Source organism: Crocuta crocuta, unplaced genomic scaffold (genome assembly GCF_008692635.1).
Source record: "Crocuta crocuta isolate KB4526 unplaced genomic scaffold, BGI_CrCroc_1.0 scaffold165, whole genome shotgun sequence".
Classification (NCBI taxonomy): domain Eukaryota; kingdom Metazoa; phylum Chordata; class Mammalia; order Carnivora; family Hyaenidae; genus Crocuta; species Crocuta crocuta.
This window is the reverse complement of record NW_027530502.1, coordinates 3965828-4037916: the sequence shown is the minus strand read 5'-3', so window position 1 is coordinate 4037916 and position 72089 is coordinate 3965828. Positions and strand designations below refer to the sequence as shown.

Here is a 72089-nt window from a genome sequence, read left to right as displayed (position 1 = left end):
CATACCAACATCCCAAAGAAAGCCACAGAGCTTCTCTGTGGAGAAAGGCTTGTTTGATACCCTGTTTGATATCTCTACAATATAGAACAACAACATATCTCAACATACCTCAGTAGACCAGAGCTTACAACCTGAATCTACCTGGCCCCCTGGTTCATTCATTCATCCCACAAATACACTTTGGGAGAGCCTTACTATGTGCTAGGCACATTTCTAGGCATTAGGCATCTATCAGTGCACAAAATGGACAAAAGTCCCTCCTCTCATGAACTTATGTTCTGATAAGAGGAGCCAGTAAATACAAACAAGGAAAACATAAAGTGTATTAGGTGGTGGTAAATGCTACTGAAAAAGGTGAAGGTAGGGCAGAGAAGGAGGGACTGGTAGGGGGAAGGGGAGTATAGAGGTTGAATCAGAAGCTCGTAGCCAAATTTAAAAGGGTGTTCAGGCTCAGCCTCTGTGAGGAGGTGAGGTCTGAGCAAACAACTTACCAGTGAGGGAGCAGATACTAAAGCCTTAGTATTCAGTTAGGGGAAGGGGTATTTTTACAGAGACCATGGCTTCAAGAACATCAAGTTACTTAATTGTTTTCAAATTATTTTAGGTTGAAATTACTGTTTTCAAATTATTTTAGGCCTAAGTATCTAGTGCTACATAGTTGGATCATGACGCCTTGGTTCCTTATAAAATGCAAAAGCTCACCTTTGTTTTGGTAACAGTGTCCTTGGCTGTCAAAGGTAAATGCTACATAACATAGCTTCAGTGAAACCCTTTACATTACTTTTGCTCAATGGGAATTACTGAGGAAAAGCATACTAGGCTCCATCACCAAGCTCCTCCCATGAAGCTTTCCCTGAGATTTTCTTGAAGAGCTAAGTGCTACAGAGGTTCACCTGAGGAACTAAAGCTTCAGCTGGGTATCTTTCCTGATTCTTTGATATCAAAAACCTTATATATGTATAAGGTCTGATCTTGGCTCCCTATTCTGTTTCCCTATTTGGTTCGTTAACTGTTCTCACTAGTTCTAATTTTTTCACATATGTTGCCTTATCGTTTCATGGAACATGACCAATCATAAAACATTAAAATAACTAAATGTTTAATGCTGAAATCACTGCAATGATAACATTAAAAAATGAAAGAATTAAATCCTTTATTTCTGTTCTTACTCTTCAAAGAAAGGTACAGTAGCAGCTTTTATCCTAAATAATTTTGGATCAGCCACATAAATTCTTAGCCAGAAACTGTATGAAGAACAATTCTTTCCCTTCTCTAAATAGACCAAAGTTTCTATTACAAGGTTTGTAAAAGTTCACACTATTTTAAATCTTACATTTTACACATGATACTGATAAGATATTTTACTAGCATCCAGTAGATAACAAAGCACATTCCATACCTGCTGATAAGCCATGTTGAGAAATAAGTATCTCTCTGACCTTCTCATTGGTAAGCAGAGGCTGTAGGCAACATGGACCGAAGCGAAGAAAAAACTTAGTAATCCAAGCTGTTTTCTACACTGTAACCAAGTCTCCAACCAAGGTGGAAATTTCCTATATTTGGTGCCATAATAAAGCTGATATGCAGCTGCCAGGAGACCTGCTAGGTATACCAGGGACAGCAAAGTAATGGCAACTATGGGCAAGGTTTTATTGACAATCTCAATAGGAATCTTGTAAAAGTCACTCTGCTGGTTTCTAGCATACGGGTGTATCACATCTCTGACAAAAGAATAAAGGAAGAAAAATGTGGCGAGGCTTATGGCTACTACCACTGGCCCTCTCCAGAGAGTAAATAGTCGCAGGGGCAAATTTTCAATCTCCCTGGCTGATGATAATGATCCCAAATCAACAGGAATGAAATTCAGCTGACGGGCAAGTTCAATAACCTGTTGTCGAGCTTGAATATTGTTGCTGCATATGTAGACCTGCGGCAAAAACAAAAGACTCATCATTACTATTGTTTATAAAAATGGTGACAGTGATGATCACATGCTCCACTTCACCCATGGAACGTCACTTGTGAGGACCTTGAGGGATGCAAAAAGTTTAAGGAGGTAAAGGATTTATTAACTTATTTGTCTATTTATTAATAGGTTAAAACTGTCACGGAAACAACAAAGTCCTTGCTACTTGTGATGACATGAAACTAAAATGCAGAAAAATCCTGCTGGAGCTTGGGATTGGCAAGTCCTCATGGGAGGAAAGAAAGGTTTCTAAACCACGTGGTCCAGTAGTGGTGGCAAGATAAGGTCTAGGTGGAGTTTGGGCTGCTGGCCTCCCCTGCCCTGCCTACTCCACCTCTCACGTGCACAGGGGTCAGGGTGGGGTTGGCTTCCTGGACTTTCAAGGACAACATTCAGTTCTAGGACTGTAGTGATTCTGTCTAGTAGAGGGATTACAAGTACTGTCCTTTATAGATAGTCAGCAAGGGAGAAGATGGGAATGGACTCTGGGTAGTTGAATTTGCAATTAAAATCTCTAACTTCTGTCACAATGCCGTACGTACTATTTATAAATTTTATCTTTGGCTTAGAAACAGATTCACCAAGTATCTGAAGGACCATGAGTTTCAAATTATTATTATTATATTACTTCATTGGTCAGAACATGAAATTCTTTCATCTGTTAACAGTGATACTGTACCTGTGTAGGGAAAAAATGGTATTATAAGGCTTAGTTAACTTAAATAGTAAAGCAACTGCCATTTTCTAAGACTAAGATGTTACCTCTACGTAATACAATGAAGTGATGGCGGGGGCGCGGGGTGAGGGTGGACTTTCAAACTACCCAAACCTCTTAGATATATTACTGTAATTGAGAATTCAACGAGTATTTGTTGAGCACAATTAACTGCTGAAGTGAGCCACTATAATTTATGGGTAGGTCATCTTACTCAGTGCTAGAAAAATATTGCTATAAAATCTCTTGTGTATGTTTGGGGAAAACAATTCCCAAATATATCCCTGAAGATGTTTATATAAGGTCTGTGGACAGACCACACTGAAATATTTGCATGCTAAAATTTGCATTATGCTAATAATGTAGAGTTCTTTCAATTATTAATTTTACCTAACATTAGCCAGATGAGTAACAAAAGTCTATACTATTATACAAATGTTCACGAATTTCTAAAATGGAATGGGGAAGAATATATATTCCAAAGAAACAGGAAAAGCGTCCTAAATTAATTTATTACAGTTTTGACAATGATAACCTTTTTTTAATTTTTTGTTAAAAAACTCTAAAGTAATAAAATTTAATTATAGATATAACCTATAAACTATAACATTTATTTAAATTTAAACATTTATTTAATTTATAAACCTAAACATATAAATCTGACATAATAAAGGAAGAGGGCCAAGAAATACAAATTAAACGAGTTCTGTAACTCACTTTAAATTTAATTACCTGGTCCATAGTTTTGTTATTGTTGTTAATGAATTAAAATTATCACGGGGTGCCTGGGTGGCTCAGTCAGTTAAACGTCGGACTCTTGGTTTCGTCTCAGGTCATGATCTCACAGTTTGTGAAAATTCAAACCCCACAGTGGGCGCTGTGCCTTCAGCACAGCTGTGGATTCTCACCCCCTCTCTCTCTGCCCCTTCCCTGCTTGCTTTCTCTGTCTCTCTCTCAAAATAAATAAATGAACAAATTTAAATTTGTTTGGTATGTATCCATTCCTAAACTTTGATGGATACACAAAAGAAAAAAGGATTTAGAAATAGCCTTTGGAAAGTTGGAAAGTATATAACCTTTTACTAGTCTTCCAAATCAAAGACTTGAAAGTGAATGGTTATCATGACTGAATATGCTGCATGCAGGGATACAATACTTGAACTTATCTTCTAAGGCATTTAATCTAAGGCATAAACTGTCTTTATGGACGAAAATAATAAAAGTCTTTTACCCTCACGCTTAATTATGATGCATGACTACACTTTTAAAAGATTTTTAAGGTATACTATTTTACATGTTTACTTCTAAAAGCTAATTCCATATAGGCATGGATGGAGGTCCCCATCTGCTTTATTCTCAAGTTGAACTAGACAGAACCCATATACTTAAAAAGAACCTAAGAAATCCAATCTGCCTCTCCACACAGATTAAAATCTACACTTTAAATAAAATGAGCTGCACTATTTTACATTCTATGAATAATCTATGTAAAGTAAAAAGGTACTTCTAAAGAATTCTTCTTCAGGATCATATTAAGTAATGTTTCGTAAGCAGATGATACTGTTAACCAAATAGCTGCCAGGAACGAGGAGGGAGGAAGAGAGTTTGGGAGGCAGAGGAAGAAGAAAGACATGTTTGTTATTGTTTGTTTTTGTGGAAGCCAGGTGAGACTCAATGCAATGTGTCCCGTTATTCGTCAGCCAACTTTGCCTTTCCCTGACTTAGCTGGTGACAGGAAAGTCCAAGTAATTTCCTCAGCTTTCCACATTATTTTATAGGGGTAGAAATAAACCCTTACAAGATCAGGACATGAATTTTCAGCTGCTCCTCTATAGTTTTCAAAATGATAATCCTTGCAAAGTGTCAGAATTTGGTTTGTAAAAGTATGACATTTGTTTAACCACTTAAATACAAAATATCAGATAAATAACAATAAAATTAGGGATTAGCAGGTACAAACTTCCAGTTTTAGAATAAGTCAGTCATGGAGATGAAAGTACAGATAGGAATATAGGCAATAGTATTGTAATAATGTATGGTGACAGATGGTGACTGCACTTCTCGTGGTGAGGACTGAGTAATGTACTGAATTGTCAAATCACCATGTTGTACACCTGAAACTAATAGAACAGTCTATGCCAACTATACTTCAATAATTTAAAAAAAAAGAAAAGAAAATTTTTAAAAATAAAAAAAAAATACATACCTGCCGGCTGGCATCCTTAGGTCCTAACTGAAGTGCCCAAGCCGAGACAACATTAAAGCCTTTGACAATCAGGGAATCCGGGAATAATGAAGCCAAATATTCAGCGTTGGATTCTGGGTATTGATTTATCCTCATGTTATTGCTCACATCAATCAGGATTTTACCCACAAGCAGATGTCTCAGGTCCCACAGGGAGGTATAATGTTCTCTATGTATGGCAATAAATATTATATTTGTTTTTGTCAGAGCATCTTCATGGTGAGTGACATCTACCACGTGAGGAAAAAATTCGGAAGCAAACTTAGGGTTTCTACTTCCTATAACCACATGATAGCCACATCTAATAAGCCGAATCGTCAGGGATTTGGCAAAATCCCCACTTCCAATGACACCCACGGTGACCTTCCTTGCATCTTTGATACCATTTATGCCATTAGGCAAAAAAGTTTCACTAAGGTTCTTAGGGCTTCCCATCATCGAGATGGATTCCATGATACAGGCTCTTTGAAGATCACCAGAGATATCCTAGGGGAGAGAAAATAAAATCTTCATCAATTACCCATTACCAAACATTCATGCACTTCTAGGCAGTAAAACAATACTACCTCTCATTTCTAGAGGTAAAATATTTTGGCAGGCTGTATAAAATGGGGAACCCAGGAAGACACAGTTTGTAAGCTAAAAAAGGATGTCAGAGTAGAAAAATGAACTGTCACAAAGTTGATATGCTAGAGTGGGGCTTCTAAAATTTTAATGGATACATTAATCACCGAAGAATCTTGTTAAAAATGCAGATTCTGGTTCAGTAGGTCGGGAGTGAGGCCCAAGATTCTCCATTTCTAGCAAGGTGATACCGATGCTGCTGGTCTGCCGACCCCTAATTGAGCAGCAGGCACCACAGCACGAAAGAAACGAAACTGAAGTTTTCACCTAAACTTTTCAAAAAACACAGTTCTAACCAGTGTGATTCGCCAGCACTGTAGCACATCAGAGGCAGCTGGTCAGAAATGCCACTAGAGGTGGAGGGGACCGTGCTGGCATGTGACATCTCACATGACAACGGAAGACAGAAAAGCAACAAAAAGCAAAGAACTATTTGAACTAAAACTGGCTAGGATCATTTAGGATGGAGTCAATCAATTATCCTATATACCTCCATAGCTAATGAATGACTTTATTCTTAAATGAGAGATAAATCAGCTAATAAAAACTGCGTCCCTGCATTTAAATAAGAGTTAAAGAAAAACAGGCTTTAAAATATAACAAAGGATTAATTAAATACCACAGACTTCTATCATTCACCCTATATCCTATACTCTACTGAGAGACAGCTTCCCAATGAAAACAGGGTTAGTAATGTGTTTACAGTCTTAAATTACACAATACTTATGAAATCTTTTTCTTCCCTTTTGTCTGGCTTCACAGAATAGGATGCAGTTTATTTTCCCTGAAGAAGTTTGTCAAATTCTTTTTTACTTAAGTAACATCTGAAATGGTGACATTTGTAATAACTTGCACAAGAAGACATCAGATTGGCATGAATCAGTGTCATTGCTGGATCTGAACAAAAAACACTCTTCCATTCCATCCCCATTGCACAATGTCTTTTACGCTTACAGCAGACGTAAGCACCACAGAGGATTTAATGGATTTTATAGGAACAGGTAGAATGCTTCAAAAAACATGTTTTTAGGGTTTTAACTAGATAACATTTGAAATTTAGATGAGAGCCAGAAAACTCAACTTTTTACCCTAGAAATGGATCACAGTGACTTCAAAATATCTGTAAGTTAATCTTCAGAAAAACAATAATACTGCCTAATACTCATATAACATTTTCTGTGTCCGGACTAACATTTTCTAGGTGCTTCTTTATTTACCAACTGAACTCCACAAGAACTCTGTGAGATAGGTGCTAATACTATTGTGCCCATTTTGAGAAGGAGGAACCAGACATGCAGTAGATAATTAATTTGTCCAAGGTGAAAGGTGAGAAAGTCAGAGAGCCATGATTAGAACCCATGCAGTCCAACTAAGGCATGTTGTCACTTTGGTGCATGTCAAAAATTTAAGAAAGGGCTTTTTTTTTGGGTGGGGGGGACGGCGACGTGGAACAGTTATGGTTGTGCCCAACCAAAGAGAAGTACATTCTCCTTCTCTGGCCATGGTTTGCTCCTCAGCATTAGCTAGTGATCTTAATGTCTAACTCAGATCCTGGGAAGGGAGAAAACTCACAATTTTTGAATCTATTTTTGAATCTATGTTTCCTTTCACACTTTTCAAGATAAAAGGGGGTGGTAATTATCTGCTTCCCATGCACTCAGAAGGCCAGGCAGAGGTCAGAGGCACCAGAGTAATACAAAACATCAACATCCTCTTGGAGACATCATGAGCTATCTTGGGAATCAAAAGCAGTTAAAGAAACAGATGTAATTAAATCAATGTTTATTTCATTCAACAATCCAAGGTGAACTGGCCAGCTTGCCCCTAATGATATATGTTACCTAATGGGGAAAAGAGTTATTAGACTCACACACAGGAGCCCAAGTGTTCTGTCTCCTAGTCCTGAGTTCTTCTGAGTAGAGACTGTGGCATCTCCTAAATATGAGGACTGCCCCACTAGTCTGACCTGAGGTTTGCGGACTCTGCTTGGTGCTATGGGAGTGGTAAAGGATCCCAGCACTTGAGCAAGTGAAGAGGGAGAATTCCTATCTCAGAGCTGCTTCTTCCCACAAGGGAGAACGGCCTGCTAGAGCAGTGGTTCTGTTTTAGAGATTGCGCACTGAAATGACCTGAGGAGCTTTCAAACTCAGTTGATAGCTAGTCACCTCCACCACTCCACCCAGATTTTTGTTTAATAGGTCGAGTCCAGCTTGGCCATTAGTTTTTTTGTTTTGTTTTGTTTTGTTTTTTTTGGAGATCAAGTGTTTTAATTAATATGCAGCCACACTTGAAAACAACTCTACTAAAAGATTCAGGATTGAAGCTAATACTTAATTTGGTATTTGGAAAGAACAAATGTGGCTTTATGCTCATTTTTACACTGTTGTTTGTAATAAAATAATGAAAAGTAACACTAGCAAGAGAGTAACAGTTGCCCTCCAGAGCAGGAAGCTGAGGAAATGCATGCTTTCCTTTCCCCTCTCCTTCCCAAGCAGGAGCAGAATCAGGAGGTCCACTCACTATTTTGCAATTTCCCTTTTTCCACTTTCTGGAAAGGGCAGCACTGCTCTTTAAACTGTGTCATCCCACAGCCTAGCATACTTGGTTCCTGTTGTTTCATGACATTCAACACTCAGAATGGTCCAGTGATGGTATCTTTTCTTTCTGTCCCAATAAGGGACTTCTCAGCTCTCCAGGCATCAGGAGTTCTGCTGATTGAAGCAGATGTGAGTTTCCAAGTGCACAGACTTGCTCTAGAATAATGTCTATCAAACTTTAATGTGACTATGATCACCTGAGATCTTGTTAAAATGCACGAGGACTAGCTTCAGGCTCAAAATTCTGTGTTTCTCCCAAGCTCCTAGTTGATGCCCCAGTCCTCATGGCCATACTTTGATTGATTAGCCAGATCCTAGAGTCTCTACTTTCTCAGATCAAAGAATTGAGAAAACTATGACATTTATGGAAAGTTTTGTTTATGTGGTGTTGAGGAGAAAAGACAGACTTAGGCCTCTGAAATCACCGTTTTCGGAGTCTCAGTCCTTTGTTAAATGGAAAACAAAGAGGTTGTACTTGACTCCTATAATCCAATACTAAAATCCTTTTGTTTCCAAGTCTTAAGGCTCTATAATAATAGTAATATCACTACTTTATTATTTCACACTGTGCCACTTCAACTTTATGAGCTTGATTTAAGAGATGTAAGTAGCACATGGGTTCCTTGAAATTTCAAGGTCAGTTTTTTCTTGAATGGCCATTCAACGTGCTGTTTGCATTTAATACTTGAAGTGTATTTACCATCAAGGTAAAATAATTGAATTACACTCAGCTATGTGGCCCTCCTAAGCGGTTCCTTGACATTTCCTTGACATTCCTGAGGCAGCTGAGGGCTGACATCAGATATCTTGATGACATTCACAACTTGATGATTTAGATATGCTACCAAGAAAAGGTAATCCCCCAGGGCCATGACCATGGTGGCTTGTTTCTATCAGTTATCATCACAATGAATCTCTGCCTCCACCCCACTCATTTTCTGGCATCCTCAAGCACTATCTCTGAGCCTTCCAATAATCTTAGTCAGATATTCACAGTGATAATTCTAGACAGCAGAAAAAACGGATACATTGACCCAGTTTTCTCATTCTCCGTTGACCTCCTGGTTTCTCTTTACCCATCCTACATTCCATAGGGTATAATTATTGTCACTTGCTTAAAAAGATTAACTCTTGTTAAGGACTAAATGTTTGTGTCCCACTCCCCCCACTGCCACTGGCCCAAATTCTTATAGTGAAATGCTAACAATGAGAAGGTTATCAGTAGGTCTGGATTTTATAAGGTGATTAGGTCATAAGGGTAGAAACCTCTTGAATGGAATTAGTGCCCTTACAAAATACACGTCAGAGAACTCTTCTCTCCTTCTGCCATATGAGGACAGCAAGAAGATGACAGTCTATGAACCAGGAAGTGGAACCTGAATTGGTTCTGTTAATAGGAATGCAATAAATAATCTTGGGGCACCTGGGTGGTTCAGTCGGTTAAGCCTCCAACTCTTGATCTCAGCTCAGGTCTCAATCTCAAGTTCATGAGTTCAAGCCCTGTGTTGGGCTCCACGCTGGGAATGGAGACTACACTAAAAAATGCAATAATAATCTTTGTTGAATGTATCAAAAAAAAAAAGTGAGGACCAGGGGTGCCTAGGTGGCTCAGTCGGTTAATCATCCAACTTCGGCTCAGGTCATGATCTCAGGGCTTGTGAGTTTGAGTCCTGCACCAGGCTCTGTGCTGACAGCTCAAAGCCTGGAGCCTGCTTCAGATACTTTCTCCCTCTCTCTCTCTGCCCCTCCCCCACTCGCAGTCTGCTTCTCTTGTCTCTCAAAAATGAATAAGCATTAAAAGAAAAAGAAATGTGAGGACCATAAGAGATGTAAGAAGTCCTTCTCTTTGCTGATCAAGACATGGTAGCCCAAAGTGGTAAGTGGTATGTCAATGTCATGGTTATGGGCTGAGCACAGAGTAAACATCCTCATGCTGATTGTCCTGATTGTGTCCTTAACTGAAACTGCAGTCCTAGTCTTTCAAACTTCTGGTGTACCCTCTTTCTCACCTTACTTATTATCCTTTCTTTTAAAATGTGGTTGCCTGGGGCGCCTGGGTGGCTTAGTCAGTTAAGCGTCCGACTTTGGCTTAGGTCATGATCTCGCGGTTCGTGGGTTCGAGCCCCGCGTCGGGCTCTGTGCTGACAGCCAGCTCAGAGCCTGGAGCCTGTTTCAGTCTGTGACTCCCTCTCTCTGTGACCCTCCCCTGTTCACGCTGCCTCTCTCTCTCTCTCTCTCTCCTAGAAATAAAAAAATAAATAAATTAAAAAAAAATAAATAAAATGTGGTTGCCTTTGTGCTTTTTCAGTATTAAAATATAATTATGCTCATTCATTACAAGTATTATTTTCCATGTCTCCAGTAAAATAAAATTGAATTCAGTTTTTCATTCCTTTTTTGTACTCAATTTATCATTGTTTATAGTATCTCAACCTCTTACACCCTCCAAAAGACTGACTAGCTAAGAGAAAGAAATTGCAAGCCATTTCTAAATAACCTGAAAAATATCTAGGGTGGGTATTTTTCTTCTGTAAATAGCTTTTAATCTATGAAATAACAGAGGGGGAGATGCTGAGTAAAAAACCAAAAAACAAAAACACTCCCTGAAAGAAAAAAACACCGGGAGATCAACACAACAAAGAAATAATAAATGTGGGAAGAGTGTGTATGGGTGGGGTCGGGTGAGATGGGGTGGAGGACGTGGTTTGGAGAGAATTTTAAGGGTTCCCAGTAGTGAAGCTGTTACCAGGACCCAATCTAATCAGTCTTGAGGGTGGGGGGAAGAAGCAAGAGTTCAAATTTTACTTCTCCCAATTTCATCCTCAGTGATGAGTGATAATTAACCATGGCTCGGAATAAGCTTTTCCATCTAAAAAATGAACTGCCTGAGGAGTAAAAACTGACACTAATCCTTCTCCAAGGAGTGGGGAAGATAATAAACGGAAATCTCTGGACAAAATTCTCTTTATCTCTCTGCTCTATTTTAAGGGCAAGATTTTTAGGGCATAATTTTCAACAAGTTTTGGCTGAGGCTGAACGAACACCGGGCTCAAAGACAATTTAGGACACTCCCAAGAAGAAGCCAATTACCTCCTAACACATAATGGCCTAAACACCCCATGGATGCATAATTGGCTAATAAACAAAATGACTACTAGAAATACTTTTTCGCAACGCAGCGCCGCATGATATTCAGTGAGATGCGCTGCATGAACCCAAAGTGACAGGTCGACGATCAGCAAGGATAAGGTAACCTGCCCGTCCTTTCCCTTTGGGGCGCATCCTACCTGGGACGAGGTCTCGCCTGGCCTCCTTTCTCCTGGGCTCAACCTCAAGACTTTCTGGGAGCTCGTGGAAGACCAAGAGGAGTAGAGGGCGGAATCGGCGGAACAGACACCCTTTTCTACCCTTCCCACTCCCGCCCTCGAGGTGCCAGGAGATCAGGACGGATGCCCGCAGAGGGCGCGGAATCCGGGGAGGACGGACGCAGCGCGTGGCGCCGACTGCATCTTGACCGTCAACTCCGGCCGCCGCCGCCACCTGGTCTCGCGCTCCCACCCAACCCGCTCACCTCTGCGCCTCCCGCGCCGGGCAGGGACGAGCCTGGCAGCTCTAGCGGACGCTGCGCCGACTCCTCAGGGGATCGTCCCCGTTCTAGGGCCTAGAGAGCGCGCCTCCGACCGGCGGCTGCAGGGTGGCTGCCGCGGCAGTCGCGTTCCGGCGGCTTCCCCGCCTCCCGGAGCTGGATCGCGTATTGCCGGAGAGGAGGAGCACGCGGGAGGCGCGCGGAGGCCCGCCTCGCAGTGACGCGCCGCCAGGGGCTGCGCGTGGGGAGGGCGTCGAGCGCCGAGCGGGCCCGGAGCGCGGACTGGAGGGCCCAGCGGGCGGACGTGTGGAGCCGGGCGGCGCCTGGGGAAGCCGGAGAGCTCCGAGGGCTCAAGAGAGGGCGAGGAGAGCGCTGAGGAGGGCACAGAGGGCGCGCCGAGCTGGGCAAGCGGTGCCGCGGGCACCCCGGCTGCCTCGCTCCGGTTTTGAGTATCCCCAGGACTGGGAGCTGCTGAGTACCCGCCTCTCGCCTGCGGCCCCCACCCCGCCCTCATTCTCCGCAAGACTCCCCCCTCGATTCCTTTTGAAGCAGCTCTAGAAAAAAATCAAGCACACTTTTCTACTCCACTGCTTTTGTGCTGCGTAGTCGCCTTTCCACTCTAGACTTTGCTTTGTATTATGCGTGCACTACCCCCTCCCCGTTCCTTCTCCCATACTCTCCGTTCCTGACAAGTCTCCAAGAAACTGCGCTTTATTTCCTCTACGTGTTCTTTCCCTCCCCTCTACCCACCCAAACCGTCTTTTGTCTGGATTGTGTCCCTGTAATTAATGTTCAGAAATGTCCTTTCATGAACCATATTTAAAGACTCCCTCAGATGGACGGATCCTCACAGCCTGAGAACTGCAAATTAGTCTGTTGACTTTGACCTTCACTGGAGCTGGAGCCGAGTTATTCTGGAGGTGGGGAACCCGGTTAGACTGAGAGTCAGAAGAACTGTATTCCTGGGAAAACCACTGAACTCTTGGGGCCTCAAAAGCCTTGAATACCCAGGGTCCACTTTTGGCTTTGGGATTCTGTAAATTTTCTCCCTGCAGATTACCTAGTCAGGACTCCTTTATCTTTTACAAGAGATCTTTATTTTCACAATTAAAATCAATTTGGGGAAATTCTCAAATTTGGGTAACTTTTTTTCATACGTTAAGTCAATTCTCATTTCAGCAAATGAAGTTTAAAAATTATCTCTCTTGGTGGTTTATTAACCAGGAAAAAAAAAAACACACCAAGAAAGGGGTCTCCTATCGATCATTGGACAACTGCACTTTCCCCTCTGTAGTCCATTCACGGATTAACCTTTGCAAATGTTGGTTTGGAAATACATTCGGTGTTTGACTTGACATTTGCCCTGTCCCCTAACGCCAAATATTATAAAGGCTTAAAGTTTAGGCATAAGCTAAGCTTTTAGTGATGTTGAGGTATTGACAGCTGGTGAAATTCTTTGCATTTTGGTAACTGGAAAAAAAGAGTTACATTTTATACCAGTTTTTATTATTTTGCTTCAATACTACCTTCAAGTAATGAAATTAGCATTTTTTGGCACTCTGGAGAACAAGGGGAAGAAATTCATGAATCTTAGTGGTTAATTAAAAAGTGTGCAGCTTTATCATGTCTTTTTAGAAAAACCAATAGCATTATAAACTTTCACAAAAGGTTATTTTAAAATAAAGCATTTTCTAACTATCCTAAAATTATGAATTACTGTACAAAACATGTAGGTAAACCATATATTTAACTTATTTATTAATTTATTATTACCATTAATTATTTATCTTTAAAGATTTTATTTATTTTTTTATGTGAGAAAATTTTCTTCTCATTTATTTTTATTTTTTTNCAATAGTTCATTTTTGCTCTTGATTCCCTTGCCTTTGGGGATGTGTTAAGTAATCTCTACACTCAACCTGGGGCTTGAACTCACAACTCCAAGATCAAGAGTCATATGCGCTACCAACTAGACCAGCCAGGTACCCCTAAGCCATATTATTTTAAATATTTTTAAAAGCTATCTTCACATTGGACTATCCCCCTCCCACCAAAAAGTCAAATTTATGCAAAATCACTTAAAAGAGTCAGTCAATAATTTGCACCTACCAGAAGAAATATCTGCTTTTCATATTTGAACTATTAAATATCCCTGATGGAAAATCTTGCATTGCCAGTTGTGTCCCCCAAGATTGTTGGCATTGATGCAAAGCATGATTCCTTTCAGCTCATTCCAGGGTAACCAAAATTTTTACTACTGTTTTTCAGTTGGAGTTTTAGAGTATATAAAAATTATTTTGCAAGGTTTTTCCAGGTCATGATGTGCTCTCTGAGAAATCTCTACAGTCCCCTGAAGTAGTAATTGATTCCTCTGAAGTGCAGCTATAATTTTATTAAATGGATCTCTAGTGGCCTAGAGGTGTTAACACAAGATTTTCTTTGAAGTTAGTGTACAATTGAGTAACTTTAGAATGGTAGTTCTCAAGGTGTGTAATCACTGACTAGCTCTTCACGATGCTCTGTCAATAATTCATTCAAAAATATTTATTGAGCCCCTACTATGTCCCCTGGGTGGCGCGCTAGAAACAGGGGTGAAGAACACAGATACTTATCTGTCCTATTAGAATTTATAGGGGCGCCTGGGTGGCTTAGTCGGTTAAGCGTCTGACTCTCGCTTAGGTCATGATCTCGTGGTTCGTGGGTTCGAGCCCCGCGTCGGGCTCTGTGCTGACTGCCAGCTCAGAGCCTGGAGCCTGTTTCAGTCTGTGACTGCCTCTCTCTGGCCCTCCCCTGCTCACACTGTCTCTCTCTCTCTTTCCTAGAAATAAATAAAAAAAAAAATTAAAAAAAAGAATTTATAGTTTGGTGGGGAAGCTAAATTAGTAAACAAATGCAAATAAGATTTATACAGATTGCTTTATGCAAGTAAAGTAATATAAATCATGATGAAAACAACAGACTTTGAGATAAATAATAAAAAGAACTTTTACTTTTCGTGATTCACAATGCATATTAATGGATTAGAGGTTCAGAATTTCTACTGTAAAGACATTTGCTTAATCTATTTTCAACAAATTCCCAAATTTATTTTGAGCACTGAAACTTTGTGAGGAATGCTTATTTATAAAATAGAACCATTTTTTTTGTGAAACTGCTTTTTTGAAACCAAAGGATCCAACAAACATACATTTATTTGTCAATGCACATTCATATATTTTAATAGATTTGTAAATATACATACCATCTATTTAAAACAGATTTAGTTTGAAGACAAAATTACATGGAAACATAAGTACATTCGTATATTTCAATAGATTTTTAAGAATAAGTATATTTTTATGGATATTGTCTGAAGAAAAAGTGACAAAAATATTTATAAATCTATTAAAGTATACAAATATGCATCTGTATTAAACAGGTATTTTGTAGAACATATTTCCATATATAAACATAGTCTAGATATAATTCTTAAGCACTTTATAGTTCATTATATTGCACAGCACTCTAAAAGGGGCTTGATCCCACCCCCCATGACCCTAGCAGAAATCAAGAGTTGGACACACAACCAGGTGACCCTGGGAATATTTCTTTATTAAACACTTAAAATGTATATTTTTAAATCATTTTTATTATTTTATCATGATAAGTATATGCTTTAATTCCCATCCCCTATTTCTCCACACACATGTTAAAATGTATCTTTTTTTAAAGATTTTTTTATCTTAAAAAATATTTATTTTTTATGCGGCTTGAACTTAAAACCCCTAGACAGAGAGTCACAACGTTCTACTGACTGAGTCAGCCAGGCACCCCTAAAAATGTGTATTTTTAAAAAATGATAAAAATTTTGGTACAAGCCGATTTCATTCTGGATCTCATGGATGACCACCGTATAACTCATTATAACCATACAGTTTCAGAGCCCATGTTTTTTTGCATTTTTTTATTGCATTGGTGCCTAGCAATATCATCCTGTCACACCTTACTGAGAGAACTCTCACAGCTGACAAAAAAAAGAAAGAAAGAAAGAAAGAAAGAAAGAAAGAAAGAAAGAAAGAAAGAAAACCCAATTATAAAATGTATGAAGGATTTTTAAAAATTTTTAATGTTTATTTATTTTTGAGAGAGAGATAGGCAGAGCATGGGCATGGGAGGAACAGAAAGAGGGAGGCACAGAATCAGAAGCAGGCTCTGGGCTCTGAGCTGTCAGCACAGAGCCCGATGCAGGGCTTGCACCCATGAACAGTGAGATCATGACCTGCCCTAAAGTCAGACACTTAACCGACTGAGCCACCCAAGTGCCCTGGATGAAGGATTTCAATACATATTTCTCCAAAGTAGATATGCAAATGGCCAATAAGATCATGGAAAGATGCTCAATATCATTAGTCCTTAGAGAAATGCAAATCAAAACCACATGAGATATCACTTCATATCCACTAGGATGGGTGTGATTCAAAATTTAGTACTACAATATCAATTGTTGGTGAGGAAGGGGAGAATTTAGAACCCTCATAAATTGCTGATGGAAATGTGAAATTGTGCAGCTACTTTGGAAAACAGTTTGACAAGTCCATTTCCTGGTGTTGAAAACATGTCTACAGAAAAACAATACAGAAACTTGCACACAAATGCTTGTTGCAGCACTATTTAAAATAGCTCACAACCCAATGTATATCAAGTCTATCAAATAAGGAATGTATAAATGAAAGGTAGTATATCCATATAGGAGATATTATTCACATATTATTATAAAAAAGGAATGAAGGGGTGCCTGGGTGGCTCAGTTGGTTAAGCGTCCGACCGGCTCAGGTCATGATCTCATGGTTTGTGGGTTTGAGCCCCGTGTCGGGCTAAGCGCTGACAGCTAGCTCAGAGCCTGGAGCCTGTTTCAGATCCTGTGTCTCCCTCTCTCTCTGACCCTCCTCTGCCCACGCTGTCTGTCTGTCTGTCTGTCTCTCTCTCTCAGAAATAGATAAAAAACATTTAAAAAAAAAAGGGATGAAGTATTGATACAGGCAATGTGTGGATGAATCTTGAAAAAGTATGTAAGTGAAGGCTGCCAGACACAAAAGCCCATATATTTTATGATTCCATTATGTAAGATGTCCAGAATGGGCAAATCCATAGAGACAGAAAATGAATTAGGAGTTGCTAATCTACTACCTGGTGGGGAGGGGTAGGGAATGACTGTTTAATGGGTAGGAGCTTTCTTTCTGATATGATGAAAATATTCCGGAATTAATTAGTAGTGATGGTTGTACAACTTTGTGAATATACTCAAAACCACTAAATTGTACACTTTAAAATAGTGGACTTTACATTTGCGAATTATAGCTCAATAATAAAAAAAAAGTAATCAGAGATTGTCTCAAAAAAAATACCTTAATGAGTGAGCAGATGTAGACAGTTTCTAACAAGGCATCCCGTTCAAGTGAAGAACAGATAACATTAATCTGTGCTCTACCAAGGTATATTTAGCAGTTGATAGAAGAGAAAAAAGTGAAAAAAAAGAAATTACTCTTATTTTATTTTATTTTTTTATTTGTTAAAATCTCTTTAAAATGTGTGTATGTTTGTATGTATGTATGTATATAGTTACAGCACAAGCAGAGGAGAGGGATAGAGGGGGAGAGAGAATCTTAAGCAGATCCCGTGCGCAGAAAGGAGCCCAATCAGGGTTCGATCCCATGACCCTGGAATCATGATTTCAGCCAAAAGCAAGAGTTGGACACAACTAAATGAGCCACACAGGCTCCCTTCCAGCTTATTTTAATGTAGGTTTGTTAAATCCTGAAGATCTAATCAGTTATAGTCAGTAACATGCCCACCTTTTAGAAGCAGTCATTTAACTTCTATCAACTATATCATTCTTCTAATTATCTTTGAACTTTTTGTGACACCCAGTACTCCTATTTACAGTTGTGTGACATGGGACAAGTTGCTTAGTGTGTTGCTGACTCTTGTCTCAGCCTCAATTTCCTCATCTACTAAATAAGTATAATAATAGTGCCCACCTAATAGTGACTGTTATGAATATTGAAGGAGTTAGTATATGTAAAGAGCCTAGTACTTATTAACTAGTGTAAATGCTAGATATTATTTAACAACTTGCAAACTTGCTTGATTTTATAGTTGTGTACATGCTCTAAGCATAAGAAATTTATACTAAGTTTTACATTTGAATATATTCTTGTAATTTTTAAAATGTTTTTATTTATTTGTGAGAGAAATAGAGTGGGAGCAGAGGAGGAGCGAAGAGAGAGAGAGACATAGAATCTGAAGCAGGATCCAGGCTCCATGCTGTCATGTCACGCAGGGCTTGAACTTGTGAACCATGAGATAATGACTTGAACAGAAGTCAGATGCTCAACAAACTGAGCCACCCAGGTGCCCCTATTCTTGTAACTTTAAATATAAAATTTAAGTTAACAATCCCCCTACTATTTCTTTAAAAAGATTTCATACCTAAACAAGTATTAGAAACACTGATTTAGTAAACTTGGGCTTTTTGGTTTTTTTCTCCATTACTTCACTCTATACTCTCCACTACATCACTGCCATCACTTTTTAAGTCTTAGAATTTAATAAGGATCAGCCATATCCAGGTCCATTCACCTTGTTCATAGCTTAGAGTTTGAGCTGAAGTACTACTGGTTAAATGAAAAAGGCAGCATGTTACAGTGCAAATTTGTGAAACAGAATTAGAAAGTCTTCAATGACTTATGTGAACTTTTAGCAAGTTACTTAACCACTCTGGGTCTTAGGCATAGTGTCTTGAATATGAAGATTGATCTTCAAGTTCCTTCAAGGTCTAAACTTCTGACATTTTCAGTATACCAACTATTGTTCTGCGATAAGTTGTCGTGCACACCTAATATGTAATAGAGAGATGTGCCTTTTAAGCCTTTTAAGGTGCGAAACTTTCATGTGATATCATCTAGTTAGAAGTTGATGAGTGGTCTGCCCTTTTCTCATTTGGCATCAGTTTAAATACACAGTTCAATTCTCCAAAGTAGCAGAAAGTAAAGTGGTCAGAAATAGAGAATATATGGAGTATTTAGGATTGAAAAATTAACTAGAAAATTCACACTTGGCTGCATAGTATTAAAGAGTCATTCCTGGTTTTTTTAAAAATCTTTTTAAGTCCATCATATTCTTTTGACGTCGTTTTGGGCAATGTCTTAACAGCCACCATGTAAAATGTAGAAAGCTCTTGTAGCTGATTTTCAGAGATGGCCTCCCAGTGAATTACACCTTCTAATATTCATGCTTTTGTGTAGTCTTTCCCCACACTGACTCTGTGCTGACTCCATATAACAAATAGACTGCAGTAGTTGTGATGCTTTGTGACTTCTAAGGATAGAACAGAAGAAGCCTTGTAACCTCTGGCTTGTCTCGTAGAACTCTTGTTCTGGGGGAAGCAACCAACCATTTGAAATTTTCCTTGCGACCACCATGCTGTGAGGAAACCCAGTCTAGACTCATCAAGAGCCCACATGAAGAGACAGATGCCTGACCAGTCTGCCCAGTTGAGGTGTAAATCACGTGAGTGAAGAAGCTGTTTTAGATGTCCAACACAAACCTACAGATGAAGTCAGGCCCAGCTACTACCTGATGACAAAAGCATGAAAGACTCCAAAGGAGAATCACCAGGATGAGGTCAGTCAACTCAGAGAACTGTGAAAAGTAATCAATTGTTGTTTTATACTGTCAATATTGGGGCAAAGTGTTATGCAGTGGTACAGAAACTTGTTTCAGGACCAAAAAAAGTTCATTTTATTTTTCAATCAGTAATACCTATTTTACTTCTCTCTCATAAGAGCTCCTTTAAAAATATCGCGATTAGCACTCTTTTTCGGGAGACTATTTCCTTCTTTGTTTTATTATCTTAAAAAAATCACAAAGACATTATTTCATGGTTTCATGTCATTTCATCATTTTTTAAATGCCTGGTTTAAGATGTAGGTTCCCAGAATAATTGAGTTATCTCCAACATTACAAATCCTGTTGTTAATACCCATGAAAGAAATAAGCTTTAAGAAACAAAACCCAAGTGCTAGTTCTATAAACATAAATGTTTGGCCCTGTGACTATACAGAGATCAGAGAAGATTAGGAAAGGAAGAGATATAAAACAGGAGTCTATTTTAATCAGTTTTATTATTTTTAAAGTTCTATTTAACCTAGTTTGTTCATTTAAAACACACTTAAGTAAAATTGAAATGCGCTTTGAAATGTTGGAATTTTATGACTCTAAATCCAACTATCTCTAAAAAAGAGATAGCCATTTAATTTTATACAAATGTTATTAAGAACTGATCACAGCATTTATAAATATCAATTATTTTATAATAATTTCTTACAATACTCCAAAATAAATTCTATTTAGGTCAAAGGGTCATAATTTAAGTTCATATGATAAAGAAAATCAGATAAAACCAAAGTAAATATTAGTCATATGTCTAGTGGTGAAAGGATTGTTTAAGTTTGAATAAACGGAAGGAATCCCAAAGATAAAAAATTATAATTTCAAGTAAATAAAAGTTAAAGTTGTATGTTTTTTAAACACATACACTGAGGAGAAGTATTTGCTGTAACCTAACAAAGGATTAATGTCAAATATTTAAATAGCTCACACAAATTCAGAACAGAATTTAGGCTCCAATAAAAGCACAAAAGAATTGAACATTTTAATAAAGAAGATATAAAATTGTTTAATAACCAGAGACCCTGGGAAAAATACCATCTATCGGCTTTCTATAATCTCTTCATTCTTTTCCTGTTGGTTAATTTTGAACAATCCAGTATTTGTGCAAACAAATCATCAAAGGTTTTACCACTTAAAGGAACTCTTTAAAATTTGCAGTGAATCTTTGATAAGGCGAAAAGTAAGTAAGCCATTGGCTTTAAAATGCCAGAACATTTCTTTTTTCTTTTCTTTATTATGTAATTATATAATAAAGGAATTCCCAGAGTTTCCAATCTTCAATTCATATACTGGGCCTTTTTATCTTTTTAAGTTATTTTACTGTAGCAAATATATTGTAGTAAATTCACTGCAGGAAATTTACTCATTTTTGAGTGTCATTAATGTTTTGAAGCTATATTTTGTAGGATTATGTCATTTAGTTAAGACATAAGTTATATAGGGCCACTTGAGTGGCTCATTTGGTTAAGCATCTGACTCTTGGTTTTGGCTCAGGTCATGATCTCACTTGTGGGGTCTAGCCTTGTGTCCAGGCTCTTACATTGAGATTGCAGAACCTGCTTGGGATTCTGCCTCTCTTTCTGTCCCTCCCCTGCTCCTACTCTAAATAAATAAATAAATAAATAAATAAATAAATAAATAAATAAATTNTGTCATTTGGTTAAAAATTCCCATGTTTTATTTTAAAACAGTAACTAATAACTTTTATTTTGCATGTTTATTCAAACTGTTAATTTATTCTACAAATACTTATTGAGTGTTCAGTTTGTGTCACTAAGGGGCAGGGACACAACAATAAGGGAAACAGATCTCTGCTTTCCTGAAGTAGGCATTGGACTTGGGGCTGTCAGTCCTGTGTGTGATCAGGTAATATCCAAAGACACCTGCCTGAGGAGATGAATAAGAGAAAGGGCAGGGGAAGGAGTTGAATAAAATTCTCATTTGCAGCAAAGTGCTGAAAGTCAGGCCCTGGAGCATTTGGGTGGCTCAGTCAGTTAAGTGATTTCAGCTCAGGTCATGATCTCAGGGTTCATGGGTTTGAGCCGTGCCTTGGGCTCTGTGCTGAAAGTATGAGTCTTCCTTAGGATTATCTCTCTCCCTGTCTCTCTCTGCCCCTCCCCCAGTTACACGTGCATGTGCTCTCTCTCTCTCAAAATAAAGAAACATTTAAAAATATAAATAAATTGGGGCGCCTGGGTGGCTTAGTCGGTTAAGCGTCCGACTTTCACTTAGGTCATGATCNAATAAATAAGCTATGTAAACAAAAATATAAAGTATGTCTGATGAAAATAAGTGCTATAGGAAAAATATAGTAAGAAAAGAAATATGGATCATGGCCAAGAAAGCCTCAAGGCTCCATTTTATTTTTTCATTTTTATTTTTAAATATTTATTTATTTTTGATTGAGAGAGAGCATGCTCAAGCAGAGGAGGGGCAGAGAGAGAGGGAGACACAGAATCCGAAGCAGGCTCCAGGCTCTGAGCTGCCTGCACAGAGTCTGAAACGAAGCTCAAATGCGTAACAGTGAGATCATGACTTGAGCCTAAGTGAGACACTTAACCAAACTGAGCCACCCAGATGCCCCTCCAAGGCAACATTTTAAAAGTGAAAGAGATGAGTAAGAGAGCCATCCAGTTGGCAAGGGAAAAGTGTCCCAACTAGGAGGAATCAAACAGAAGAAGCCTGAGGCCTAATAGGAGCCATGTCCTGAGAGTGGGTCTGCTTGGCTAGAGCAGATTGAATGAGACCAGCAGTGGGAGATGAGGTCAGAGATCTCCAACAGAGAGCCGGATGTGGGGATGTGGGTGGGCCTGAATTGTTTAGGTCTTTAAAGGCTAATGTAAGAAGAGTGGAATGAGAATTCTTGGAAGATTTTAACACACTAACTGGCGACAGTGTTGAAAATTGACTGAAAGGAGACAAGGATGAAAAGTGGGGAAAACAATTAGGGGGCTATTGTGATAATCCAGGTGAGGGGTGATGGTGGTACAGACAAAGGTGGTAGGAGAGGACCTGGGAAAGAGGATTCTTGAAATATCCTAAAGGTAAAGCCATAAGAGAACTTGATTGTGGATAGGATGTGGGGTCTGAAAGAAAGGTATTTAGGATAATGCCAAGGATTTAGGGCTAACCGATAGTATCAACAGAATTGCCTTTCAGTGAGAAGGGGGAGATTGTGTCTAGATCAGATTAGGAAGGGGGAAAGATCAGGAGTTCAGTCTGAGATTGTTACATTAGAGTTAACAGGTGGGGGTGGGTGGTTGCATATGTGAATCTGATGTTCAGGAGGGGGATCTGGCCTAAAGATATTAACTTGGTAATTATTGGCACATAAAATATTTAAACCATGAAGTCACCAATGGAGTAAGAGTGGTTAAAAAGGAAAAGAATTCCAAGTATTGAGCTTTGGAACATTCCGATGTTTGATGGTGAAAGAGATAGGAGTAAAGGACAAAGGAGTTAAGATGTCAGTAATGAGGTGAGAGAACACGTAAGATAGTTGAATGTCTTGGAAGCCAAGTGTAGAAAATAGTTCAAGGAAGAAGGAATACTCAGCTGTGTCAAATGCTTTTGTATGATCAAGTAGGATGAGAAATGAGAACAAGATTTAAAATGTAAAGGTCATTGGTAACTTAGCTCATGTTAACTGGTTAATGAGAATGGGAGAACAGAAACTGGAGACAATAAGTATACACAACTCTTTTTTGTTTGTTTGTTTTTATTGGGTTTTTTTTTAATTTATTTCTGAGAGAGAGACAGCATGAGCAGGGGAGGGTCAGAGCGAGAGGGAGATACAGAATCCAAAGCAGACTCCAGGCTCTGAGCTAGCTGTCAGCACAGTCTGAGCTAGCTGTCGGCACAGAGCCCGACGCAGGGCTCAAACCCACAAACCGTGAGATCAGGACCTGAGCTGAAGTCAGAAGCTTAACCGACTGAGCCACTCAGGCGCCCCAAGTGTACACAACTCTTAAAGACTTTTGCTGTAAGGGCCACCTGGGTGACTCAGTCAGTTAAGCGTTGGACTCTTGATTTTAGCTCAGGTCCTGATCTCACAGGTTCATGAGATCAAGCCTCATGTCAGGCTCTGCACTGCCAAAACAGAGCCTGCTTAGGATTCTCTTTCTCCCCCTCTCTCTGCCGCTCCCCCACTTGTGCTCTCATGCCCTCTCTCTCTCTCAAAAAAATAAACATTTTTTAAAAAGTTTTGCTGTAAAAAGAAAAAGAGAAATGGAGTAGTAGCTAGAAGAAGAACTAATGTCCAAAGGCAGGAATATTTTAAGATGGAAAAAGAAATCATATATGAATGCTTAGGGGAAGGATCCCAAAAAGAGCAGGAGCATCTGATGATGCAGAACAGAGTGTGGAGAATCGCTGGAACAAGGTCACCAAGAAGGCAAGAAGGGAGAGGATGTAGTGCCTAAATGGTAGGGCTGGTCTTTGCTAGGAGAATGAACAGTTTCTCTCCAGTAAAAGAAAAGGCACAATGGGTTCAGAAGCACAGAAGTGACTAGATGTCATCGATGAGCTTGTGCAAGTTGTCCTCTGACTGCTTACTTTTTTTCAGTGGAAATAGGAAGCAAGACTGTGTGCTGAGAGTGAGGATGAGGGAGAAGAGAAATTTGAGAAAAGAGAAAAAGGCATGAAAAATGGACAAATAGAAAGTGCATGATAAGAAGGCAGAAATAAATCTAAGCGTACCAGTAATCACCACAACTATGAAAGGGAGAAGCTTTTCAGTCAAAAAGCAAAACTTTCAGACTGAATTGAAACAAGCATTCATGCTATTTGTAAGAGTCAGGTATAAAACACAAGGACATAGAAAAATTAACAATCAAGGGTTCAGAAGGTGTACAAGGCAAATATCAAAGGAGATATGATCTAAGTATATTAACACCAGACAAAATGACTTTAAAGAGGTTATTACACAATGATAAAATATTCACTTCACCAAGAAGATAATTCTAAATTTGCATGCCTCTAATAACATAGCCTCAAAGCATAATATAACAGAACTACAAGTATATTTTAAAAAACCTACCACCATAGTAAGAAATTTTAACACATTAAAAAAACAACTGAATCTTTAATTAAAATATTTCCATAAAGTAAAAGCATAAACAACTTAACAACAAACAAAGTCGGGCCTAGGAAGTTTTACTGGTCATTCAACCAGTGAAACCATTAAAAGAACAGGCCAATCCAGTATAACACAAATTTTCCAGAAAACAGGATGAGAAAGAGTGTTCCTCAATTCATTTTATGAGGTTAGCATAACTTTGGAATCAAAGTTAGACAGATATAGTTAAATTTTATGTTTGAATATCAATGCAAAAATTAAAATTTAACAAACTGAATTCAACAAATTAAAAACATGTAATACATTATGGTTAAGTTTATTACAAGAATGTTAGATGATTTAACATTAGCAAATCTGTTAATGTAAGCCACTCTAGTAACAATTCAAGGGAGAAAATCATAGGTTCATCTCAACAGATACAGAAAAACATTCTGCATGTCTCTATTCATGAAAAAGTTCTTAGCAAACCGATAATACAAGGGAACTTTCTTAACCTTCTATCCAGCTTGCACAAAAACCCTATAGCACTTCCCAATATAATGCTGAAAGCATGTCCTTAAATGAGGAACAAGATAAAGATGTCTTCTGTCACCATCACTGTTCAATATCGTTGAATCTGTAGTCCTAGATCCTGTAGTAAAAATGAAGAAATAAAAGATATAATGATTAAAAAGCAGGAAAGAAAATTGTCATTATTCATAGAACTGACTTTATATAGAAAGCCCAAGAGTTCACAGAAAAATTATGAGATTTAATAAGAGAGTTTAGCAAGATTGTTAGATAAAAAAAAAAAAACATGGCCATACACAAGTCAATTGTATGTCAATTGTGTCTATCTAGCAGCAAGGAGCAGTCAAGTAATGCCAATTAGGAGAGATACTATCATAGCAACCCTTACTACCGAGTACTTAGTGATAGATCTAACAAAAACTATGCAAAGTCTATAGAGAAAAGCATAAACCATGTTGAAAAAGTATTAAAGAATGTCCAAGTGAACGTAAAGTTCTTCCATACCCTTGGAAAGAAAGACTCAGTATTGTGAAAATGCAATTGTCCCCAAATATATCTATAAATCCAGTGTGACTCCAATAGATGTCCTGTCAGGATTTTTCATGGAACTAGACCATTAATTCTAAGATTGACATGGAAGAGCAAGAGATCAAGGATAGGCATGAAATTCCCAGAGAAGAAGAATATAAGATAATTTTCTTTTTCAAATACAAGGCCAATACAAAACTGTGAAAATTGTATAACATAGGGTTAGATAAACAGGCCAAGGAAATAGAACAGACAACATCTGTGCCTGGGCACAGAGAAAAAATGTGATTTTTGTTTGGCAGAACAGGACTTGTATGACAGTGGGAAGGAAGTGCTATTGTTTATATTCTTATACAAAATCATTTTATGAAGAATATGAAGTTGTACTTTATCTCACAAAAGTCAGTTCTAGGAAAACGAAAGACTTACTATGAGAGGAAAACTTGAAAACCTGGGAAAATATCTTTAAAGAAGAAAACACAGGATTTCACTCATATGTGAAATTTGAAAAAACAAAACAGATGAACATATAGGAGGGAGAAAAAAAGAGAGAGAGAGAGGGAAACAAACCTTAAGAGGCTCTTAAGACTAGAGAACAAACTGACGGTTGATGGAGGAAGTTGGGTGGGGGGTGGCTAGATGAATGACATGGAGGAGGGCACTTGTTAAGAAAAGCACTGTAAGTGATGTAAGGGATAAATCACCAAATTCTACTCCTGAAACCAATATTGATTGTATACTAACTAATTAGAATTTAAACAAAATTAAAAAAAAAGAGAGAAAACATAGGAAAATATCTTTGTGACCTTTGAGTAGGGATAGACCTACTAAATAAGATACGTACACAGATATGAACTAAAAGAGGAAAAGATCTATCCATTTGATGTAGAAATTAAAGCTCCTTATAATCAAAAGAAACCATAAAGTTCTGAAGAGTACTAGTCATGCTGTAAAAACGTATGTGCTATGCATATATGCAGTACCCAAAACTAATAGTGTACAAATTTATTAGAGCAACAGCAATCCAAATGAAAGATCCATTACATGTGAACATAAATAACAGTTTTTGAAAAATTACCATATTTTCCAAAAGAAAAAACGAGAAATGTGGCACTGTTTCCTATTTTTTGAAAAAAGTCTGTAATGCCTAGCTTAACAGGCAGCTGGACTCTCCTAGTTGCTTCTGTACTCCGTCTGTTGCAATAGCGCAAGTCATGTAGCCTCTGGGAAACTCCACTGTTCACTTGTGAGAGAATGAAAGTTAAGAAGTCGAATAACATCTTAGTATTGTTTTTGAGCACCTAGGTCGCTCAGTTGGTTAAGCGTGCTCAGGTCATGATCTCATGATTTGTGGATTGCACTTCAGGCTCTGTTGTGAAAGCTCAGAGCCTGCTTGGGATTTTCTCTCTCCCTCTCTCTGCCCCTCCCCAACTCACACTCTGTCCCTCTCAAAATAAATAAATAAGTTTTTAAAAGATATTTAAAAAAATAGTCAAATAACATCTTAGTATTATTTTATTTCTTTTTTCTTTCTTTTTCTTTTTCTTTTTTTAATTTATTTCTGAGAGAGAGAGAGACAGCATGAGCAGGGGAGGGTCAGAGACTGAGGGAGATACAGAATCCGAAACAGGCTCCATGATCTGAGCTACCTGTCAGCACAGAGCCCATTGTGGGGCTTGAACCCATGAACCATGAGATCATGACCTGAGCTGAGGTCAACGCTTAACCGACTGAGTCACCCAGGCACCCCTAAGTATTATTTTAAAACTAGTTTTGTACAGGGATTTATACATAGGAGCTAAAATGATAACGGAAAGCAAGGGAATGATTAACCAAAAATTCAGGTTGCTGTGTATCTCTGGGGGTAAGAGTGGGGAGCCAGCTACAGCAAAGAAAGGCATTTGGGGCTTCTGAGATACTAACATTTTATTTCTTAAGCTGGATGTCTGCTACATGAGCGTTAATTTCATTATTATTTTAACCGTGCATACATATACATATTTCATACACACATAGGAATATATAATTTAAAATATTTTTAAAATGTAACAAAAATAGATTCAAAATGACTTAAACAATAAAAGAAATATGCTGACTTTCATAATTGAAAATCCAATAGGAGAGAGTTTCAGGTATGGTTTGATCCAGAGTGCATTCCTGTGGCTTGGGGAACAGGTGACCTACCTTCAGAGCCCAAAGACTCCTTTGGGATAGGCTAAATGCCAGAATGATGAATTACTAAAAGAGGAAAAATGTAGGCAGGAAAAATTAGTAAATGTGCAGAGCCACAAAACATAAAATAGGTACAATAATTATTTCAGTTGGCATTTCTTACCTTAGAGCCAACTATTAAAATACTTGTTTTTCCTGTTTGACTTTTGCTAACCTGAATTTCTAGCTATAATGAACCTATTAAGAAGCATAATGATTTTACTAAATCCCTCTATTATTTTGTACCCATAACATACCAACTTATGCTTTAACTTCTTGCTAGAAAGAGATTTTGATTCAGTAAGAAATGCTCCTTTTAAGTGTGATGGCATTTGGACTAAGAAACAGTGTTAAAAACTTGTTGAAATAATGACTTCTAGGGGCGCCTGAGTGGCTTAGTCGGTTAAGCGTCCGACTTTCGCTTAGGTCATGATCTCACAGTTCGAGGGTTCGAGCCCCGCGTCGGACTCTGTGCTGACTGCGAGCTCAGAGCCTGGAGCCTATTTCAACGTCTGTGTCTCCCTTTCTCTCTGACCCTCCCCTGCTCACGCTGTCTCTCTCTCTCTCTCTCCTAGAAATAAATAAAAATATTAAAAAAAAAAAAAGAAGAAATAATGACTTCTATGCCTGTGTCCTTGTATTCCAGATGTTTCTGTAGGTCATTCTTAGAATCATATTGACTTTTGCCATAATTGAAACTTTCATGCTCTTCTTATTTAAAATTTTAATATTATTCTAATTGTTAAAATGTTGTAATAGACAACTTTTCCAAGCTATTATTATCACAGTTTATCATTTTGAATAATTATGAAATTGTTTAAATAATTGAAAATTTCTCTTAAGTCTGAAAGTTTAACAAAAATTATTCTTGATAGTAATCTCTCAAGCCATAGTAGACATATTAAATGCTATGTAATTTTATGTTTTCTTCATGATGCAAGGTCATTAGGAATGTAAATTACTTTGTTATAATTACAATGATTTTAGATGCAAGTAGCTGTTTGTTTTATACGTAAGGGACTGCTGTAACTAGTGACTGTAAATTTTTCATGCTTTTTGAGACTCTATTCTCACCATGAGCTTTAACTTTTTGACATTATTAATATGCCAGCACCTAGCAGTAAAACTCCTCTAAGTTGCTGTATCCAAAGTGCAATAAACAGGTAAACTAGATAAAAGTTTGAAATAACCACGTCAAAAGTATCTGTAAATGGGTTTTGAATGAAGTTCTCCCCTAAAAACAATATAATTTTAGAGCAAAGATTTTTGCTATATCCCTTTTTTATCACAAGAGCTTTTACATTTTTACTTATAAATTTTCCTTCTTACCAAGTTCCCAGTTATATTTTACACAGTTAAAATATCTAAGGGATTTTTCTAGGCAATGAATATGCATTGTTTTATAATCAGGAAAATGCACTAAATGTGAATGAAAGTGCTAAATTATTTCAGTTGTATAATATTATTATTTTTCTGGTCTAACCAGTATAATGTTAGAATCTATGCTTCTTCCTCATCATGCTGACTCTGACCTTTATTACTTCTTTTCTAAGCTATTTTATTTTTAAGTGATTTTATTTAAAAAGATTATTGTTGTCTATCTCTTTTTCTTCAAATATTGTTTTAGTATTTAATTATTTCTCATTTTGATATTAAAACACTGTTTTGCAAGTGCTCTAAGAAAAAAAACCCGCCGTTGTCTATAGGATAAAACACAGGCTATTAGAACTCTTCTCTAGTGTACTTCCAAATTATTTAGCTTCTTTCATTTTCTATGCCCTTGTGTAAGCTCACTTTTTATATCTTATTAGGCTACAGTATGTCACTTGCAGTCCCATTCCCTGATAAGACTCTACTAAAAGACCCACCTCTAATAATGATCCACTGGTTTGACCTCTTTCCTTTAGGAAGCCCCTCTTGTGTTTTCCCAGCCCACACAAAACTCTCCTCTAATTACATATGGTGCTTATTATCCTATTATTGACATAGAGCATGCTTATTATTTTGTATTGCTTCTCTTTGTAGAGTAAACTTTCGATGATTTTGTATATCTGCAACACCTAGTGCAGTATTTATCATAATACCTAGAATAGTGTTGTGTCTTATTAGATACTTGGTAAGAATGAAATGATGGGTGGGTGGATTTTGTTTAGAGTACACGCCAGTTGTCTATCTGGGAGAGTTCTCATCCTTTCATGATGAAGAAGTGTAGGTTTTCTTTTGGTGAGGCATCCTTGCAGCCAGTATAATGTGAGTACATGTTTCCATCAGGAAAACAAAATAGAGACTGCAAGCCAAACTCAAATCATTCTGGCCAAAGACATAAACAGCCAAATTCTTTCAGGAATGGTTTCCTGGAAACAATTTGCATTGATTGTGCTTTGGTCCAAAAAGTCTCCTTTAAAAGTGACATAGCAGTATTGGGAGGTCTGGGTGGCTCAGTCCGTTAAATATCCAGTTTTGGTTCAGACCACGATCTCGCAGTTCGTGAGTTCTAGCCTCGCGTCAGGCTCTGTGCTGACAGTTGGGAGCCTGGATGGATCCTGCCTAAGATTCTGTGTCTCCCCTCTCCCTACCCTGCCCCTGCTCACACTCTGTCTCTCTGTCTCTTTCTCTCTCTCAAAAATGAATAAAGATTGTTTTAAAAAGTGACACAGCAGTATGTAGTAAATCTAATCATTGTAGATAACTATATTGGAATAGCAGTAATTAATTGTTGGTTAAAATCATCTAGATTATCTGTCAACAATTGACTTCATTTTAGAAAGTCGCAATTAATTTTCTGCAGATATGTAGCAGAAAGTACACTTTAAAAAATTTTTTATGTTTTTTATTTATTTCTGAGAGAGAGAGAGAGAGAGACAGCGTGAGCAGGGGAGGGTTAGAGAGGGAGACACAGAATCTGAAACAAGCTCCAGGCTCTGAGCTGGCTGTAAGCACAGAGCCTGACGCTGGGCTTGAACCCACAAATCGTGAGATCATGACCTGAACCAAAGTCCGACGCTCAACCGACTGAGCCACCCAGGCATCCCTCACATGTTTTTTTTAAAGTTTATTTATTTCTTTTGAGAGAGAGAGAGAGCGAGAAAGAGAGACAGAGAGAGCATTAGTGGGGGAGGGGCAGAGAGAGAGGGAGAGACAGACAGTCCCAAGCAGGCTGCACACTGGCAGCACAGAGCCCAATGTTGGGCTTGAACTCATGAACTGTGAGATCATAACCTGAGCTGAAACCAAGAGTTGGATGTCTAACCAACTTCCAGCAACCCTGAAAGTATACAGATTTTTAGAACTGCAGTACTTTTCCTAATTACGGAACAGCTCTTTCTCTGGTTGAAGCAACTGTGTTGGATGGATTAAAATGTATGTGAGTGTCACTGTATAGTGACTAAAGGGTCAATAGAAACTTGGTATTTTTTCCTTATACTACATTGATCAAAGAGTCAAATTCCCAAATTGGGGTAAAGACATTCCCACCTATAAATATGCAGGGCTATCTGATCAAAATTAAATTAAACACCTGTTTATTAATTGTAAACTAAGCCTTACTTGCACTGAAAAGAAATACAAGCCATAATTATTGCCTTTAAGAAGTTTGCAAGCTGGATAGGTAGATATAGGTAGATAGTATGTGTTATTTATTGAAACACGAATTCATGATAAAATAAAGCACTACATCATTTTTGTCAAATAATACAACAAATATATTATTCTGAGAAAGGAGAGAGGAGTTCCTTTGTGCGAGCATGACCATAGAAAATTATATGGAAATAGACTTTGAGTTGTACCTCGGAATGAGTGGACTTTGAATAATGGAAGAGAGGTAAAAAAGACTTTCTTAAAGAATAAAGGATGTGAACAGTGTGAGCAAGACCATGGAGACAAAGACATATTTGGAGGAGAATGAGTAAATTGGTTTTTCAGAAAGGTGAAAAATTGCAGATTAGACTAGAAAATGAGTTTGGGGTGAGATTGTGGAAGAGTGCGAATGCCAGATTGATGACTAAGTATTTATTTTGTAAGCAGTGGGGAGGTACTTGGGGAAGAGTTTGATAAAAGAAAAAGCTTGATCCAGGTTGGGTTTTAGAAAGAGTTGTTTGTCAGCTATGTACCATTTGAAAAGGAGGGCAAAATTTGCAGCAATGTGGATGGAACTAGAGGGCATTTTGCTAAGTGAAATAAGGCAGTCAGAGAAAGACAGATCTCATACATTTTCACTCATATGTGGAACTTGAGAAAGTTAATAGAAGACAATGGGGAAGGGAAGGGGAAAAATAGTTACAAAGAGAGAGGGAGGGAGACAAACCAGAAGGACTCTTAAATAGAGAGAACAAACTGAGGGATGATGGAGGAGTGGGGGAGAGGGGAAAATGGGTGATGGGCACTGAGGACAGCACTTGTTGGGATGAGCACTGAGTGTTGTATGTAAGCGATGAATCATGGGAATCTACTCCCAAAACCAAGAGCACGCTATATACACTGTATGTTAGCCAACTTGACAATAAATTATATTAAAAAAATAAAACAAGTATTATCTCTCTGATAATTCGAATATGGAGAAAATTAACTGAACATCAGTTATTTAGAAAAAAAAAGAAAAGGAGGGCAAAGAGACAGGGTAGTATGAAGCTGTTCAAGAGACTAACAAGGCAATTGAAGTGTGAGGTAAAGCAGCAGACATAATGATATTTTTCTGTTTGGCACTCCTTCCTTTCTGATTTAGTGGTTCAGCTGGAAACAGCACAATTTCCCCTCAAGAGCCACACTGGTAGGCACATGACTCTGATCTACTCAACTAGGAGAGTCCATTCCTAGGTCATAATTATTGGTTCACAGATGGGGACATGATCTAAATTGAGCCAATTAGTGTTATCTCTCACATTTTTTCTGCTAGACTTACCAGGAAAGATACCCTCTTCCTCAGGGACCCTAACATTGTCAGTGGTCATCTTTCCTGTCACATTGTGTGCTAGCCAGACCCCGACATGGTCCTCAATGTTCCCTCCTGATATTCAGATCCTAGTTTAGTCTCCTTCTGTGTTGTATTCGGGTTGCTCTTTATGATACACGAGTATACAGCAGAAGTGGTGGTATTTTATACATGAAACTGGAAGCTACAGATTCCAAAATGGAATCAATAAGACTTGATAATTGATTGGATTTTTAGATGTAGGAAAATGGAAAAGTTTTCAAGTTTGACAACATGGTTATATCATTAGCAGACTTAACAATATTTGGAAGGAGAATTTGTTGTATTGTGTTAGATGAACAGAAGGAGATAAAGAGTTTATCATCAGGTTGAGGCTCTGGATAGCAGTTTTAAATTTTTTTGAGAGAAGAGAGAGTGCGTGTGGGGCAGAGAGAGGGAGACAAAGAATCTGAAGCAGGCTCCAGGTTCTGAGCTATCAGCACAAAGCCTGACGTGGGGCTCGAATCCAAGAACTGTGAGATCATGACCTCAGCCGAAGTCAGATGCTTAACCAACTAAGCCACCGAGGTGCCCCTGAATAGGAGTTTCAGGAACAATGGCTGGTGTTTAGTAAAACCAGGTAGACGGCCTCACAAAATAGTGAGTTCTCTGTCACTGTTCTATTCCTTATTGTGGATGTTGAAGACTGGGCTTCTTATAATAATACAGCATATAAAATCCCTTGTGAGTAAGTGATTTAATTGCTACTAGTTGTCACACACACACACACACACGCACACACACACAACTAAGTAAATGGAGGCAATAGCCATAATCTCTCCTACCATAGAGCTCTAAGCAGTTTTCTCCTTGTTTCTCACTGTTGCTTCAGGTAAATTATAATCTCTGTTGGAGCACCTATCCAGTTTAGTAGACAGGCTGGAACCAGGATCAGGGGACTCCTGGTCATATACATCTCTTTGCAAACTACTTTAGCTCTATTCTACTTGATTCCATGCTGTATAAAACTGGCCTTCTCACAAAATAATCAGAAAAACAGAGGAAACCAAAAAGTACTCCAGCAAATGGACAAACTGTGTTGCTTATATGTGTCTTTACCACTATGATTTTATGACCTGTAAACGCTTTTCTGATAGTGCCCAATACACTTCAATTCCCTTCTCCTTGAAATTTCTTTTTCCTTAAAAAAAGTTATCCTCCAGTCGTTTTTTTCTAAAAATGTTTCTCTTTTTCTCTAACATGATCCTGAAGCAAACACAATGCATGGCTTGGGGAAAATAAAACAGAAATGTAGAACGAGGAGTTAGACTAGATAATTGCTAATATTCCTCTTAGCTCATAAATTTAAATAGCAAGTCCTAAGGATTTTGTATGTAGCCATCACTGAACTCCTTTAACAATAGTTTAAAACACTTGTAGTGATACAATTATGCAAGCTGTGTTTTTTAATGCTTATTCATCAAATTGTTGTAAAATTCTGTGAACACTTATAAAGCATTTATGGGCTTGAAAGGGCTAACATGGTTCTTTATTAAGTGTCTTATTCATGAGAAGCCAAATCTTGATATTCAATAGTGTTTGTGCAACACAGAAAACAAGGAAGTGCCACAATGCAAAGAAAGCAAGTCCATCAGAGTCTTGCCTCATTCTCTTGTCTCCCTTAATCCATGCCCTGGATTCACTGAGTGCTTTTTTTCTTTCAGTTCTGAGAAATCTCTTCCGCTTGCATGATTTGGTAGACGCCTGCCTTAGAGATTTATTATGTACTTTCCCTGTATTCAGTTGAATATTTTAATGAAAAATAGAGGTTTTCTTTTAAAAAAATTTGGTGAGTGCAAAAGGATTAGCAAAAGCATTGATAATTTTAATGATCTGCTAAAGCCACACAAGAGATTGTTCATCATTGGTGATACACTTAACATTTTAAGGTTTTCTTATTCCATCTAGGAATGTTAAAAAGACCAAGCTGATGCAATATTCACTCACCAATTCTTTAATGAAAGTGGGGAATTTCCTAGTCAGCCATTTTTAACTACACAGTACCTGGCTAACAGGGCTATTTGACTTTTTAAGTCTGTTTGTGTAAATAAAATGCAAATCAAGAGAGTATTGTGACTCAGTTGACTTAATAATTTTCCTTTCCCTCTGTCTCCCTGGCCTCCTTTTTTTGTTGACAGTTTGTTTTCCCATAAGCTATAATAACATAAAGATATTATCTTTCAGGATAAAGGCAGAGTACCAAATTGGGAAGCAGAATTTTGGCAGTGTTCTGGATGTTCTTAAAGATAATGTGCATTCTTCTTTCTTTATCCCCTTAGAGGTGAGAAATAAATCTCACCAGCTTTTGTGGAACAAATATAGCTCAGTCCTCAACGGACAAAATGTTCTTTTGTCTATAGTTACCTCAGGGAGAAGATTCCGGAGCCTTCATTGTATAAGACTGTTTTAGAAATATTTTGCTCTTTCTTTTGGTATGCTTTGTGCAGTATACTTGTGTAATTTAATATAAAATTCCAGTTTTCATGTTGCAAATCTGGTTGCCCTAGTTTAAAATTATATGTTGAATTATGAAAATCAAGCATTTGGTTGCCAGGAAGAAAAGTGATTTCTGTCTTGGAATTGTTTAACTATACAGGCCTGCTGTGTTTCCTACTCATATTTTCCTTCCAGAAAGTTGTCTGGAAAGCCATTCCTCCCCTACTGGTGATATTGCACAAATGCAGTGAAAACTTGAAATAATCTTGGTTTTCACTGACTTCTTATGCATTAGTCACACTTTCTGTCTTAGTCTCTGAAAAGAACAAAATGATAGAAGTTTTTCAAAGGACTATTATGAAGAAGGAAACCTGGTCTGGGGTTGACTAACAGACAGGAAAAGTGGGTAATGTACTGGTCTATATTAAAACAATTGCCCTCAAAGAAAACTCAGAAAAACTAAAGTTGCCTTATTTAGATAAAAACAATATTTCATTTTATAGCCACTGTAAAGTAGATTTAGGAAACTCTAGTAGGTATCAAAAAGTTAGACATTAATAAACTATTTTGTATTTGAATTTCAGGTTTTTAAAGCAATATTTAATAAATTTAACTTTAGACTTGCTTTTTAGAAGATTTTTAAAAACATTTTATTTTTTTATTTATTAAAAAATATTTTTAGTGTTTATTTTTGAGAGAAAGAGAGAGACAGAGCAAGAGTGGGGGAAGGGCAGGCTCCAGGCTCTGAGTTGTCAGCACAGAATGACCTGAACCAAAGCTGGACGCTTAACTGATGGAGCCACCCAGGAGATACCCTCCCTGCCAAAATATTTTTTTAAAAGACATGGTACTTTTTATTTTTTATTACTTTTTTAATTTTTAAATTTTATTTAAATCCAAGTTAGTTAACATATAGTGTAATAATGATTTCAGGAGTAGAATTCAGTGACTCATTACTTATGTATAACACCCAGTGCTCATCCCAACACGTGCCCTCCTCAATGCCCATCACCCATTTAGTCCATCCCTTGACCCAACACCCCTCCCTCCACCAACCTTCAGGTTGTTCTCTGTATTTAAGTCTCTTATGGTTTGCCTCTCTCTCAAGACACGGTGCCTTTTAATTTAAAGGCATACCACTATTTTGATGAGTCCACAGGATTTTACTGATTATTCTAGGGTTGCTTTGAGGAACAATTGCTAGAATTATTGTTTAAATTTTACCTATGAGGACCAGGGATCTGAAAACCAAGATGAGTCAGGAAATCATGGTGGTGATTAATGAGGGTGTTAAACTGTTTCTAGCCTTCTGTCCCAACAGAAGGAAGAATTTTGCCACAAAGTATTTATTAGTAGTCATTGAACAATGCCTGGCCCTGGGTTTTCAGGTGGTTGTATTCCTGGCACTATTATACACCTCACCCATCTGGTAACTTGAAGCAAATTCAGATTTCCTGCCTCTGAGTGGTGAGCTTTGCTGAGGATTTCTGCAAAAGACAGGGAAATGTGCTTGTTTTGAGTGTCAAGACTCTTCACTGACCCTCCCAATGACACAAATGCCCATCCTTTATCACAGAGGAGACCAAACACAAGCATGTAGAAAGATCAGTACTAAGCCCTCAGCATGGCACAGTGGCTACAAAGTCAGGGTCCCTGGGTCTCAGGCCTCGTTCCGACACCTGCAACTGTGTGATTCTGGAAGAGCCTCTTCTCTCTGGTCTCAGTGTCATCTGTAAAATGGGCCTTCCTGGAGGATTTATGATACAAAGTTATGCTACTTATTAGAATTTACAGAAATTATTTTGGGTTATGGATATGTAGATGTTAGGATGTGATCTTATAAACTCTGCTTCTTATGTGAGATGGATGTTAGACTGATTTTATATGAAAAGTTGGGCAACAGTGCATTGATATTTTGGCACCACTTCATTTACTGCAGAGACCAGAATTATGTAGGATTGCCTCATTCCTGTCAGAACATGAGCCTTTATGAGGAAAGCAGTAATTTCAGTATCCTTGGCTCATTATTAATGAGTTATACCATCTACTACCCAGCTTTTTTCTAAAGCCAGATTTTAAGACTGTGCATAACCACCCACTCTCTGTTCAATTGCTTGAACCTTAGATACTTTTTTTCTATAGTAAATAATTTGTTTTCTTCTCTATGGAAGTTTTCCCCCCTTATCCTTGATGGCCTGAGAGGTGGCAGGAGTCCACATCTATAATCTCTACCTCCAGAAAATTTCTTTTATTATTTATTTTCTCTTTTTATTTTTTCCATTCCATCCTTCTAAAGCTTACATGAGAGGTATTTGGAATCACCTAGATGCTTTTCCATGTCTCTTAAATTTTCTTTAACATTTTCCATTTCGTGAATTTTTTCTTTTGCCCTGCATTCTGGAAGAATTATTCAGTTTAGTCTTTTAGTCCTGTGTCTATTCTGGAATTCCATTCTTCCACTAATATTTAATTTTTTTTCCTTTTTGAATCCCAAGTATAAAGAGTTCGCTGAATTATAACACGTTAGTTCATAGCACAATGTTGTCATCATTTGTTCACGTAAGAGTCTTACTTCATTCACTTGTTTTTCAAAACTTCCTCCTTGATTTGCATTCCCATTCTCTCTATCATTGTTTTTATTTAAGATGTTCGATGTATGTTCTTAGGTGTGCATGTAATTCTGCATGCCAAAATATATGGTGTTGTCTTCTCTGCATGTTTTTTTCCTGAACTGACAAATACACAGTATTGTGCTATGCAGCATAGTTTTTAAAACATTTTGCAGTGAAGATCTAATTCCCAAGAACTCCAATTGTTTCTTTTTTCTTTTTCTTTCAGAGAGAGAGAACACAGCGGATGAGTGGGGAAGACAGGGAGAAGGGGAGAGAGAGAGAGAATCTTATGTGGGCTCCACGCTCAGCACAGAGCCTAATGTGAGGCTCGATCTCATGACTGTAGGATCATGACCTGAGCCAAAATCAAAAGTTCGATGCTCAACCAACTGAGCCACCCAGGCACCCAATTGTTTCTGTTTTTTATAGCATTCCTGTTTTTGCTAATGAATGTAGTATCTTCTAAGATCTCTCCAAATAAATTACTTATACTTATTTATAAGTCTTATTCTGTTGCCTCCATTATTTTCTGTAGGTTTTGGTTGTTCTATTATTTAAATCAGGTGATTCTTTCTTTCTTTCTTTTTTTTAATGGTTATTTATTTTTGAAAGAGACAGAAGAGTGCAAGTGGGTGAGGGGCAGAGAGAGAGACACACACAGAATCTGAAGCAGGCTCCAGCCTCTGAGCTGTCAGCACAGAGACTGGCACCGGGCTTAAATTTATGAACTGTGAGGTTATGACCTGAGCCAAAGTCAGCGTTTAAACCAACTGAGCCACCCAGGTGCCCCATAGATTATTTTTTCTAATGGTATTAATGTTCCTCAAATATTTGGTGATGCTTATCTGTTCTTATTATTGATGTGGATCTATTTCCTTGGCTGCATGAGAATCCTTGTTTACTTGTCTATGAAGGCAGGTTCCACTTTTGGCAATAAAGGGGGAACACAGTGGAATATGTGGCCCAGAGGGCTGGTGTATTAGTTTCCTAAGCCTGCTGTAACAAAATACCCCCCATTGCGTGGCTTTTAAAAAAAGTAGAAATTTATTCTCCCATAGCTTTGGAGACTAACCATCCAAAATCAAGGTGTTGGCAAGGCCATACAATCTCCAGAGCTCCTAGGAGAGCATCCTTTTTTACCTCTTCTGTCTTCTGGTAACATCAGGAGTGCTTTCACTTATAGCAGTGTAACCCCAGCCTCCACCTCTGTCTTCATGTGATGGTCTTCCCTCTGTGTCTGTGTCCCTCTTTGTCTTCACATGGCCTTCTCGTTTCTGTGTCTCTCTCCTCTTCTTTAAAGGACACTAATCATACTGGATTAAGGTTCCATTATACTCCAGTATAATTTCATCTTCACTAATTATATCTGTCATGATCTATCTCCAAATAAGGTCACATTCTGAGCTACCAGGGTTTAGGACTTCAACATATCTTTTTGAGGCACACAATTTAACTACAACCTAGTTGTAGTTAAGCTTGTCCACTTAGTAAAAGTGGGTGTCCCATCCTTACCTTGTAACATAGTCCTGCTTCTGCAGTATGAGAAGCCTCTCTGGGAGTCTCTGATTCCGGAACTCAGTTTGGAGACCTGAGCATGTTAGTTTATCATGGTGCAAATGTTCAAGTCAGGATGACCTTCTCTTTCTCTCCTCTGCTGCCATTGTGGAAGTCTTGCTGGACTCTACTTCTCAGGCCCCAGCACTGAAGCCAGGAGCCTTTCCCAAAGTCTTTTAGCTTTGTTTATAAATGAGGTTTATGGCCAGCTGTTCAGATCTTTGAGAGAAAGGTCACTGGCCAGATTCTCTGATTGGTCCTTTAATGACTCATCAAATGATTTCTCCAGGACTGCTTTGGTTTGGTTAGTTTAGAGCATAAAACTCATTCCAGGTTTTCTTAAGAACTTTTGCTTCCTTTTGCAATAGCTTGTAGTTGAATCTTGTGTTACAGCTTCTTCCACTTGTTTGTCTGTTAATCTTATCTCATCTGTTTCCCCTTCACCTTCCCAAAATGTTTTTTTTTTTTTTGTATTGGAAATTCCTTAAGTTTCTGGTCCACTGAGACCACCCTTTCTTGTTTTCTGTTATGGATCCTTCTTTAACCACAGGTGGTCTTTAATTTCAGTGGCATTTGGCAGGGGGAGGATATAGGTGTATGAATTTATGCTACCATCATTATACAGCGTAAGGTGCTGATCTAAACTAGAAGTCATTGAAGGGCCAGATAGTAAATATTATAGGCATTTGGAGCTATGAGGTCTCTGTTGCAACTAGAGACCTCAACACTGCTGTTTTAGTTCAAAAATATGTAGACAAGATGTAAATGTATGAAAATGACTGTTTTTCAATAAAACTTTACTTAGAAAAACAGGCAGTGGGCCAGGTTTGTCCTATCCCTGAAACCAGTAGTTCTCAAACTCATTTTGCAACAGAACCTGTGGAAGGACTTGATAAAACATAGATTGCCTCCTCACCTGAAGTTTCTGACTCAGTGGGTTGGAGGTTAGAGGGGATGATAAGCTCTCAAGTGATGCTGATACTACTGGTCTCTGGACCATGCTTTGAGAATCACTCATCTAAATAATTTTTATTTCCTAAACACCACCATCTCAACCATTTATCAGTAATACAACTGTGTTCCTTATTCATCCATTCATTTGTTGTATTCAAGTATTTATTCACTTATTTCTAAATGTTGGTTTATTTCTGAGAGAGAGAGCAGAAATGGGGGAGGTGCAGAGAGAGAGGGAGCACAGAATCTGAAGCAGGCTCTAGGCTCTGAGCTGTCAGCACAGAGCCCACAGCGGAGCTCTCATGAGATCATGACCTGAGCCAAAGTCGGATGTTTAACTGACTGAGCCACCCAGGCCCTCAACAAGTTTTTACTGAGCTTCTACTATGTGCGAGGCTCTGTTCTAGGTCAGAAGAACATTGTCATGAACTAGGCACAGTGTCTGTTCTCATGAGTGGGGGAACCAGATGACCAGATAAACACAAGTATATCTAAACAAGATACAATTTTGGATAGTAATAAGAACTAAACAAATAAAACCAAGGAAAAGGAGACAGTGGTACAGGAAGAGAACTCTGTTAGACAGGACAGTCAGGGAAGGTGGTTATGAAGAAATGACATCTCAGCATAGATATAATGATGTAAAAGAATTAGTCATGGAAAAGGTAGAGATTTCCAGGAAGAGGAAATAGCAAGTATGACTAAAGTGGCTTGGACCGATACGGTTTTAGTAATAAGACACAGCTGGATACAGATTACATTATGATGGTCCAGCCAGCAAAATTTGCTGATAAATTGGATGTGGAGTGTGAGGGAAGAGCAGTATTAAAGATAACTCCTGATTGTCCATCTTGAATTACTGGGTGGAGATGGGAAAGAGCTTAAGATTTTTAGAATTTTATGCTTGAGATGCATTTTAGACAGTCAGATAAAGTTGTCAAGAAGGTAGTTAGATGTAATACTCTGGAGGTCAGGTGAAAAGTCAAGGCTAGAAATAAAATAGAAATTTGGGACACATCAATATACTTTCAGTTTTTTATATTTAAAGCCACAAGACTATAGGTCACCCACATTGTGGGTGTAGCTAGAGAAGGAGGCCAAAGAGTTAACCTTGCTAACTGAGATGATAGGAGGAAGAAGAGGAGTCAGCAAAAGACACAGAGAAAGCATGTAGGAGAGAGAATATGATTTCTCAGAAGCCAAGTAATGAAAATGTTTCCAGAAAAACAGAGTCTCCAACTTGTCAAATGGTACCGGGGGTGGGGGGGGGACAAATGAGATAAGGGCTGACACTTGATCACTTGGCGATCTCGACAAGAGAATGCAGTGGAACAGTGAGAGATAAAGCTGTTCAGAATAGAAGACAGAAAATGGAAGAAGAGGACAGAAGACAGTAAACAGTCATTTTTCTCTAGTGATTTCTGCTTCTGGTAATGCTTGCCTGAGTTATGTGTACCAATCCTGAGAACCACTAGGGGGGAAAAAAGCCTAATTGTAAAAACCCTTTGCCTGAAGGTATTGGATAGCTAACAAAAGGGTGAAGAATAATCGGTTTTGGAAGAAGAAACCCAGCACCAAAGTCTATTTTTTAATTAGACGAGGTAGCTGAGAGGTTGAGAAACTCAAAAGGATTTTTAACAGCTTCAAGAGACTGCTTGGACAAAATTATGTAGTCCAAATTATGCCAAGGGAGAGAGCTAGGTAGTCACCCTCTACCAGGTCTTGCATTTGAATTCCAAGGAACTAACTCTAGGGAATAAATATGAATCAGAAGTAGTTCAAGTCTGGAAGCGACTGAAGCCCAGCTTCAAATAAACTCAATTCCTAAAATGAAATTAAGGAAATCTTTACATTGTTAGCCCTCTTAACTAACTGCCGGAAGAAAACATAAATTTGTTATGGAGTAAAACAACATTATTCAAAGCCTCAGATTATTTTTATGATGTCTTAATATACAGTGTTTGGTACTCAGTAAGATAACCAGTCATATGAGAAGATAAAAAGACAGCAGTAAAAACCAAGGAGTTGGGGGGGTTGACCCCTAATAATAGAAATAGACTCACAGGAACATCATGAACTTATCTTTAGGATTCTTAATTCACTCAAAGAGATTAAGAACAGATTAGGGAATTTGACAGAAAACTGTAAACCATGAAAACAAACCAAACTGAAATTCTAAAACTGAATTTATGTGGTAACGGAAATTAAAAACTCAGTGGATGAGGGGCACCTGGCTGGCTCAGTCAGAAGAGCATGTGACTCTTGATCTCAGGGTTGTAAGTTTGAGCCCCATACTGGGTGTTGAGATTACTTAAAATAAATAAATAAACCAAAAAAAACCCCTCAATGCATGGATTTAATAACTGATTAGACAGAGTTGAAGAGAGAGCTAGTGAATTATGAGATAGGTAAAAGTGATTGCCAGAATAATATAGAAACAAAAAGGAATGGAAAATACAAAAAGAATGTTATAAAATAGGAGCTATAGTGAGAATACTGGCATGAATTATTAGGGCCCTGGAAGAAGCAGAGGAGAGGGAAAATGAGACATAAGCATTATTTGAAAAGACAATGAGAGATTTCCAAATCTGTTGATGAATATCAAACCACATTTTCAAGAAGCGCTAAAAACTTCAACTAGGATAACTAAAAGGAAAACGACACTTAGCCCAATTATAGCAAAATTACTTAAAACTAAGACAAAAAGAAAAAAAAACATAAAGTAGCCAGAGGAAACTCATGAAGCAACAGAAAGAGAGTTCTCTTCTTTTATGACAACGTGGAACTTTCTACAAAGTTCTAAAAAAATAACTCCCAGCCTAGATTTCTTTTTTTTTAAGTTTATTTATTTACTTATTTTGAGAGAGAGGGAGAGGGAGAGAGAGGGCATCCCAAGCAGGGATTTTGACAGCACAGAGCCCAGTGTGGGGATTGATCTCACCAACCATGAGATCATGACCTGAGCCCAAATCAAGAGTTGGACACTTAACTGAATGGGTCACCCAGGTACCCCTAAATGCTATCATTAAAAGCAAAGATTACCAGGTTGGATAAAAAAATAACAACTATGTGTTGCTCTCAACAGGCACACCTAAAAACATGGGAAAACAGAAAAGTTCCAAGTAATAGGATGAGAAAATATACGCCATGCAAATATTAATCAAAAGAAATGGAATAGATAAATTAATATCAAAGTAGGCAAGTCTCTGGAGGAATTTTAAATTTGTTTTGTCAAGAATTAGAGAGGGATGTTGGTTCAAACTATTTTATTTACTTTGTAATGCTCGCGTAACTGACGGGAAGACTACAGCAGAGGCATGTAGACTGATGACACAGGAAAGAGATGTGTAAGCTATTTGAGTAGAAAAAGGGATGAGATTCAGTGCTGAAACAGAAGAGTTGGCCTTAGGGACAGGGACAATGATTTATCAAGCAGGTACCAGGTACAAGGTGCAGGTACATTGGCAGATAGATCTTTTTAGAAGATGAGACAGTTCTCTTTTGAGGACATCAATTTCCTAAAATAAAAAAAAGTACCAGTTGAGTGTAGGAGGAGAGGCTCTCAGGTTATTATTGTTGGAGCAGAGAGATGGCATGATACAGTTTTAACAAGAGGAAAAACAGACTATGGAAATATACAAAGGTTGTAGGTTGAGGGTTGAGAGTTCATGTATCATTTGTTATCATCAATTTAAAGCAAAGCTCATCAGCGTGGTAGCTATATGTCTTTTCCGGACAAGCCTGTCTTCAGTGAGGATGTAGAGTAGGTGAAAAGTTTTATTTGTGCTCAGGTAAAGTGAGCTAAGATGTCTGCATAGTTTCTTTTTATAAACTTACACCTCCCAGAACAGAGAAGGCCTTCATCCCTCCCTTTGTGCTCTTACAGGTATTAACGGTGAGGGGTTGAAACGTTTTAGTGCTGGTTCTGCTGAAAAGCACCTCTCAGCAAACACCATCTGACCCACAGCTGCTTTTCTCTGAAATTAGACTGAGGACCGCTTAACACTTTTGGTTCTCAGCTGTGGGCCTAGTTGCCAAATTTGAGAGAAAGGGGAAGAACCCACTTTGAACTCCGCATCATCTGTGACATCTGTGTGCAGAGATGGAACAAGCAGATGCACTTAGATCCTGTCTTGTGGATCCAGCTCTAGGGCCTGGAGGTATAAATCATGCCCTTTATCTGTAGGTTTTATCACTGTTCCCCTTTTCATTTATTTTTTTAAAGTTTATTCATTTATCTTGGGGAGCAGACAAGGGCACAGAGAGGGGGAGAGAGCGAGAGTGAGAGAGAGAAGAGAGAATCCCAAGCAGGCTCTGCATTGTCAGTGCGGAGCCCGATGTGGGGCTCAAATTCATGACCCTCAACATCATTATTTGAGCGTAATTCGGAGGCTTAACTGACTGAGCCTCCAGGTGTCCCTGAATGCCCCCTTTATGTTGTCAATATTTCCCTCCTTTTCCTGGGAGACTTTGAGTAGCTTTCTGTGCTTTCCAAATAAGTCGTCTTTGACAAAAAGATTACTTTCCTTTTCTGTATAATGAGGAGTGGTTTTCAAACTGTGCACCATGGAGCCCAAGCGGTCACAGGGGCTGGTGAGCAGGATGGGAGAAGTAAGGCACGGCTTCTGGCCCTACCAACCCTCTTCAACACTGACCCCTATTACATGCTGGCCTTTTGTTAGGTATTTTGCTTAAAAAGATTGTATTAAAAACATGAAAACAGAGCCTACTCTTCCAACTTGTACACTGTATAATTCCACTATGCAAGTCCATTTATATTTATCTTTTGTGGTCATAGCTTCAAGTTACAAGACAGGGAAGGTCTGAAATCATTTCCCAGGTCATGGGCCAAGGCATCAGTAATCCCCGAGCTTAATTTCCTGGTTCTCCGACTCTCAGATCTTGTCCAATCAGCCACTCCCTGATCTGGCAGAGGTGCAGGGGAGTATGGATTCTGGAAGATCAGCAGCTTCCTCGCATTACAATACCGGCACTTGTGTTTTCTTTCCCTTTTTCTCTCTCTTTAGTATTGTCCAGAAATACAAACATTTTGCTGAGGGAGCCTCATTTCACTGGGGTCATGCCTCCGGGCAAGGGATTAGCTGCTCAGGTGATCTCATTGGTCTCTTCCAGGTCAATAATTTTACAGCTGCATGAACTGGCAACTTGTTCTTGGCACAAAGTGGGCATCCATTAATAGTTCTGGGAATGTCACATACTCACTGGCAATAAACGTGAGGACCCCCTGACCAGCTGAAGAAGTAGAATGAGCTGAGAAGGGATGAACTTTAGCCTCAGGTCATGTGTAATGGTCACAAGTCAGTGATTCATTAATTTATTCAAGCATAGGATTATTTTCCACAAATGGATCAGATACTTTATTACCTCTTCAAAGGACATCTTGAAAACACCTGGAAAAATTGGCATGAGCAAAGAGGACTTCTAATTAACCGAGTAAAATTTAACATTGAATCCAAACTGGAAAATTTCTAACACTTGTACTTTGAAGACCAGTTTTAGAAGAAGGGGCTACGACAACTTGTTCATTTTCTTGGAATAAAATTCCAGAGTTAATGTTACCCATGAAAACCACATATTTTTGTTATTAATTTATATGTTTAATTTTACAGTTCCTGTGCTCAATAGGCCATAATTCCTCACAGGCTTCCTCAGACATGTGGTCTATGGTCAGAAAATCAGATCAGAATCATATTGTCTTAAAACAACATTAAATGAATTCATTATTAAAATAATAAAAAGACATCATTTTGACAGTTTTTGTTTTTGTTTTGTTTTGGTTTGTTTTTGGGTTTTTTTTGACAGTTTCTGTTGTTGTTTTTTAAAGGAAAAGCTGTAAGATTCCTAAAGAGCAAATGCTTAAAGAAAATAATCCCAAGGTGGACTTCATTTTAAGTAGAAAGAAGAGCTGTGAGGAAGGAAGACTTTGGGCTCCTGGCCAGCAGCTCTTCTAGGTGCTGTTCTTTGTGCTTCAGTGAGACCCCGTGTGACTATGCTCCACAACCATATTTGTTGTATGAGAAGTTTCAAATAAGAAAATCAGCTGATCAAAGGAATAGGGAAATACCTTTGTTCCCCCTCCCCACCATCGTCCTAAACTATATACCTTTCATAGTTACATGTGTATATGTTGAAACTAAAAAACTACACCACATCCCCTTGGCAATTGAGATGATTGTAAACAGCATACAACATACAGAACACACTCACAGTTTTGGTTTTGGTTTAAAAATCTGCTTCTCTTGTAGAATTCCCCATTCTGTTTCATGGCATCATCCATCTGTCCCTCCGTCCATCCATCCATTCATATTTACTTTAAAAATTCCAGGATAGTTAACATACAATGTTATATTAGCTTCAGGTGTACAATACAGTGATTCAACAATTCTATACATTATGCACTGCTCATCGTGATAAGTGTACACTTAATCCCCTTCACCTATTTCACCTATCCCTCCACCCAACTCCCCTTTGGCAACCAGCAGTTCTCCATATTTAAGAGTCTATTTTTAATGTCTGACTCTTTTTTTCTTTGTTCATTTGTTTTGTTTCTTAATTTCCACATGTGAGTGAAATCATATGGTATTTGGCTGACTGACTTATTTCACTTAGCATTATACCCTCCAGACTGCATCCATTGCAAATTGTTTTAAGTGGCAAGATTTCATTCTTTTTTATGGCTGAATAATATGTCTATATATATATATATATATATATATATATACACCACATCTTTATTTATCATCTGTGGATGGACACTTGGGTTGCTTCTACACCTTGGCTATTGTAAGTAATGCCATGGCATTATTCTATAAGTCATCCAAGCTAACTGAATCCTAGAATTCCCATTCTAAATGCCTTCTTCTCCCTCACTCCTCATATGCTATTGGTCATGAATTCTTGGAAATTCTGTCTTACTATCTTATGTCATTAGCTCTCCTCTTTTATCTATCCTCTCTGTAACAATCTTGGTTTAAAACATTACTTTGTCCTGAGATATTGCAGTTGTTCCCTAAATAGTTATCTGACCTTCCAACTTGCCCTTATCCTTTGGCCCCAGGACCAAATCCACCTACTAGATAGTCTACAGATAAATCTTTTTGAAATGCAAATATAATTATGCTAAACTCCTGTGTAAACTTTTGTCAGTGGCTTCCCCACTCCTTGAAGGGCAAAGTCCAAACTTAGCTTCACGTCATAAAATGACCTTGTTTATTTATCTGGCCTGTGTCCCTACCCTGTCTGGTATTTCCTTCATAGATGCTATTCCAGGACTTTAGTCCTTCCACACATCTTATCCCCTTATTTTACACCTCCATGCTGCTCACTGAGCTACTTATCTTTCCATTCTGTCAGAAGAACTCTTACACTTTATCCCAGATAATTCCTCCTTTGTATTTTTACTTATTTATTTTTAAGTATGCTTCATGCTCAGCATGGGGTTTGAACTTCTGACCCTGAGATCAAGACCTGAGCTGAGATCAAGAGTCAGACACTTAACCGACTGAGCCACCTAAGGGCCCACGTTCTTGTTCTCCTTCTCCTTCTCCTTCTTCTTCTTCTTCTTCTCAATGTCACACCTTTCTTACTTTGCCCTTCTAAAAAGAACTGGTCATTTCCTCCCTAGTGATACCAGTAAACCTAGAATCCATTGCTAATCTCAAATGTCTTCCCTATGAGACTGAGTAGGGACTAGGTCATTCCTATTTTGATGTCTTCTGTCTAGCACTGGACCTGATACAGGGGAGGTGCTTTATAAATGTCCATTAAGTAAAAGGAAATCCAAGCCCATACCAGAATATAACATTGTTTTTTTAAAGACTTTTTAATTTTTAAAAAATGTTTATTTTTGAGGGAGAGAGTGAGAGGGAGGGAGGGAGAGAGACAGCACACGTGGGAGAGAGGTAGAGAGAGATACAGACAACAGAATCTGAAGCAGGCTAGAGGTTCTGAGCTGTCAGCACAGAGCCCAACACAGGGCTGGAACCCATGAACTGTGAGATCATGACCTGAGCTGAAGTTGGATGCTCAACTGACTGAGCCACCTAGGTACCCCTGTTTTCTTCTAATAACATTACTACATTACTACCCAACCATTGTAAAAAAATCAGTAAAGATACAAAGAGTGAATACGCTGTTTTTCAGAAGCCTGAGTACCAATTGAAACTACATGTTTTTTTACTTCTAAGGTCCTTATAGAGCCCTTTTCTTTTATCACTGGGAATTCCCTAAAGGGTATATGCTGTATTTCAGAATAGGCCTATTGTTGTGGATTACCACGGCTAAGAGAGATAGGACTCCAATAACCAAGCTAGAACTCAGCTGTTTTCCCTGACAGCTTCATCAAAATGCTGCTTCAGGTTGTAACCTTGTTCCCAAGCTGTAGCCACCATGATGTCTTTCTTGGTGCCAGAAGGCTGGAACTCAATTTCTCCCTCTCAGTCCTGGAGATGCCGCCACTATGCCATTATGAAATGCAGTTGAGCAGGCAAGCACTCAACTGCTGCATCCCAGGGCTGGTTGGTAAGGGCATGACATGTATCACATGCTTAGTTAAGTGGTGCCGTTGTTATATACCCTTGAAGGATCTGGTTTGTAACTCTAAAGCCCTAGATTCCTTCTTATCTAATGGTGAATTATTTCTCTAACAGAGTTATGTCTGCTGTTTCCAATTGTGCCACTCTGAACTCTTCTTCACTATGTGCAGACATTTCCGTAAGTCTGAGTCTCAATAGTGTATAACTCAAATTTATATTCCAGAAGCCTCCTTAGTTGTAATAATACAGAATAGTCCTTTGTAACACTCAGGGAACGTACTATTTTTCCTAATTTGTATCTTCATTAGCTATATTGTTATTAATCACAAAAAATGGTTTACCTATATAAAAGATATGGTTTGTGGTTAGTTTTGCTAATTATAAAAAACCTGTGAAGTACAGTCAGTTGGGTTACAGAGTCCTGACAGCAGATGTATGTGTTGCTCTTTGAGGAACAGGTTCAAGGTATGTTTTCACCAATGTATTATGTTCAATGAGTTATGTTGTACATAACTCATATAGAGAAGAGTGAATTTACTTTTCCTCCCGGAGAGCCTGAGCTTTACTTTGCCTGGATGTATATCTCATATTATTCTGTTGCTTTGCTTTTATAGACATAATCTGTGTTTTGTGTTCAGTGTTTCATGAATAACACCCAGTTACAGGAAAATGAAACTTCTTTTTTAGAAAATTTTTAATTTATGAGACAGAGAAAGAAGGAGAGAATGAAGAGAGACAGCATGCACATGAGTGGAGTGGGGAGGGGCAGAGAGAGAGAGAATCTCAAGCAGGTTCCACATTTAGTGTGGAACCCCACATGGGACTCAATCCCATGACCCTGGGATCATGACTTGAGCCACATTCAAGAGTCAGATGCTTATCTGATGAGCAACCCAGGCACAAAGGAAAAGGAAACTTCTTTAACAACAATTATAAATACTGGATATACTTGCATGGTAGATTCAGATGATACATTTTTTAATGGCTCATGATATCTTTTAATGAGTAGTAAGGACTGGTACTTCATGACCTTTTATTATTTATAGTGCTATACAGTCTGACAAATCAGATGTGATTGCTTTGTTATGATTAGTTCTACTGAACACAGAGAATGTGCTAAAATTATTTTATTTATTGCTTTGAATCAAACTACAAAGAACTACAAATATTCAAATTCACGACTTATAACCAAAAAGATACATAAAGACTCTCAAGTGATCATTTTATTAAACAAATACAAATTTAAAATGTTTATGGTAAAATATATCAGTATTGAACAAAAATGTGTGTAAACAGTAGTTCTACAACTGGGTAGACATCTTGGTTTTATTAATTTTGGTGATGTCTTCCCAACCACGTCTAATCTTCAGTATCTTCTTCCTCAAGCATGGCAGGAATAGTATGGCTTTACATACCAGGACAACAGTTGGAAGGATAATGGCGATCATAAAAGATGGAGGTGTATACCATACAAATTGTTTTATATCCACCCATTTATTCCAGGCGAAAATCAATGCATGTATTGTGCCCAGCAGAAGGCAAACAATTCCTAGCTTGCTCTGCAAAAGAAAAAAAAATTATCTTGGTGAGATTGGTTCAAGAAGAGTTTATTTTGTCTGACCTCTTCTGGATCCATTTTGTTGCTTGGAAATTCTTTCATTCATCTGTGTTTATTTTCCTATCATATTTCTCAACAATGTTCACTCACATCTTTCCATTCTTTTCACATATCCCCACCTTACTACTTTGGGTAGTGTCTTTGTTATATAAGAAAATCCACAATCAATCTCTTCTCGGTCTCAGCCAATCAATAACACTGACTTCCTTTTCTCCACACTTTGTTCATCTGTCTTATGACATTTATTTGATCCACTTTGTCTCTGTAGCATTTGCCTTCATTCTGCCTATCAAGAGACTTCTAAAATCAGGGACTCTTACTCATCACAGCCTCCCTGCAGAACCAACACAATGATTTGTGCATTTTAGGTGCTCAGTAAATATTAATAGGTTGACTGAAGATTAGTGCAAAAATCAATTTGGTATTAGTGATCTTTATCAATTATGAAAGCAACTAAAGTCAGTGACTCTGATTTTGGTACATGGATACTAATTGGCCCATGTTAAAAATGAAAGATCCTGATAAAGTGGAAAAACACCAACAATTATTTCCACTGTTTGAACAACGCATAAAGATGAAGATGTGAAGAAAAATTTCAACTTGCATTGGGATACTTGGCACTATCCAGAAAAAGTTGCTTTAAAACAGTTGTTCATGTATGTAATTTTATGGCATTCTGACAAGAGCTTTTCTAGATAAGTTTTGACTTCTATTCATTTTACTGGAAATGGTCATTAGCCTGCCAGAATGAATCCAACTCACAATTATTCAGCAGTAAGCACTCTTAAGCCCCCAACAAATACAATCAAATAGCTAAGTTTATCTTTTCAAATATGTATCTCTGAGGTAAATCAGAGAGTAACTAGTTCTTGCATTGTAAATGGAAAGTTTCTAGGTTATTAATTGAAAAATACATGTGACCGGTTGAAGGTTAAGTTAACCAAGTATGTATTGTATACTTATTATGGGCTACGTATTATGTGCATAGCGGAATGGGACGGGATGTTGAGATGCAGTGCGTGAATTCTTAATTAAATCTGAGAAGTAATGTCAGCATATGTGTGATAGAGCAAATGTAGTAAGAAAGTTATTTAATGAGGAGGGGCACCTGGGTGGCTAGTTGGTTAGACGTCCGACTTTGGCTCAGGTCATGATCTCACGGTTTGTGGGCTCGAGCCCCGTGTTAGGCTCTGTGCTGACAGCTAGCTCAGAGCCTGGAGCCTACTTCAGGTTCTGTATCTCCCTCTCTCTCTGACCCTCCCCTGCTCATGCTGTCTCTCTCTCTCTCTCAGAAATAAATAAAACATTTAAAAAATTAAAAAAGAAAGTTATTTAATGAGGAACAGAGAACTCTACTGCCTACCAAGCTGAACCTATGAAATCAGTAAATACTGTACTTGGAAAATGTGGCATCATTTCTAAGCTCCACTGGAATAATTCAGATGGAGACACATTTTCCAGCCTCATCAGGTGTCCTAAGTATCTGTAGGAGTAGATGTATAGACCAGTAGAAGCGATAGTGGGGAATGTCTGACTTTGTGGGCATTTCCAAAAATGTCCACCCTAAAAGCTAAAGCAATATACTTTTTAAAATCTTGGCAGTGCCTGTGACTAAACTGTAGTCCTTTGACTCTGGTCGGACATGGATTCCCCTGTGACTTCTGGCTCATAACTCTTTTTAGGGTGTAATCTACCACTAGCAGATTAACCTCAGTAAATCTGAGACAATTTTGAATTCCAAGAATACAGAGCAACTTCAAGTGAGTGAGCTACATAAAATGGAGGTTGGAAAAAGCGGCTTTTAAAATTAGATATTAGAATACTTTCAGTAGATAAAACTCCGTATTTCAAGGAGAGATGCTTTTTTATAGATAGTACCAAGCTATGTAACTTAAAAGTCATAAATAAAATCAGGGGACAGGAGGTAGAATATTTTCATTTTGGGGGAACTAACAAACTATGGATATTAAATTCCTAAAATATCACCTTTGTAGTTAGTGGGTGGATAGAAAATTATCTAGCAAGTTTCAAATGTTAGAAATATTTTTCTTTGAGTAATGCCTTTTATTTATGTCTAGAAAACACTTCTACTTAGAAGCAATAGGGAAAAATGATTGGAGAGCACATTATTGATTGGAACAAGTGTGGGATTTTTGCTATTGGAAAACCATTTGTTATTTTTTTATGGGGTAAAGTCAATATACTTGATGATATTATAAGCACAAAAAGATGTGCCTCTCTGAGGGGCCAGAGTTCTTTTATATATAATTTACCTGGATATAGTGAAATTCTCTCCACGTCAGAGAGTCGCTCACAGATGGAATAGATGTCACAGCTAACAGAGCCAGTATTGCGAGTGCCACAATTCCCACAGACACATAAATTTCCATTCTCCACACATCATCTGCAATCCAGGCATCTTCTTTATTTTGTTGGACCTACCAGACAGGAAAAGAGGAAAGAAAGAATGCAAACAACATTGGTTTCCGGCAGATGAGCCTCCTCCTTTCTACATTCCCTCTGTCTATGACGGAGGGCCTGCTAACTTGGAGCCTCCACAAATTTATGACTTTGTTTTTGCATTCCTCTAGAAGAAGTGACATAGGAGCTATCAGTCTCTTTCCTTGAATGCAACATTTACATACTCTGTTTTATTAATTTATGTAATAGTTACTTGATGCTTACGATTGTAATGTGCACACTTGTGTGGTAAAGAACAATTAGCATTACAAAGTAATCTCATGAGGGTGGCAGAAGGTTGCTATGTGGCCCTGTCCATGAACAAAACTCGTTGTTTCTGTTGTTCAAGTTGGAGTTTACTATTTTCAACTGAAAAACAATTCCTCAGTATAAAACTATTTACAACTAAGCCCCAATGAAGAGTTACAAGAAAACATTTAGAAATGCAGATTACATTCCCAACACAGCATTTCAAGAGAGGTTTGGGGTACTGAGATTAAAATAAGATAGAGTTAATTTGTTAGATGACTTAGACTTTTTAGTGTAGTGACACTGTTAATGTTGTCACCTACCTGTTGATATGCCAGGTTTAGCATCATGTATCTGTAGGATCGCCTCATTGGATAGGATAAACTATAGATTGTATGCAGTACAGCAAAAAAGAAACTCAGAAGCCCAAATTGTTTTCTTGTTAACATCCATCTATCCAACCAATGTGGAAATTTCTTATATTTGGTTCCATTATGAAGCTGTACAATTGCTGCTATCACACCTGGCATATAAACCAGTGCCAAGAGGGTGATGGAAACCATTGGCAAGACTTTGTTGATAACCAGGATTGGAATTTTATAAAAATACATTTTATGGGAAGTTACAAAAGGGTGAATTATTTCCCTCAGAAGAGTGTAAAGAAAAGTCAGAGATGATACGATAGCAGCAACTTTAACTGGCAAGCGCCACTCTGGTAAGAGTTCCTGTTTGTTCTGAAGTTCCGCGGGGCAATCAAATTCATCAAAATGGGTTGTTTGGTGCGTGTGCAAAGGCACAGGTCTTTTCAGCATGTTGATCTTCCCTGAGTCCTTATTCTACAATGGAAAGAAAATAAACATTTTAAAATTAAACAAAACGATGAGATTTTTCCTAAACTCATTACTTATTTTGCTCATTGTGCTTATTAGTAAAAAAAGACATTCAGAACCTTGCTTTTGGATATTGGTTAGCTGAAGATGTCATAGTCCTATGTAGCACTGATCAATGGTGGACTTGGCTATGTTAGGATTCTCCATTATAAATTTTAAAACATTTTTTACTTATGTAGTTTTTGAAAGAGAGAGAGAGAGAGAGAGAGAGAGAGAGAACGCACAAGTGTGGAGGGGCAGAGAGATGGAGAGAGAATCCCAAACAGGCTCTGCACTGCCAGCACAGAGCCCAATGTGGGGCTCAATCTCGCAAACTGTGAGATCATGACCCGAGCTGAAACCAAGAATTGTACTGAGCACCCACGTGCCTCTAGGATTCTCCATCAATTTCTATTAGTCATTTTTCTGTAAGACAGACAATATCTCTATGAAAGCTGACACCATTGTATTTTTATCTCGAAGGCACCAAAGAATAGAATAATGTAAGTGGGAAACTAAAATTGAAAAACTTAAAAAAATATCCAGGAAAGGTTGGTTAAAAAAAAAAAAAAATCCAGGAATCGGTAAAAATAATAGCACGTGTAGATTGTACAGATAGTTGTATTTGTTTTATAATATTTTTATTGGTTACTTGGCAACTCTCCACAAAGAATGAAAGAGTGAATTCTTCATTCAGTCAAGTACAAAGGATTAAGAATAATATAGTCATTACAGTTATAAAAATATATAACTTCCATCATGATGTACTTTGGTTTTATATTTCTAAAATATCTCATTTGTGTAAGTAATGATTGACAACTGCTCTATCAGAAGGTACAAAGGTTATATAAGTAGTTAAATCCCATAGGGATGATCTATTTCCTAAGAAAGTTATACTTCTTTATCCAGTTGCATTTCTAAGCCGTCAACAACTCAAAAGTAGAGTGCTTTGAATATTTTGTCATTTCTCCAACTGACTGATACACTAGCAAGGTAAAAAAATAAAGAAAGAAAACAAAAACAAAAAAAAATACTTCTAAGTAAGAACTTAGAATAGTTCATATCATGTTGGTTTAATGAATAAATTTACTTTCTCACCCAATTTATTCTTCATTTCTTAGAGCTCTGTATGTAGAACCATAACATTTTTATTCTCAAAATATTATTGACAATCTTGTTCATTTCCTCATTTTATGCAGAATAACTTTAATTCACATAGTCCTCTATCATTTTTAGTGTTTAAAGTAGTCTCTTGCTATTTGACTTTTACTTTCAGTGATAAATCAGTTACATCCAATGCTTCTTCTAGGTGCTCTATTTAGAAAGGAGTTGAGCATGATACAGCTTCTGTCATCTCTGCATGTTAAAACAATCTAAGTACAGTCGACTGAGATCAATCTTCTGGTTAACAATGAAGAATTATAGACAGCAGGTAAGATGGTTAACTTGAAAAGTGAAGATGATTTTATTTTATCCACATTTATTTTATAGAACATGTGCTAGTAATATCTTATTATCCCCATTAAAATAATTAACAAAAATAATATAAATAAGTAACATATATAATTTATATACTATTTTTCCTATTAAAATAATTAAGATAAAATAATTTCTGTAAAAATTGCAGAAAATACTACTTAGAAAGGTAAAAAGAGTTTGGAACAAAAAGTTTCCACCACTTTTCAGTTGAATCATATAGAAAGGTGGCACAAAAATGGGACAAATGATTCTTATTCCAAAATTGAATTTATTTGTTTAAATGGTAAATCATCAATTAACTTGATGATTTCTTGGTAAGCAGCCATAATATCTATGGAATAAAAAACGCATACTCACAAAATTACTGTTATATAGGCACTGATGGCTCTTTTTACAACCTTAGACCCACAGTATGTTGGAAGGAATTGGAACGGCCTTGGAGATGAACTAGTCCAACTCTCTCATTTTATAGAAAAACCAAGACCCAGAGTTTTCAGTGACTTATTTGAAGTTATTCAATGAAGTCCATGACAAGTCAATCAAGGTAGAATTTCTTATACCACACTGAACCTTCAGCCATCACAGTATCAGTGATAGGAATCAGAGTGAAGATATCAGGCAGCTACAGTGAAAATCACTTTTACAACCCTAGGAGAGAGAGGACAGCATTAAAATCATGTTTCTAGATTTTAATTAATTATTATTATTATATTACCAAATAATCATCATCTTCTAGATTTTTCCTAGGCTTCATTGTCCAAGGTTGTTGGCTCATAATGTCTTGTCTGCTCTCCATTAATTCTTTAAAATAGAATTGTTTCAGCCACCTATGAAAACATAATTATCTTCTTTGAGTCTAATGTTGGATACGGCAATATGAAAAATTTACTCACATAAGGACGAGAGTGACCTAGAAAGTGCAATTAAAATACAGATAGTGACTGATTTACTATTAAACCTCACATAATCTGTCAGAATCTCAAACCAGTGCCCTTGTGTCAATGGTAACTGCTTTGCTTTGTCGACTATTCATACAATGAGTGACAAACATGTCTATATGGAATTCAAAGGGTCAGATATTGCCTTTTATTTTAGGGGAAGTTAATTCCTGGTGCTCATTTAGAGGAAAACCAGCTCTGCTCAAAGGTAAATAGAATTAGGAATGAATTTTTTTTTTTTTTGAGCTACAATGCTATCAGTAGAGGTTAGAATTGGCTGAAGATTATACTGTAGGAAGTTGTGTTGAATTTGGGGTTGATACTGGAATATGAAATAATAATTAAATGACTTTATGGGGGAAACATTCTGAGGTTCCAACAGTAAACAGAATAGACACTCTTGGAAAGGTGGACCTGGATAGTGGCATAAAGGACCAAAAGCTGTATGTTCAGAGTGCCATCTTCTCATCGGAGTAACAGGCTGGTTTTTGTAGATAAGACATGAACTGTTAGTATATTTCCAAAGGAGTTGTTGAATCAAATTGTGTTCAATCATTGACCTGCCAATTCTCCAAACTTCCTACCTGACAAAAGAATCTCTTCCTTAACACCCTTCGTTGTTCCTCCTCAGGCTTGGGTGTGGCCTTTTTTTTTTTTTTTAAGGAAGGGAAACATATGATATCACAATATTATTCACTGTTTTGATTAGTTCTAAATTTATTTCCCGAGGGCTACTTCGCCAATTTGCACTTCATGAAATTCAATGAGAAAAACAGACTAGATATACAACAACTTGACTGACAGAAACATTCCAAGTGTTCCTGAATTTTAGACCACCTGTAATACTTTATTAAGTAAGTGAAAAGTTGTTTCCAGGAATAGCCTAAAATAATTCAAACAATCTCCGACTTATAAAGGTTGGATTTTCTCAAAAAATAAAGAGGAGCCTTCTTTACATAATGCCAACATTTGCCTTTGTTGAAGTGCTATGAGAACATTTTCCACAGATTATTTTGAAAATTTGCAGCATTCATGCTTAGGATACTTGTTTTGCTCTCTGCCCACATTTTCCCCCTTCTTTTTAATGTTCTAAAACTTTTTCCAGGCGCCTGGGTGGCTCAGTCCGTTAAGTGTCCGACTTCTGCTCAGGTCATGATCTTGCGGTTTGTGGGTTCAAGCCCCACGATGGTCTCTGTTCTGACAGCTAGCTCAGAGCCTGGGCCTGCTTCAGATTCTGTGTCTCCCTCTCTCTGTGACTCTCCCTTGCTCATGCTGTGTGTGTCTCTCTCAGAAATAAATAAAAACATTAAAAAAAATTTTCTTTTAAACCATATTCTCCATTTGGAGAATGTCCCTCCTTTGGCATATGACTCATTCATGGCTAATCACAGTTCTCTGTTTCCTTGATGGCACTGATTGGCTTAGGGATGGCATACAACCCTAGTTAAATTATTAGAGTCCTGGGGCGCCTGGGTGGCTTAGTCGGTTAAGCGTCCGACTTTCGCTCAGGTCATGATCTCACGGTTCGTGGGTTCGAGCCCCGCGTCGGGCTCTGTGCTGACTGCCAGCTCGGAGCCTGGAGCCTGTTTCAGTCTGAGACTCCCTCTCTCTCTGACCCTCCCCTGCTCACGCTGTCTCTCTCTCTCTCTCCTAGAAATAAATAAAAATAAAAAAAAAATTATTAGAGTCTCCCTCTCTGATATTTATATATGGAAGTGGAAGATAAAGAGATGTCCTTAACATTTTTTAAGTTGGGAAGAAGCCAGCACACCAAAGTACAAGCAAGAAATGGGGAAAGACACAGAAGAGTCCTGGTGATATATTTTAAGTATTTAGAATTCCTAAGATCAGATAATGAATTTTTCAGTCACACAAGCCAATATATTCCCTTTTTTGCTTTAGTTTGAATTGAGTATCGCTGGCATTTGAGACTCCTGAGTAAGGCATATGCGAATCATCAGGTATTTATAGAATTCAACTTTATAACAGACACTGAGGAGGAAAAAGAAATGAGACTATGTTCTGGGGGAGCTTACAGTCTATTTCCTTAATAAATATCATTCCAAATCACAGTGATTTAACCAACATTATAGACTAATCTGGGAGGTGGCTATGTGTCCGAGAATAGGAATAGAAGTTTTATCTACTGTAATCGAACAAAATATAATTCACTGTTTAGATATTTTAACTCTGAGTTGTAGGATGGGAAAGATGTTAACATACAAATCTACACTTATTCAATATTAACTCATTAACTATATTGTGAACAATAATACTGGGCAGTGGAAATACAAAGTTAAATGAGACGGAGCCTGCGCTCTCAAAAAACTCAGTCTAGAGGAGAGCGCAGAAATTTCAACAACTAACCGCATGGTAGTACAATGAATCCTAAAGGAAGGCAGTTTTATAGACAGATCATGGCACTGAAAGGGCGGGAGCTCTCTTGTAGACCTGGTCCTGGGGCGGCAAGCAAGTAGGCAGCATTTCCCTTTTTTTTAAAAAATTTTTTAATGTTTTATTTATTTTTGAGAGAGAGAGATAGAGACAGCATGAGCAGGGGAGGGTCAGAGACAGAGGGAGACACAGAATCCGAAGCAGGCTCCAGGCTCTGAACTAGCTGTCAGCACAGAGCCCGACACGGGGCTGAAACCCTCGAGTCTTGAGATCATGACCTGAATGGAAGTTGGTTGCTTAACTGACTGAGCCACCCAGGCACTCCCACAGCAGCATTTCCTGACTGAGGGCCACTTCATACAGAATCTGGGTGAAAAGGCAAAGGGGCCTTGGAGAAGTATCCATCCATTCATCTGCATGGTAGGGAGACTATACTAAAGAGCAAGGCCAAGGAAAAGTCCAGGGCAGTGAGGGAGCCTGTTGGCTCTGTGGTCCACAGTTAGACTTGTGCCAGAAGCCAAGAAAATAAAATACCAGTCAAATAAAATATGTTGGTTTCCATCAGACATTAACCAAATGTATAATTTAAATTCTACAGTAAAATCTTTTCATGAAAAAAAAAAAAACACCCAGGAAACTACAGTGTTCAGATGTTTGGAACTCCAGATTTGACCCAAAGTTCTCTAACTTTCATCCCACTTAAAAATCAAAACATATTTTTGATGCGAGTGTTCTGTTTTGCCGTACCAGGATGGCTGCTGACCTGATGTTCCTGCTAAATATTGACACAGCCCAACTGACTCATGTTTTTGTCAAAGAGTTTAGAATATGAAGAAACGCAATGACTAGAATACAATATGGATTGCTTTGCGTTTCCAAATCTTCTATGCTTTCAAGCGTATACTAGTTTCACTACATTTAACTATGTAAAGAAAGGCAAGATGTTTTTCTTCACTGGGCTGTTTTTTTAAAAGCATTGCTTAATATCTGTGTTAAATAAATCTTAGTCAATGTCAGGATGTTGTGGGTTTTTTTTTTTTTACAGCGAAAGAAATTCAGAAGTGTTTTAAGTTTTTTATGTCTATAAACCCCTTCTGGTAGACCTGACCCGTGACATACAGGAAGCCTTGATCTACTATTTGGAGAGAACCTGAATCCCAAACTAGATCCTGAAAGAGTAGGACTAATGTTCCCAGATCTTAAAATGAAAACTTCCTGTTACTAGGAAACCTGAAGGCAAGTCACACGATTTTAAGTACTGTGTACCATTCATCAATGCTATGCAAACCCGCCGCGATTTTGCCACGCTGGAAAACTTGCCATCAGAACCCAACGGAAGAACAAACTGAATAACCCATCATATTCCCTGAGCCCCCAGCGAAATGACTTCCTTGTGAGTCCTTGGCTCCCAGTCCCTGGACCGGCCACAACGGAGCACTGTGCTCCGGGGAGAGCCGCGCATAAGGGGCGAATTGAGCTGCCCTCGCCCCGGAGCGCCTCCGCTCCAGGGCTGGGAGGCTTGCAACCGGCTAAACCCTTCCCGAGGCTGGGAGCCCGCGCCCGCCCTCGCAGGGCCACCTGGAGACGGGGAGCAAGTGGCGAGCTGGGACGATTCTAGGGACTCACCCGCTTCTCGGCGCGACGGGACCGTAAGTTGCGGCTCAGCTGCTGCGGAGAAGTGCCAGCTCCACGCGGCGTCAGAGCCTTAGGAGTCCGAAGCCTGCTCTAAAGCTGCAGACCCCGCCTCCGTGTCAATGGCCCGTCCAGCGCCACCTGCAGGTGCCTGGCGTCCGCGCGCCTCCAGGGAGTGACATTCCTCGGAGGTCGCACAGACCCAAGAGTTTCCCCACATTGCAACGTGGCTCCTAGTTTTCTTTCAAACGGCCCTGTCTCCCGCCTCAGGTCTGCTCCTCGGCCTCCCACTTTCGTTAATCTCCTCAGTAATGAACACTCGTGTAATTCTTCGGAGCTGTGGTGCTCAAGCTTTAATGCGTATCACCTGTAGGCCTTGCTAACACACTGATTTGGGCCTCCCTCATGGTTTCCTGATCGGTAAGTCTGGGATGGGGCCTGAGATTCCTCGTTTGGAACGAGCTCCCAGGCGTTGCTGGAGCACTCTCAGACCACGCTTTGCGGTGGACTGTTTTAGAGCTTAGCTAGCCCATTTTAAACTTCGCAGCAACTCAGTGAAATGACTGCTATTGACAGTTGAGGAATCCGAATCTGAATCTCTGAGAGCGACTTGCCCCCTAAATTGTGCAAAATTTGCACCCTAAACTGCACACATTTTGTCATAAGCTCTTCAACTCTGTGCTAACTCCTCTTCCCCGCCTCTGATCTATTAAAGCCAACTTTGCATACCTAGCCCAATCAGGTACTCCACACTGAAATTTAAGCTACTGTCAGCACTTAAAAGTGTTGGCGTGTTTTTTAAAATGAGGGGTATGGAGAAAGAGAGAATGTGTGCAGGGGATTTACTCCTCTGAGTTGGAGCCAGCCTCAGGGTTAGCATGTCTGAAACCTGAATTGCAGCTTTTAGGCATTTGGTGCGCAACATCCCCAGAAGTAACCTGATTAGAAAAACAAAGGAAAATAAACTCTCAACTGCAATTTCGTGATTGTTCTTTAATCAACCAGGGCAAGTAAGGGCTATGCCTGTTTTATTATGTACTTTTTTTGTAGTCATTGACTTTCCACAGGGTAATATTAAAGCTCTTTGAAGATTAAACTACCATGGACTGACGCCTTGTGGTAGAAATAGAATCTTACACTTTATTTCTAGCGAAATTAGAAAATAATCACTTAAAAAAGTTTTAGGAAAAAGAATCTGTGTTTATTGCACAAAGAATTAAGAACGAGTCTAAGCACTGTTGAATTTTTAAAATGATCTTGGGTTTTAAATGATTGCACAAAGCAATATGCTTTCATTAAAAAAATTTTTTTAAAGTTTTATTTATTTCTGAGAGAAAGAGAGACAGTGTGAGCAGGAGAGGGTTAGAGAGAGAGGGAGACACAGAATCTGAAGCAGATTCCAGGCTCTGAGCTGTCAGTACAGAGCCCGACGCGGGCTCGAACCCACAAACCGTGAGATCATGACCTGAGCTGAAGTCAATCGCTTAATCGACTGAGCACCCAGGTGCTCCTGCTTTCATTTTTAAAGCTTTGGTAGAACAAAGGTCATTGTCTTTCATAATCTATTTTGCACATGAAGAGGGCAAGGAAGTTATTATCATATTAATGTAAGTTGGCTAATTATAGCAAATTTCAGTTAAAACTGTTTTTCTTCTTCTAGTTAAAACCTGTAAAAATCAAGCCCAAATGTTTTTGTTTTATAATTAAACAAATTTTTAAAATTAAATTAAATTAAATTCAGTTTAGTTTAAATCAAGTTAGCTAACATATAGTGTAGTATTGATTTCAGGAGTAGAATTTAGTGATTCATCACTTACATCTAATATCCAGTGCTCATCCCAACAAGTATCCCCCTTAATGCCCATCACCCATCTAGCCCAACTAACCCACCCACCTTCTCTCCAACAACCCTGTGTTTCAAAGTAAAAAGATTGAAAATGTGAGGTTGTTTTCAAATTAGTTTGTGGATATTATAAAGGCAACACAATGTTGGGTTAAAAAAACATGGTATCTATTGACTTGTCAGGAGTTAATATTGCAAATGAAATCTCTGCAATTTCTGCATACAAAAATTTGCGTACAAATTACCTGTGATTTGAGTATGAGATAAAGAAAATGTTTGTTTGTTTTGAGAAACACAAAGCCAAAGCATCTAAAATGTTCCAAGTCAGCCTCTATATAGCACAAACTTTTTTTTTTCTGAGCAAAGATTTTATTTTATTTTTTTAAGTTTTATTCTGCATTCATTTTTTTTTTTTTTACAAATAGCTTATTGTCAGGTTGGTTTCCATATAACACCCAGTGCTCATCCCCACAAGTGCCCTCCATGCCCATCTCTCTCCTCCCCCCACCACACCCATGAGTCCTCAGTTTGTTCTCAGCATTCAAGAGTCTCTCATGGTTTGCCTCTCTCCCTCTCCCCCATTATTACTCCCCTTCTTCTCCCCCATGGTCCACCGTTAAGTTCCTCCTAATCCTCCTATATGTAGCACAAACTTTTTAAAACCAGTATGATTTGTGGAAAACAGTGATAGGCTATTACACATTTTGAAAAGCAGACTACTGGTTTTGGCATGACTCATGAGCACTAGAGGATTTTAAAATAGGAATTCAACTGTGAGCTACAATCGAATATGGATCATTCAGAATATTTTGTAATGAACTTAAACTATAGCAAGAGAGCATATTAACAAAACAGTTCTTTGATGTTATTTGGGATCAAATACTAAACTAGTGATTTGACAGAAACGTGTCATGGGGAAAATACAGTAATTTAGAATCTATGAATACTTCTCTCTGACCAATAAGGAGATTAGTGTCAGAACTTGATGGGATAACTGACATTAAGAAGAATGGAGTGTGATGGTGTTAAAGATAAAATTGTTCACACCATTAAAAATAATCACAAGAGCAATACATAGTAAAATGTAAGTTGGTGACAAGAACTTTATTAAGTTTATCTAAGTAACTCCTAAAGGGCACAGTAATTCAAATTATGATCAACATATTTCCAAGTCTACTTCTCACTGTGTAAGAATGGTCAGATATATTTTAAGACAAGGAAAAAATTCCCTGAAATTTATGAAGACAAATTTTGTCAAAATGATAATTTTAATGTACACATGGTATACATAGGTCTACTGGCCTAACTTTCTAATTCTGCTACCCTTCTTTGATAAATTCTCTTCACTCTCTCAAGATCTGCTAATGATCAGAGTATTTTGTGTGATCAGTTTGTCCCCAAGTCTGTATGTGAAAGTGGTTGGGGGTAGAGAGAAGGTCTATCATTGGGATTGGTATTAAAAAATTCTTCCATATATTTTACCATAACCCAATTTATTGTTCTTTTACCAACACTGTTAACATGCAACATCTATTCTAGATAGATTTTAAGAATGGGTGGTTTATTTCAATCCTCAAAGATCCATCTCTGCCCAAATACTGTTTAATGATGCTCAAACTTCCATGACAAAATATATTCTATTCTCTTGGATCTTTTTTTTAAAGTTTATTTTGAGAGAGAGAGAGAATCCCAAGCAGGCTCTACACCATTGTGCAGAGCCCGAGAGCCTGACACAGGGCTTGATCCCACCAACCGAGAGATTACGGCCTGAGCTGAGATCCAAAGTCGGATGCTTAACTGACTGGGCCACCCAGGCACTCCTATTGTCTTTGTATCTGTTGTAATCCATCAAAGGGCTAAAGTCCCTGGAAATGGTACCGTATTAATCCTTACCATTTATTGACATCCTACTATGAATAAATATTTCAAGACTTTTTTGAAAATAGGTTCTAGCATAGGGGGTAAAATGTCAGCAAATTGAAGATTTACACTGGGGAGTTGTAAAGGGGTTGTATCTTAGAAGAAAGAGAAGCACTAGGACCAAGAAGGTAGATTTCACAATTTTTGTAATATTACTTAAACTAGGCAATTTCTCCTTTTACCTCATGCGTATATCAGACATTATGTGATAGTGAAATACACTCTCATGTTTAAACCACTCCATCTTGATACTCTTTGTTATAGTAGCTAAGCCCATACCCTAGCTTGTTTGATATAGCCCTTTATAGAGTCTGTCTGTATTGAAGATTTTTATGTGTTTCTGTTACCGTCATTGAAATGTGAACTTTAAGCGAGTAGAGACCTTGCCAATTTGAATCCTTGTATCTCTTGTAATGTAGAGATTGATGGAATAGACTCATTGTAAATGTTCGTGGAAGGTGATTTTAGACCTTGGTCTCAGAAAAGTTCTATTGGGCACATAAATATGGAGTCTATGAATGTCTAGACATCATTAGACCAACACCGTGGGCACATATCCATTGTTGCTTATTTCACACAGGACGCACTCTTACCCACCTTCCTTAGTCTGTATCCTTTTTATTTTCCACTATAGGAACATGTGGGTCTGGCAATACCATTTCTGGCAATGCCAGAAATTACAGGCCTTACATACTTTGGGTTGCAGGAAATGGGGAGCTGGAGAGTGTTGGATGGGGAGCTGGTTCAATAGATAGTTCAAGAAGGCTGATTGATAAGAGTTGGACCTAAAGTTTCTTATAATGAACTTTGGCTTATAAAAAGTCCCTGGCATAAGGAACCATGCCTACCAATTCCTGGATTTGAGCTTCTAGAAGAAAGGATACTATCAGTTATGAAATGCCTACTCTTTCCCAGGACTGTGTTTGGTTTTCTTAGTATCCTCACTAATTGTTATAATCCTCTGTTTATAGGTGAACTGAAGCTTAGAAAGTTCAAGTAACTTGATTGAAGTTGTATAGTGCCGGGAGCCACACCGGCCTCTCTGGATGGCAGTCACAGCAAGGAAATGGCAGTGTTTGCGTAGTTCCTGCCATGAGAAATGAAAACTGGTATCTCTTTCTGCTACAACTGGCTCATGTTGGAAATGAGCCTGCTGGTATTGACCAGGCCTCACAATATTCCATATCAGACCCATATTCTGAACACAGATACCTCATAAGGAAAAGCGTATCCCTGCCTTTACAAAAGAGATTTTAGATGAAAGCTCTATGGATGATTGTCAAAAGAATCTTCCTATGGGCCTTGCAGATCCAAGACTTAGATAATAAAGGGGGTTAAGAACACAAGAGTTACAATTGAGCCTGGCCCCGAGACAAAGAGCCTCATTTAGAGTTAAGGTACAGATAAGGGCAGAGCATAGTTACTACATATGTCTTTGCTAATTGGTGAAGCATGGCAGTCCCTTTCTCAAGGCCTACTTTCTGCAAACACCCTCCCTCACAGATGGCTAGGATGAGGATAGATAAGAGTAGCTAAAACATTACCCACAAACAAAAGGATGACACATTTAGGGCCTCCATGGTTTTCACACATTCAGCATCAAATAGGTTTCCACAAACAACTCATTAGCCAGCTCAAAAATATTGGTCCTCTTGAGAGCTAGACAGGATGACTCTTAGCCCATCTATACACTTAACCTATGACCTAACCTTAGCGTTATTAACTTAGAACAAATATGTATCCTGTCTTTTACTAAGAATACCCTGTTAATTCTTTAGTTATAAGATTTACTTAAACTCACTATAATTGGAATAGTTCTGCAAGAATATTTTTGTAAAACCTGCTTCTGTACACTTTCCAAAGCGTCTTATCACAAAGAGTTATCCATTGTAAAAATTCCTTTTTCTGATGTCATGTTATCATTTAACCTATAAATACAGACACCAAAACCGACAGGACAGAGATGCCTGCCTGGTGATCAGAAAGAATCTCGGGGCTCTCTCACTCTCTCTCTCGCTGACACCGTCCGTCCTTCAGGGACCCCTGGACCTGCCGGAGCCGGCCTCCGACAGTATAGTTTTTAGAGGTCAAGCTGGGACTTCAGCCAAAGTCCACTTGATGCCAGTTCTCCCTCCACTTTTAACACTGCTTCTATAACCACATATACACAGCCAAAGTTTCTTCAGGCTGTACTTGGTTGGGGAAGGGGAGGGTGGATCAAGAGAGTTAAACTTAACAGAAACCATCCAATAATCCATTCAATTTCCCCTCGGTATCAGTTAGAGTGTTGGCTAAGCTACTCTGACAAAGAGTACCAAATACAGTGTTTAAAGAAGTGGTTTCACTGTCATGTAATAATCCTGCAGTGAGTATCCCATGTTGGTGAGGTTGTTCTGCTGTGTCATTCAGTCACACCATACCGACTCTTTCCATCTGGCAGCTCTGCTGTCTCCTAGGGCACTGTTCTTGGTATCATGATTGAAACATGGTACCGGCAGATCCATGATCTAGCTGGCAGGTCTTCCTTGAGAGAGTACAAGTCCAAAGCAATTACAAGGCAGAAATTGCACTTCCTGTCACAATCTATTGCTGATAATTTAGTCATGTGTCAAGGTAAGCAGGGAAATGTATCTCTGGCTGGGTGTTCAGCCTGTAAGGTCCATTAGCATGGAAACAAATAGCAAATTTTGGTGACCAATTAGAAATCTCCGCCACATTCTTGCCTCCAACTCTGATCCTTGTGTTCATACCAAGCTTGGGAACTTTGATTTCTTCCTTCATTGGACTTAATATCTTCCTCATTCTGAAGCCTGTTTGAAGGTTCAGGGTAAACTTGTTATTCACAGCTTAGTCTTACACTGGAGGCTGTTAGTACCAAAGCAGGCTCTTATATTTCTTGACCATGAGCATCCTTGTGTAAAGGGTCTCTCACACTGTCTTCCTGCTGGCTTGCCAGGTATGGCTGGACATGGCGAATATTCAGTGGGAACACTGCTTGGTTCCATTATGGGACTGCCTACTGCCATAGAATCAATTTTTCTTTTTAATTAAAAAAAAATAGCCAAGTGCCATAACTGCAAAGCAATACTAAGGGTACCAAGAAGGCAAATCTATAGGACATGTTATTTATATTCTTGAGAGTGGAGTATTTTTGCACAGTCATCCAGAATCCCTTCTTAGTGACTTTTAGTTTCTCACAGCATCTTGGTTGCTAAAGTCTTGGGTTTCTAAAGTCTTCAAAACAATTTTTGTTCTTAGCCCAGAAAATACCAAAGCCCTAATGCATATTACTTTGTTAATAAATACTCATTAAGTGCAGTGTGTGTGTGTGTGTGTGTGTGTGTGTGTAGCATTATGTTGAACCCTGTAGGTCAACTTAAACAGTCATTTAAAAGATTCTTGCAAAGAAATTGCAGTTTGAAGATAAATATCCACAATGAAAGCATAAGTCAACAAAAAGAAGATGAAAAAGCTGGCATGTTTTGTTGCTGTCTTTTGTTTTTTTTTTTCCAGCATCACTGAGATATAACTGACACATAACATGTCATTAGTTAACAAATTCATGACCACATTGTTAACAATTTTTTTGTGTGTGTGGTGAGAACTTTCAAGAAATACTTTCTTAGCAATTTTCCAATATACAATGCAGTACTGTTAAGTATAGTCACCATGGTATACATTCCATCCCCAGGACTTACTCACTTTATAACTGGAAGTTTGTATTTTGACCACTTTTGCCCATTCCACACCTCCCCACCCCTGCCCTGGCTCCTGGAAACCACCATTCTATTCTCTGTTTCTATGAGTTCAGTTTTTTATGTTCCACATGTAAGTGAGATCTTTTTCTGTATTTGTCTTTCTCTGACTTATTTCACTTAGCATAATGCACTCAGATTTCATATATGTTGTCACAAATGACAGTTTTTCTTCTTTTTTTTATGGCTGAATAATATTCCAGCATGTGTGCATGTGTGTTTGCATTCAAGCATATATGATATATAATAATATATATCTCTTCAAGATATCTCTTCAAGATGCTGATTTTATTTCCTTCATATATATATATATATTTATATATACATACCCAGAAGTGGACAGTGGACTTGCTGGGTCATATGGTAGTTCTATTTTTAATTTGTTTAGGAATTTGCCATGCTGGTTTTATTTTTTTTTATAGTGGCTGTACCAGTTAACGTTCCCACCAACAGTGTATAAAGGTTCCCTTTTCTAAATATCCTTGAACTGGCATTTTTTTCTTACTTCAAGTTAAACCTCTTTGTCAGTTTCATTACAAAGTAATTTTTGGGAAGCCATCCAGAAGACTATTTGAAATGTGGACTTATATCCAGCATAGATAATGATAAATCTTACCTTATTATCTTCAGATTTTAGCCTATGATTGTATATGTGTGCTTATATTTGTAAGTATATCAGGGATTATATATAGATAGGGCATGCGATCAAAAATTAAAGAGACCTTTGTTGTAGGGAAAGAGGAACATGGAAATGTTCAGTAGGAGAGCCAGAAGACTCAGAGACTTCTGCACCTTCCTTACTTTGAACCAGATTTCTCTGCTAGACTGTCAACTGTTCGGAGGCAGGGGCCATTTTTTTTCATTTGACTTCTCAGGCTTAGTAAAGAACATAGTATATTGCAAAGAGTTGATAAATTGCTTCTTGGGGACAATTTAAGGGTCAAGTGGTCGACAGCGTCAAGTGCTATAAAAAGGTCAAATAAGGTAAGTAAAAAGGCTGTTAGATTCAACCTTTGTGATGACTCGATTAACTGTATGCAAACATTGAGGGAGGAAGCCATACTGAGTGCATCAAGGGAGAACTGGGGAACAGACCCCAAGATGTTGGATACAAAAGGAAGGAAAGCTGTAGCAGCAGCTAAAGAACATTCTTTTTAAAGGTGAGAGAGATTAGATTCTTCTTTATAGGCTGAGCAGAAGAGAGCTGCATATAGAGAGAGATTGAAGATCTATGAAAAAAGGAGATTGAGTGATGGAGTTAAGTGCTGGAGAAAAGTGAACAGAGAGGAAAAGCAGAACACGGCAGAAAAATTATCTTTGGGCAGAAGCAGGGACCTTCTTTTTCTCAGAGATTAGGAGAAAGAAGAGAAATATGAGGTGCACACAGTCTTGTGGGGAGGGGTGAAGGACAGTGAGTGAGCTTTGGCCTGATGAGAGTCAAGACCAGCTGAAGGGGATGGAGGGTAAGGACTCTGAAACTGCAAAAATTGATGGGGCACCTGGGTGGCTTAGCTAGTTAAGTGTCTGACTCTTGACTTTGGCTCAGGTCATGATTTCACAGTTTATGGTATCGAGCCCCATGTGGGACTCTGCACTGACAGTGCTGAGCCTACTTGGAATTCTCTGTCTCCTCTCTCTCTCTGCCCCTCCCCTGCTCACATGCTCTCTCTCTCCAAATAAATTTTTTTTAAAAAGACCTTTTAAAAAAAGAAACTGCAAAAATTGAACAGTTATTCTTTTTCTTCAGAATGTATGACATTTGTTTGAGTAAATGGGATGGTAAGGTATATGAATAACTGAGTCACTAGTGAAAAAAAATGCAAAGGCACTTAGACCCAAGCACTGGGTAATAAAATAAAGACAGGGTTGCCTAAAATTCATGGAAGTGATGGAGCAATGATTTGGCATTTAGTTTGTTATGGAAAATATAGTGGAGAAGTGAACTTGACCTCTGAAGAGTCAAAGAATTTTCATGGGGGAATAGAGAGGGAGAGGTTTTGTTTTCTCTTCCAAACCAAAAGTGGCATATATGGATTAAAGTTTTCTCTGGTCTGGCAACATGCTTATGTCTAGAAATTAGCTTTGTAAACTTGGTAGCGTTCTTCCCCTAAAGCACTGCTTCTTTGGGTTAACCAGAGGGTTTCTAATACAGTGCATTGGTTTTGATTCCTTAGTTCTTCCTGAAGATTTATCCTTCGTCGGTGAGCTTGTTAAAGCATTAGCTTTTTTCATATCTCTAGCCCTGACCATAGAGCGTGACTCATAGTAACAGCAGCTCAAAAAAAAAATTTTTTTTTTGAGTTGAATTCTCCCACTCAGCCCTTGCTGTTGACCTGTCTTTAGCTCTGCTTTTGTATTGCAGTATTGCAGTTTGCTTCCCCCAAAACCCCCATTTCTGTCTACACACCTCTATTACAGCTCTTTTTTGATCATGTTCTGGTCCATCATGTAACATGACCATCTCTCCTACTGACGGGCAGCTACAGAATCCTTAAAAACATCATGAGCTTCACAGAGAGTGTGGTCAGTTGGGATAATTCAACACAAAACACAGAAATAGGTTGGTGGACAATTAAAGTGAACTTTATGCACTGTTTCCATTTGAGGTGGGATTGGGTTCTTAGAATCAAAGAAACCATTTTTATCTTCTCAGTGTGGAAAGGGGGACCTTTGGAGGGCCCAGACTTCACAGCTTCTGTGAAGTTGATTTAGTGATGGGCTGCTGTGCTATGTGGCCACACAGTGGCGCCAGAGCCCTTTGTAGTGAAAATGAAGAACCCAGAGCATCCATCAGCTACTGCTGCTTTCTGTTTACATTGTTTCACCAGTCTTTTTTCAAACTTACTGTAAAGAGAGAAGGATGGCATTTTTTGTGATTGTGTTGGTATTACGATAGCTGAGCATATTCCAAAGTCTAAAGAATTTCCATGAGGCTTAGCACCTGGATGGCTCAGTCAGTTAAGTGACCGACTTTGGCTCAGGTCATGATCTCATGGTTCTTGAGTTCGGGGCCCATGTCATGCTCAGTGCCACATTCTGTGTCTCCCTTTCTCTCAGTCTCTCCCTGGCTCACGCTCTGTCTCTGTCTCTCTCTCTCAAGAATAAATAAACATAAAAGAATTTAAAGAATTTCCATGAGGCTTAGAATAGCATCAGAATCGGTATGTTCAGATGCCTCTGTGTGTGTGTGTGTGTGTGTGTGTGTGTGTGTGTGTGTATGTATGTGTGTTGGTCTATCATTTATGTTTGCTTATGAGTATATAAATGTGTATCAGTACATAATATCCTTTACTATCTATATCTAATATTCACTGGTTTTATTGGTACCAAATGCTTACAGTTTCAAGCATTTCCATAGGTTATTATTTTTTACTGAGGTATAATTGGCCTATAAAATTATACCACTTTCAGGTATACAACATAATGTTTCAATATTCATGTATATTGCAAAATGATCAGCACAGTCAGTCTAGTTAACATCTGTCACCATACATAGTTACAAAAAATGTTTTTCTTCCTGTGATGAGAACTTTTAAAATCTATTAGCAACTTTCAAGTATGCCATGCAGCATTATTACTAACTGTAGTAACTATACTACACACTAAATCCCCGTGGCTTATGTATTTTATAACTGGAAATTTGTACCTTTGACACCCTTCACCCATTCGCCACCACTTCCTCCCACCTATGGCAACCACCAATCTCTTCCCTATATCTATGAGGTCAGTTTTTTGTGTTTTCCCCAGATTCCACATATAAATGATCTTATACAGTGTTTGTCTTTCTCTGTCTGACTTACTTCACTTAGCATAATGCCCTCAAGATCTATTCATGTTGTTGTAAATGGCAGGATTTCACTTCTTTCTTTCTTTCCTTCTTTCTTTCTTTCTTTCTATCTTTCTTTCTTTCTTTCTTTCTTTCTTTCTTTCTTTCTTTCTTTCTGAAACAAGATCTGGCTAGTTTTATTAAAGACAAATTTTGTGTAATTTACTTTCCACCAGTCAGTTCTGGCCTGCTTGTAATGATATCAGAATCATCTGGATCAATGATAGCCGGAGTGCATACTCTAGTATTTCCCACATGCT

At 38.3% G+C, this 72089-nt stretch overlaps 2 protein-coding genes across 3 annotated transcripts in view; both read right to left on the bottom strand.

The window, feature by feature from the left end:
- Window positions 1–11872, bottom strand: part of STEAP2 (STEAP2 metalloreductase) — an 18056-nt gene extending 6184 nt beyond the window's left edge. Inside the window, exons 1-3 of one of the 2 annotated variants that reach the window (XM_077766830.1) lie at window positions 11719–11872; window positions 4888–5412; window positions 1400–1927 (exon numbers count right to left, since the gene is read on the bottom strand). In XM_077766830.1, coding sequence (XP_077622956.1) covers window positions 1400–1927; window positions 4888–5379 — 1020 coding nt within the window. In that variant the 5' untranslated portion in view covers window positions 5380–5412; window positions 11719–11872. Of the gene's footprint in view, window positions 1–1399; window positions 1928–4887; window positions 5413–11434; window positions 11508–11718 lie in introns of those variants that run through there. The other variant, XM_077766831.1, reaches the window with a different exon arrangement.
- Window positions 11873–50059: 38187 nt separating this feature from the next.
- Window positions 50060–60538, bottom strand: STEAP1 (STEAP family member 1). The gene is made up of 5 exons (XM_077766793.1): window positions 60480–60538; window positions 56237–56348; window positions 53497–54009; window positions 52738–52902; window positions 50060–50405 (listed from the first exon to the last, which is right to left on the bottom strand). Exons 2-5 carry the CDS (start codon window positions 56315–56317, stop codon window positions 50148–50150), a joined length of 1017 nt encoding a protein of 338 aa, XP_077622919.1. The 5' UTR covers window positions 56318–56348; window positions 60480–60538; the 3' UTR covers window positions 50060–50147.
- Window positions 60539–72089: the final 11551 nt, after the last annotated feature.

Coding starts and splice junctions, on each gene's coding strand:
- STEAP1 (XM_077766793.1), bottom strand. CDS start 56,317: ATGGAGAGCAGACAAGACATTATGAGCCAACAACCTTGGACAATGAAG. Junction 54,010..56,236: donor TAGAAGATGATGATTATTTG/GTAATATAATAA, acceptor TTTCCATTGTAG/AATAAGGACTCAGGGAAGAT. Junction 50,406..52,737: donor GAGAATTTCACTATATCCAG/GTAAATTATATA, acceptor TTTCTTTTGCAG/AGCAAGCTAGGAATTGTTTG.